The sequence below is a fragment of the Cryptomeria japonica genome, chromosome 3, assembly GCF_030272615.1.
Source record: "Cryptomeria japonica chromosome 3, Sugi_1.0, whole genome shotgun sequence".
Taxonomy (NCBI): domain Eukaryota; kingdom Viridiplantae; phylum Streptophyta; class Pinopsida; order Cupressales; family Cupressaceae; genus Cryptomeria; species Cryptomeria japonica.
This window is the reverse complement of record NC_081407.1, coordinates 72,953,941-73,026,029: the sequence shown is the minus strand read 5'-3', so window position 1 is coordinate 73,026,029 and position 72,089 is coordinate 72,953,941.

Sequence of the window (72,089 nt, the reverse complement as noted above, 5' to 3'; positions counted from 1 at the left end):
AGCAATTAAAAGCTAGTACAAAGGTCCATTTCCTGACGGTACTCTAACTAGGGGACCTGACCAACTATGGCCAACCACAAACCAACTAGACAATAGGGTCCAAACAACATATCCAGGCCTTGCCATTACTTTAAACAAAAGTGAATACAAAAATTTAACTTGCATAGGCAATAACCAGAAACAAGCAATTTTCTTTCCTACTAGTTTAAACAATAAAAGTTGATCAAGTTTTTTAAATGATCTAAGTTTTCCAAATATATTAACATAAAATCACAATTACAAGGGGAATACAATGCCACAATTGCAATATTACCATTGTCTAATTCTCATTACAGAGGGAAAGCATATTTAAACCATTTATTTCACCAATGAAAATATCATTAACTTACCAATTCTGCAATCAAAACTTTATTAAATTTCCAATAATTCTATTAGCATATTATTTAAATTTTCACAATATCTAATAATAAATATAATTTATTTCAAAAATTTCCAATAAAAATATTATTCTATCTATTCCCAAAGAGTATTCCCTCATTCAAATAGATACCCAAATTAAATATTAATCATTATATATTTATTAGCCCCTGGAAATAAAATATAACAATTCACAGTTTAATAATAATACCCAGTTTCAAATTAAATATTAATTTATTTATTTATATATATATATATGATTCTGCATTAATAAATATATATATATATATATATATATATATATTAATAATAATTTAATAGTGCACCATTGTCAAATTAAATATTAATTAATATATATTTATTAACCCTCGTTAATAAAATATATACTAATATTATTTATTAATAAATAAACAAAAAAGATCTATTAAGATAGAATCCGTGTAAAACAAATTTTATATTATATTATCTTTTCTTTTTAAAAAAAAAATAAAAAAAACTTTTAAAAACAAATTGGGGAGGTCGCTTCGGGCCCCGCCCCCCCTTCACAAGAGTGGTGGAAGCCACCGTAACTCCCCCCCCTGTGGCCACCATAGTGGGCGCAGAGGCCTCTGCAGCCACTGCGAGCATGGGGAAACACTACGGCCACCGCGGACGCAGGTCCTTGCAGCCACCCCAGGCTTGGGGAAATCCTGCGGCCATCGTAGACGCAAGTCCTTGTGGCCACCGCGGGTGTAGGGAAACCCTATGGCCGCTGTGGGTGCAGGTCCCTGCAGCCTTTGTAACTTGGGACCCTACGGAACTACTGCGAGGAGGAGGGAAGGGGAGGTGTCGATGTGAGTCGAGCCTCGGCTCCTCTACCTACCAAACCCTAGCCCAAACAAAAAATTAAATTCCATTCTTTTTTTATTATTAAATTTGATTTTAAATAAAATCTATACCCCAATAAAAAAATAAGATAATAACAACTAAAACCCCCAATTTCTTTCATTCACAGTCCCATACAGAGATTGAAACTTAATTTTCCAGAATGTTCAAAACAACAATATGGGGAAATTTTCCCAACAAGTTCATGATCTTCCAAATACTCAATAACTTTCAGATAGGCAAGATTTGCTCAACCACAAAACCATTTAAACAATCTTGACCCAAAAACAACCAATATTCTAAAAACTAAAACTTAAATTTTAAGAACATTCATAGATTTTTAAATCAAAATTTCTTGAGGAAGAACCAAACACAATTATTTTTTATTTAACAATGAAATAAAAAGGTAAACAATAATCTTACCTGCTTTAGCATTCCTGGCAAGATTTTTTTAAGAAGAGCCCAACCTACAGCTATAGAAAAATCCATCCTTCCAAAACCCCCAATCTCCATCCAAAAATATCTTCTTCTTTTTTTCAAAAAATAAAATCAACAACAACCCCCAAAATATTTTTCCAACCTAGATTAAAAGAATAAAATTTTGACCTAATTCTCTAATTTCAAATTTAAACACTTTTTAAATAAAAATAAAAATGAAAATCATTCTTTTCAACTATTCAAATAATCTAACTTGCTTTTCTATTTAAAATTAAAATGCTTCTATTCTCAATTTAATTTAAATTTTCTCAAAATTAACAAAGCTAACATTTATATTTCATAATGTTAATGAGGATAAAATATTTTTAATTTAATTAAATTTCAAAAATCAATCTTTCACACTAAATCAAATATATATGAATAAAACTTACTTTTCTAATCAAAATTGATTTTATTAAATAATTAAAATTAACCTTTCTTTTCCAAAATGCAAAAGAGATTAAATTATTTCTATTTTCAAATAACTTTAAATCTTTCTTTTTTGAAAATGGATAAACTGAATAAATTTGTTATTTAAAATTAGTCATTAAATTAAACTCACTACAAACATAAATAGAGCGATCTTTTTAATTAATGATTAAACACATAAAAGAAACCTATTTATTTTAACTTCCTTAATTTCTAATGCGTAAATGAACAAATTAAATCAAATTAAATAGTTAGGATAAAATACTCAATTTTTACCACACGCAAGGCACACAACCCAAGAAAGCCAACCAAATACATGACCCACAAACCCAAACAAAAAGAGAAACTGACAGACCACGAGTGACACTCACTTGAGCATGACTAGGGTAACACGAGGGTTTTATGACCACCTAACCCAAATTTTAAGGGCAAAAGAGGTATACTCAACCTTGCGAATCCTGATGAAGATGAACCTTGCACCATGGCGGTACTGTACCTGCAATCTCCTGCAATGAAGAGTCACATGAGAATATATATATATATATATTTAATGAAGGAGTTAGCTTGATATCAATAACAAGAACCAAGGGAACAATAATCAAAATATCTTACTACAACATTACATCACGGTAAATCAACCACTCAAGAATACCACATAAAAAGTCAACCAAGGTCAAACTAGTTTTACAAAGCTGACTAGGGTAGGGGCAATACCATACTCATCACAAATCATAGTCCTATACATATTTTTGATCTCATCATCACCTAATTCCTCTATATGATAATGTATATACATCCTAGGGTCTTCAACATATACTACTCCCTTAGGAATTTAAGAAAATGCACCTATGCTATCATCTTTCTTTGCAATTTCAGGAACTAGTTTGAATACAGGTCTAGGGTGCTTAACAACCTCAACAATAGTAGGGTTTGCAATAAATTCAGGAGTGGATGAAGATGCCATGATTATAAATACCTCAATCTGCCTTAAGGATGAATGCTTTGATGAATTGCTTCACTTCTTCGCTAAGAATGCCTTCGTTCAAGAATTTTCGCACTCTTGAAGATTTGGATGCTCGATGAATAAAAAGGAGCCAAGACACTTGCTTTATAATGTTATTTTCTCTAACCACCACATTTAATGCTTGCCGGTTAAGTCACAACTTAACTCATCTGCCGGTATAGAAGTAAATATAACTTCTTACCATCAGTCGAGGGAATAATAGCATGTTTATCATTTTGTTACTAAACCCTCAAGGATTTTTTTTCAGTTAGATGAAGAGTCTCCTACCAGTGGAGTGTTACTCTATTCTACTGGTGGAGGAGTATTCCCATCAACATTCTCATCAGACTTTCTGATCCATTGTTTTGAGAATTCTTGCTTTACCTCTTCAACCTTTTCTTTACCTTTCAAACTAGGACCTTTGTTATTTGCTGGTGGGGAATTGCTTCTACAGAATTTTTCAATATGTCCAATCTTGTTACAAGCATAACAAGTCACATTGTTCTTCTGAATAGCTTTTACATATCCTATGCTGATATGTGTTCTGCATTGATTAGATAAGTGTCCAAATCTTCCACAAACATAACATCTTACATTCATTCTGCAATTTTCTGAATTATGACCAACTTTGTTGCATTTAGAACATTGACCGGTGGGTGTATTATTGTTTTGATAATTTCTAAATCTACATTGATTTTCTCTATGACCATACTTGTTATAGTTAAAGCATTTCCCATTAAATTTGTAAGCATTAGGTTGTCTTACCGGTTTTCTATGATCATGATTATTTGTAGTACCGAAGCTTTCACCAATTTCAAATCCATGTCCATTTGTATCACCATTGGGTTTCTAATTCTTCAGCATGTCACCAAGTTCTTTTGAACTTTTCTTGAATTTCTCCTTGTGTTGATTTGCAATAGTCAGTTCATTCTCCAAGATTCCTTTTTGTCTCATGAGTTTAGTTCTGTCATTTTGTGTATGCATCGGATCTGTCTTCAACATATCATTTTCATGATTAAGTCTCGTGTTTTCATTTTTAGCATCATTTAGTCTTCTAACCAAGTCTTCTTCATTCTTCTTTCTGTCTTCAATTTCTTTACAAAACCTCATAGTCATCTCTTGCATCTCATTCTTTGTTGTACTAATTTCTTGTCTTAGCTTGTTTACCAAATCATTTAGAGTTTCATTTTCATCTTCATAATTCTGCATCTTCTCACAAAGTTCTCTCCTCTTGTTCCTTGCAATAGTAAAATTCTCTTGAAGTGCTTGAATGATATCCTGAGCAGCCTTCAATTCATCTTCAAGTTTGATATTCTTCACCTTTTTTGCATCATAGTCTGAAAGAGTTGTTTCCAATTGCTTTCTCAAGTTTTCCATCTCTACTAGTGTCAATAAAATTCCTCAAGTTGTTAGACTTTTGAAAAAGGAGGACTAAGCTATAATACCAATTGTTAGGATACCCAAAGATACTAAGAGGGGGGGTGAATCAGTATCTAACTGGTAATAAAAAATTTCTTAACTTATAACATGAAAAACATATTAAGACTGTGTACCAATAAAGCAGAAATAATGCAGAAAATAAGAACAAGAACCACAACATGAAAAGCACACCATAACATAAAGTTTTAACGAGGAAACCTAGTGTGGGAAAAACCTTAGTGGGATTTGTGACCCACAATATTCACTTACTGGCCAATTAGGGAATATTACTATTACAATAGGGGCCTGCACATGCAAGAAGGCCAAGTTCCTAGAGCTCACTACTCAATTACAAAGGAGATCACACTGAATTACAAAAATGGATTAAACTAATCCAATGTCTTGTACTACTTTAGATTAGCACCTACTATCTTAGATTCAGTACCGGTTTAAGCTCTTCTACATACATAAACCCTTATCCAATAATTCGCATATTAGGTCTGCTACCTTTACATCATATTTTGCATCATACCTCTACTTCCCCTCATTTATGATCTACAATGATCTCATACATATATGAGTCATATTACAATCTGCCATGTTAGCTTACAAAATATTTTACAATTAATTACAAAATATATTTACACAAAAATATTGTCGGCCAGGGTGTCGGTATTCTTCTTTTTCGGTGTCGGTGTTCTGTGTGCTGGTGTAGAGTCTGCCGGTATCACTTGATTGCAAGGTTGCCATCAATGACAATACCTTCAATCACCTACAATTTCTCATTGCAGTATGAATTTGTCAACACACCTTTGGTCTCATCATCATAAGAACATGACCGCCCTTGAGAAAGGAAAAATTTCATGTGTTTATTGAATTTTATTCTAATATTTTGACCTCTAGTTTATCTCCCTATTGTAGACCTACTACATGTCTCACTTTCATTTTCTATTCCTACATTTCCCTTACTCAAGGAAGACACATCTGACAAATACCTATTTGGTGGTACCTGCACTCCATCAAATGAGACAGTTAGTTGGTACTGAGAGAGATATTTTGCAAATGAGGGTAATATTGATGAAGAAGTTGGCCCTAAAGTTGATGTTGAGATTAAAATTTGAATAAGTCCAACTGGGGCCTCAAGTCTTGATAACTAGATTAGATTTCTTACTAATGTTGAGGTTTGAAAAACTGAGGAATTTGTTTTCCAAGTAATTTTTTAAAAATAAACTATTTCTATAGGGTGTATTGACTAGTTATACCTGTCGATCCATGAGACTGTACAGGATCCTTGTCAAAGGGTTTTAGGTTCCTGCACATGTAATTCAATTATCTTATGTTAGCTAAAAATTACATAGTACACAACATGAACAACATGAACTTTGTAGACAAAAAGAGTATTAAATAAAAAAAAGATGTTGTCATCATAATCGTTGTAATTTTTTTAATTCCTTACCTTTAATTTATGTAGACTATGCAAGATCCTCAACTAAATGGTTGACGATGTCTGTAGTCAATGACCTGTTCCCATGAAGGGTGACAACATCACACAAGGACTATATATGAAATCAACACCATCAATTAAGCATCATAAGCATTACATTTTTAAGTTGATAAATAATAAATACATACATATCATAAGCATCATAAGCATCACATGATGTATCATCATATATAATTGAGCATCATAATTATCATCGCATATGTGTCATCATAAATGTGTAATCCATCACATATGTATCATAAATCACCATCCATCACATAGGTAATAAACAATCAACATTCTATAAATAAACACAAAGTTCAAAAAATGTCACATGTATCATCATAAACATGTAATCCATCACATATGTATTTTAAATCAACATCCATCACATAGCTAATAAACAATCCAAATTCCATTAATAAACACAAAGTTTAAAAAATGTCACATAAATAGTCACTCTCCCTTTCTCCATCTCCTCGGGGTGGCATATTTCTACTATAAGGACCTGCTAGAGGTCATGGAACATGAATTAAAAACATTAAAAGGTGCATCATGAATTAATTATATAATGGCATTAGAATTCAAAACATAATGAATTAGTTATATAACCATATAAGTTAAAAAAAATTCTATCAAGAAATCAATATTAAATAGATAATATACTAATCACATACCTCATATATTTCATTCATCATCATCATCATCATCATCATCATCATCACCACCACCACCACCACCAACATCATCTTCGCATTCGTCATTGTCATCACCATCACCATCACCATCACCATCACCATCACCATCATCATCAACTTCTTCTTCTTCTTCATCATCGAGTAACTGTCGATAGTGATCATCATCTACTTCATCTTCTACTTCTTCAGTATCTTCTTCTTCCATCACATTATACATTATCGGCCTTCCTCTTGGATCGTGTCTAACAAAAAATGACCAACCTAGTTTATGTGAAACCTCTAAGTAAAATACCTACTCACATTGGCTTGGAAGAACATAGGGCTCATCCCCAATTGGTTCAAATGACCTTATATTAACCATTATAAAACCATTCTCATGTTCAATAATAGTGCCTATACTCATCAGACACCTGCTTTCCTAAACTTTTCGAATGATGAGATTTCATCTTTGGACCACAAACTGGACATGCAAATTTTCCCTTTGATTGAAGACCTACAAGATAATGTATAATTGGATTAAATATGTTAATTTTTTTAATTATAATTATCATGTGCAACTTGAACACTATAACAGACCACAAAAATGTGTTAGCCCTGGGGCATCGTGTATTGTCCATACAAGCGTCGAATGGAATTGAAATTGTCTTTGTCCTATTGGTCTAGAGACATCATACATAGTGACAGCATTCCATAACTCCAGAAACTCATCGATAAGAGGGTCGATATATACATTCATATCTTTAACTTGGTAATTACCTAATCGAATGAACAAAAACATTACATAATTATTATGACCATTTTACTGCAATATTTATAATTAAATGTAGATGACTATATTTAAATGATAAAATACCTAGAAAAATCATTGCCAACATTATGTGTTCCCTCTTTATTGACATCCATGGAGGAATGTTATTGTTGATAACAAAAATAGGGCATACTGAGTAAACAGATCTCAGCTCTCAAAATGGATTGACACCGTTCACTGCCAATGAAAGCCTGAGATTACGAGGTTCTTCTTTAAAGTGTGGCCACTTTTCCTCTATGTCCATAAATGTTGAACCATCCACAGACATTAGAATAATGTCATCTCTAATTCTATTGTGTGCATGGTAATCCATAAATTGTGCCAAGCTAGTGCACTTGAATAATCGTTGCATATGTGGAATAATGGGAAGATAGTGAAGAACCTTGCAGGGAACCCTTTTTCTTATTTGATCTGTTTGATATCTACTAATATGACATTCAGGGCATTTAGTTTGAAATTCATGTTGTTTGTGATATGTAATATGATCATTGGGACAAGCATCTATTGCTTGATACTCCATTCCAATATTTTTCGTAATGGCAGATAATTATCGGTATTAGTGAGGTAGAATATTTGATGGTGGTAACAAAAACTCACCTATTATTCTACAACAAATAAATATAATTTATTAATATAAATAATATTAATGGTACAACATGATTCACCATTTATTAACTATAATGACATATATGACATACCTTAACATACATCAAATTGTTATGTTGGATAAACCATTCATAACCTTCAAGTTCACCAACAACAATATAGCGGAGAGAATAGTTGTTTGGGAGCCTTTGTAAAGGGCCTTAGATGCCTTCTCAAGTAGAGGGACATTATGAACAACATCAAGGTCATCTTAATCATCATGATCAGATGTACCAGTACTAAATGTGTCCTGAATCAATGTATTTGTACCGTCATCTTCAATTGTGTTTTGTGGCTCATGATCATCATCTTCCATGGGATCATTATCTTTAGCTTTGATATTCACACCTCCATGTTACTCCAGTTTGAATACCATATTCTCTGGGTTGTGTTGATCCATATCATGTGCTTAGGGGTGCTCAACCTATATAAAATTGACAAACATAAATAAACCATGATCATAATCTCATCATCAAATGATTTTGTATGTATATAAATTGTTAAAATGATATAATGAAAAACTTACTAATGGATGATAATCATGTCCACCTTCAATGTTTCTTAGTTTTTTTGATTAGAAGTCTTCTAGTCTTTAACCCCTTACAAATTTTGCAGGGACAATAACATTTTCCATCACCTTTTCTTTTCAAGTTAGACCACAATCTAGCAATTGTCTCCTTATTTTGTTGTTCGTTGATATTGTGTGACATGGTCTTTCTTCACAGGCAAAAAAATTAGGCTATAGAACTAGTTATATAGAGGTTGAAATGTTAGTTATGAAATCACATTTCAGTATAATATACCAAATTAAATTACTTGAACATAGAAATTATGCAAATTGAACCAAAACCATTTAAGTCTTCTTTTTCATCTCAAAACATATCTAACCTACCATTTAAGTCAAAGAGGACAATAGTAATAATTCTTCATGATGGAAGTCCATTAAAGGTGGTAGTCAACATAGTGAAAAAGTCTAATCATGTTTAGAGCAATAGGAAACCCTAAGAACAAGAAAAAATAGTCATGTGATAATGCATAGGACAACCTTAATGTCAAAGTTTAGAGAGCATACAAGATTAATAATGATAGTCTATTTTATAAAATGTCATTGTTGCATGAAGATGACAATCTATGGCTATTGTGAACAATGTAGGGTGCAATCAAATTTAGAGCATAGTTAATTATGTAAAATAGTGAGCTTCACCTTCAAGATCTTTATAAAAAAGCAGAAAATTGATAAGCTCTGCTACAAGTCTAGATTAGTCTAGATTGGGAAAGAGTTTGGTTGATCTTCTGTTCATGCCTTTTAGTCTATTAGAGATATTTGGAAAGAGTTTGGTATTGAGTTTGGTGTTGGTGGAAGGTTTAAGGAGGTAGACTACCATCATAATTAATGTTAGAGAGTGTTGTGAAGAAGAATGGCCATGAAAGGAGTGACTGTCCTAAGTGCTTGAGACTGTCACAAAAAGTGAGTGTTGCAGTAATGAATCTTCCTTTGACCTTTGGGTGGTTGGGAGGGTAAAGACCCACACATCAACTATCTACTTTGACATCCTAGGATGGTGTCCACCTACTCTAAACCCTTGTGGGAACTCTCTGTTTGATACTAACATATACATAACATGTGCCTCTCATATAACCCTATGTTGGCTAGGCCCTACCATAATTATAAGATCCTAACTACTGTCCTAAATCTTGCATTGACTGTCACAATTTGACAGTGAGTTGAGTTAGTCCATTAACGAGATTGGGAAAGCATTTGGTATTGAGTTTGGTGTTGGTGGAAGGTTTAAGGAGGTACACTATCATCATAATTAATTTTAGAGAGTGTTGTGAAGAAGAATGGCCATGAAAGGAGTGACTGTCCTAAGTGCTTGAGACTATAAAAAAAAGTGAGTGTTGTAGCAGTGAATATTCCTTTGACCTTTGGGTGGTTGGGAGGGTAAGGACCCATGGTGGTATATGTTGAGTGGTTGGGAGGGTAAAGAACCACATATCAACTATCTACTTTGACATCCTAGGATAGTGTCCACCTACTCTAAAACCTTGTGGGAACTCTCTATCTGATACTAACATATACATAACATGTGCCTCTCATATAACCCTATGTTGGCTAGGCCCCACCATAATTAGAAGATCCTAACTACTAAAAACACTAGATTCTCCCCTAAAAGGTTGTTGAGTCATAAATGGCCTAGCTTGATAGCCCTATAGTCTCTCATACCTAAAATATCCTTGTGTCGATGATGGTCACATGCGACTACCCTATGGCCCCTACTATGCTCTAGACCTTTGTCCCTAATATTGATACTATTAGGTTTTTATTTGAAATCCTATAGTTTTTGGCATTATGGATGAATTGATTATGTGTTGCATTGATGTTTTGTCATTGATGTTAACACTAGTTGTTATGGATGGTTACCAACAAATAGGTTACTGGTAGAATTTCTAGTGTTACTGGCAGAAGAGACTATCTATTGGACACTTCCAACATGATTGGATCAGTAAAGATGCTCTATGAGCATGTTTTGGTCAGTTGGTATTGTCTTGGTAATTGGATGATTATCATACACTCTGGTAAACCATTACCAACACTAGTTTAAGGCTTTACCAATAGAGCTTTCATTGAATAATTGTGACAGGATGCACAATTGGTGTTGGTGCAGCTTCTTTGAGGATTTTAGGATGTTGAAGATGTTCTTTGATCATGATTCAATTTCTTGAAGACTTTTCTTTAGTGTGGTGGAATCAAAATAGGTCTGGTACCTATCTAGGTTATGGAGGGGTATCATGCTAATGTGTACTATACACATTACTGGGATGATTCGAGATGACTTATGGATTTGTTATTATTGTTTTGGTCTCAAGCCAACATGGCATATCATTGTAAATGGAATTATGTAATGATATTATTGTAATATCTTTAGGTGATGAACCTAATTGGTTTAGGCCTTAGGGTTTATATAAATAAGAGGTAGAAACTCTTTGTAAAGTATCATGGTTATTGGAAAGTTCATGGTCAAGGAATGCAATGTGCGAATATTGTAATATCATTCAGGCAGAGGAGTTGGTTGATCATTGGTGATCAAATTGGATTCAGAAGAGGGTTTAGTCCTCCAACACTGAGCTTAACTGGGACTGTAATCAGGCATGGTAGATGTTATTTCCAATAGTTCACTCTATTGGATTGTTGTCCATTTATCTTGAGAAGGTTGTAGCCTCTCTATAGTCAGTGAGACTCTTTTGTAATAAGCAGTACGCTCTAGGAAGTGTGCCTTCCTGCAAGTGTAGACCCCTCTTGTAACACATACTTTCTATAGAAGTATCATCTGACTATGGGTAGGGTTCCCATTATGGTTTTCCACTTTCAAGTTTTCCATGTAATAATCATGGTGTTATGTGGTATGGTTTCTTTACATTGATTATCTGGTTAATTATTAAGTTTTATTGTTTACCAGTATCTGTTCCTACCGACATCTATTTGTGCTTTACCAGTACTTGATTTTTTTAAGGTCATATTGTGGATTAAAAGTTATAATTAGTTAAAAAATGATTAACCACCCTTCTCTATTGTTCACCGATTACCCTAACAATTGGTATCAGAGCTTTGGTCCTCTTTTGCAAAAGCTTAACCACTTGAGCTATATCCTATGGCAACTAATACTTCTAATCCACCAGCAGCTATTTTTAGAAGAGGAATCCCTAATCTTGATGGAACAAATTATGGGATATGGAAAATTATAATGGAGACTCATCTTAGATGTCTTGGCAAGGATATTTGGGAGATCACTGAGAAAGGATACACACCTTATGATCTGACATCTGGCAATCCTGTTCCTGCAGACCTGGATAAGAATATTGAAAATGATTGTAGAGCTAGAGAAACCCTCTTGTGTGCACTTACTGATCAAAAGATCATGGGATTGACTAACAAATCATTGGCTAAGGTTATATGGGAAAAATTGCAAACTCTAAATGCAGGTGACCCTATTGTCAAAATTGCTAAACTTGATGGTTATCAGGTAAGATATGAAAACTTGAAGATGGAAAATAATGAAAGAATTGTTGTGTTTATGGAAAGAGTAAATGAGATTGTTATGGGAATTCAATGTTGTGGAGGATTTATAAGTGAAGATGAAATAGTTTCCAAAGTCTTGAAAGCCCTTCCACCGACTTACAAGATGAAGGAAACTACAAATAATGAGTTAAGAACAATGGCAAAGACTTTAGTCAATAGATATATTATGATTGGGAAATTATTTGCTTTTGATCTTGAAAAATTTGGATTTTCTAGAGTTGTAAAGTTTGAACCTTCTTTTCATGCATCATCATCAACATCTACCGACAAGAGTGATTGGAGAGCCCTGTATGCAAAATGATTGGAAGACATGAGGAAAGAAGATGAAGAACTTGAGCAACTTAAAACCTTATTTTCTAGAAGAGAACCTAAAGGTCCAACTAGAAGTAAGTATGAAGGAAAAACACCTTTAAAATGTTTTGCATGTAATAATATTGGTCATTTTGTATCTAGATGTCCTAAAAGGAATGCAAGGTTTGAGGAAAGAGTTAAGAAAACTCTTAAGCCTAACCAGAACAAATATAGATTCAAGAAGAGTAAACAATTCTACATAGTAGATGAGGAAGGAGTAAATGATGACTCTGGAGATGAACCGACATAAGACTTTGCTAGTGGATCTAGCAATGGTAAGGAATGGGTGTTCTATGATTTGAAGGAAGATGAACCAGAACTGGCTATCAAAAATGAAGAAAAAGCCCTGACATCAAAATTTGAAGATAAGGATTAATGGGTAATTGATAGTGGATGCTCACATCATATGACTGGAGATAAAAGGAAATTTTTGTCCCTGCAAGAATACAATGGTGGTCAAGTCAAATTTGGAGATGACAAGGCATGTGTGATCAAAGGTAGAGGTATTATTTCTTTAAATGGCAAACATAACACTGATAATGTCTATTATGTAGAAGGTTTAAATATAATCTTTAAGTGTTGGAAAATTAGTTGATAAGGGTTTTCAACTTCAGTTTAAAGATAGAAAATGCAAAATCATTAACATGACTGGTTTGGAGATTGCAACTGGTATTTAGATAGGAAGTAATATATTTCACTTGAACACTGGTAATAAGACATGTTTTATTGCTCACATTGATGAGAGTTGGCTATGGCATAAGAGTTTGTCATGTTAATTTTGATTGCCTTCTTAAGATCAGTTCAACTAAGGCAGTTAGAGATATACCTAAGATTATAAAGCCTCATAATCTGATATGTAAGGAATGTCAATTGGTTAAGAAAATTAGAAGTTATTTTAAGAGAATACATGATAAATCTAATGATGTTCTTGATTTGATTCACACTGACTTATGTGGTCCAGCAAGGACTAGAATCTTTCAAGGTGATAGGTATTTCATGCTGATTATTGATGACTATTGTAGAATGATGTGGGTGACTTTTCTAAGGGAGAATTTTGAAGCCTTTGAGAAATTCAAGATCTTTAAAATGAAGGTTAAAGCATAAACTCAATTGAAAATGAAATGTCTAAGATCAGATCATGGCAATGAGTTCACTTCTCATGAATTTAACAGTTATTGTAAGACAAATGGAATTAGGAGACAACTATTTGTACCTAGGACTCCTCAGCAAAATGGAGTAGTTGAAAGGAAGAACAAAACCATTTTGGATGCAGCTAGATCTATGATGATGGAAGCCAAATTGCTTTATATCTACTGGAAAGAAGCAGTGAGTACAACAGTCTACACATTAAACAAAGTTCACATCAAAGGTGAAACCAGTAAGACCCCTTATGAACCATGGTTTGGACATACACCTACTATTAAACATTTCAGAATTTTTGGAAGTAAATGCTATATCAAGAGAGATGATTCAATTGAAAAGTTTGATCCTAGATGTGATTGTTGGTATTATGGATGTGTTGCATTAGTTTTGTCATTGATGTCAACACTTATCCTTCTGGAGATCTACATTTTTGATTTGGCACTATGGTTATATTGGTTTCCTGTTGAGCTGGCACATTGTGTTCACCAACAAGTTCAGTGACTTATGCACAGACATTGGTATATTGTTCACCAACATGTTATATGGTTCACCGATACTGATGATGACTTTTTATCATCTGGAGATCACTTGATTATGTTGAAGAAATGAATTGGATACTTGGTTTTGGTGTTTTGGTTATTGGTCTAATCGGATTGACATATTTGTTGTTACTGACAGATTGGTCTAGGTTATGGATTGGTATGCATTATCTATTCCAGATCAGCACAACACGTTATGGAGATGATTTATTGATTTAATATTGTTATAAATGTATTGAGCTGACATGTTACATTACATCAAGACTTATTTGTAATTGATTTTATTGTAATATTCTTATTGAGCCAACCCACACATTTGGTCTTAGGTTTTGTATATATCTAAGATCTCATTTGTGAGATGAGACATGGGATATAGTATGTAAGGTTATGGTATGGTATTGTAACATGGTATGTGTGAATATTGAAGATCGTATGAGAATACCATAAAGAAGGTTCAAGGAAGGTTTGAAGGTGATTTTTAGAGCTTAACTAGTACTGAATCCAGCATTGGAGATGCTATTTTGAGTAGTGCATTATTCTAGGATTTAACCATGCTACTGTAGTCATTGCGACTCCTATTTGAGTAGTGTGCTCTAGGTAGTTGGCTTTTCTGCATGTGCAGACCCCATTGTATACACATACTATCTACAGTAGTATCTTTTGATTGTGGGTAAGGTTTCCCACCATGGTTTTTCCCCTTATAGGGTTTCCACATCAAATCTTTGTGTTATGTGTTGTGGATGTTGTTTCTCTTTCTGTTTCATGCATTAAGTTTCACCGATATTGATATTAATTGTTAATCTATTTACTGACATTAAGTTTGGTTTACTGGTATTAAGTATCAAGTTTGATTAAGTTATAATTGGGTTAAAATTCATTGACAACTGATCCACCCCCCCTCTTAGTTGCCTTAAAATTCCTAAAAATTGGTATCAGAGCTAAGTCCTCTTTTTGTAGAAGCCTAACAGCTTGAGGAGATCCTATGGCAACAAACATTTTCAAGAAGGATAGTCCTAAACTTGATGGAACTAACTATGGTATATGGAAGATCAGAATGAAGACACATCTGAATTGCATTAGAAGAGACATATGGGAAGTTACAAAGAATGGCTATGTTGGTCCTACACCAAATCAACCTAATCCACCAACATTGGGTAAAGATCAATAAAATGATTGCAAAGCAAGAGAAGCACTTTTGAGCGCATTATCAGGTCAACAAATCATGGGATTATCAAAATGATCTACTGCTAAAGCTATTTGGGATAAATTAGAGACATTGAATGAAGGAGATACCACTGTCAAAATTGCAAAATTGGAATGTTACTAGGTCAGGTATTAAAACTTGAAAATGGAAGAAGATGAAAGAATTTCTGCTTTTATGGAAAGAGTTAATGAAATTGTTTTAGGAATACAATATTGTGGAGGATCCTTAAGTGAAGATGAAATTATTTCTAAAGTTTTAGGAGTTTTTCCACCAACATACAAAATGAAAGTAACTACTATTAATGAGTTGAGAACAATGCCTAATACATCAATATCTAGAGATACCTTGGCTAGAAAACTTTCAACATTTGAGCTTGAGGAATTTGGTCATGTTGCTACAATTAAGACAGGTTTAGCCTTCAGAGCATCATCATCTGCAACATCATCATCATCATCTAACAAATTTGATTGGAAAGTACTATATGGAAAAGAACTTGAAGATATCAGAAGGGAAAATGAAGAAGTGGAAGAACTTGAAGCACTATTTGCAAAGAAAATGCCTAAAGGTCTAGTTGGAAGTAAGTATGAAGGGAAAGCACTGTTTAAATGTTTTAATTACAATAAAGTTGGTCATATAGCATCTACATGTCCTGATAGACATGCAAGATTGAGAGAGGAAGCTAAAAGAACATATAAGCCCAACCTTGAATATCAAAGATACAGATTTAAGAAGAACAAAGATAAATCTTTTTACTATGTTGATGAAGGAGTTAGTGATGATTATGATGAAGAACCAATAGACAATGGATGGGCTTTTGTTGTAATAAAAGAAGATCAATCGACACCTATTGTTCCATCAGTAGAGCAGGCCCTAGTAGCTAAAATTGAAGAAAAAGATGAAAGGATCATAGATTCCAAATGTTCACATCATATGATTGGTGATAAAAGTAAATTCTTATCTTTTCAGGAATATAGTGGAGGTCTAATAAGATTTGGCGATGATAAAGCTTGTTTAATCAAAGGAAAAGGCACTATATCTTTTGATGGTAAGCACAATACTAATAATGTTTATTATGTTGAAGGCTTGAAGCATAATCTTTTGAGTGTTGGTCAATTAGTTGAAAAGGGATTTCAGTTACAATTCAAGAATGGTAAATGCAAAATCATGAACAAAATTGGATTGGAGATTGCAACCGGTAATCCAACTAAAGGTAACATCTTTCATTTGAACAATAGTGATAAGACATGCTTGATTGCACATATTGATGAAAGTTGTTTATGGCATAAGAGACTTTGTCATGTGAATTTTGATTGCATTGTAAAGATCAATTCAACTAAGGTAGTAAGGGATTTACCTAAGATTGTGAAACCTCATAATCTGGTATGTAAGGAATATCAAATGGGAAAGCAAGCTAGAACAACTTTTAAGAGTATCTCTGAATGTTCTTGATTTAATTCATACTGACTTATGTGGTCCAACAAGAAAAAGAAGTCTACAGGGAGATAGATACTTTATGCTAATTATTGATGATTATTCTAGAATGTGTTGGGTTACTTCTTAGGGAGAAATCATAAGCTTTTGGAAAATTCAAACTATTCAAGGCAATGGTAGAAAATGAAACCAGTAAGAAAATAAAAAATTTGAGATTTGATCAAGGAGGAGAATTTACATCTAAGGAATTTAATACATTCTATGAAGAGAATGGAGTCAAAAGACAACTATCAGCACCCCAGACACCTCAACAAAATGGAATTGTGGAAAGGAAGAACATAACTATTTTGGAAGCAGCTAGAAGCATGATATTGGAAGAAAATCTACCTCATGTGTATTGGAGGGAAGTAGTGAATACAATGGTTTACACTTTCAACATAGTTCACATCAAAGGTGAAACCGGTAAGACCCCTTATGAACTATGGTTTGGTAATACTCCTACTCTTAAATACTTCAGAATATTTGGAAGCAAATGCTATATTAGGAGAGATGAGTATGTTGGAAAATTTGATCCTAGAAGTGATGAAGGAACATTGCTTTGTTATTCATCTAAGAGAAGGGATATGGATGTTTCAATAAAATATTGCAAAAGATCATTGAGAGTGCTATGTGAAGATAGATGAACACTTTAGAGGAAATTCAAGGTCTGTAGATTCTAAACCAGTAGTTGAGATGCTCATAAATGAACCTATATAGAGTGCACCGGTACAGAATGTGGACCTAGTCACATCAGCATCATCAGAGAATTCCATAGTGACTGAAGAATAGCAGCATGTGAATAAACCTAGGTTTGTAAGATTGAATCACTCAGAAAATCAGATAATTGGGAATAACTATCAAGGTGTTATGACAAGAGGAAGACTAGCAAATGAAGAGGTATGCTTAATTTCTCAAATTGAACCTGCATCTGTTATTGAATCATGTCAAGATGAACATTGGATTAAAGCAATGGAAGATGAACTAGAACAAATTGAAAAGAACAATACATGGACATTAGCTCCCTGAATTAAAGACAAAAATGTAATTGGAACTAAATGGGTATTAAAAAATAAACTTAATGAAGATGGTAAGGTAATTAGGAACAAAGCAAGATTACTGTGTAAAGGATATTCACAGAAAGAGGGAATTGATTATAATGAAACCTTTGCATTAGTAGCTAGAATTGAGGTAGTTAGATTATTTCTTTCATTTGCAGCTCATAAGAACTATATAGTATATCAAATGGATGTAAAATGTGCATTTCTGAATGGTGATCTTGAAGAGAAAGTTTACATTGAACAACCTGATGGATTTTCATTGACAAATGTTAAAGATATGGTTTGTAGATTAAGGAAATCTTTGTATGGATTGAAGTAAGCTCCTAGAGCTTGGTATGCTAGATTGGAAAAATATCTTTTGTAGCTTGGTTACACTAAAGGTAATGTTGACAACAACTTATATTTCAAAGTGACTAATGATGACATCTTGGTTATTGAAGCTTTTGTTGATGATATCATTTTTGGAGGAGAAGATGGATTGTGTAAGGACTTTGCTAACAAAATGTAGGAAGAATTTGAAATGTCTATGATTGGGGAGATAAAATTCTTTTTAGGATTGCAGATTTCACAAACTGATAAAGGTATATTCATATGTCAAACAAAATACTTGAAGGAACTACTAAATAAATTTGGTATGGAAAACTCTAAACCGATAAGTACTCCTATGACTACAACTGATAAATTGACATTGAAGGATGATTCAGCTCCTGTTAATCCAACAAGATATAAATCTATGATTGGAGGTTTACTGTATTTGACACAAACAAGACCTTATATAATGAATGTAGTATGTATTGTTTCAAGATTTCAGAGTAATCCTACAAAAAATCATGAATCAACAGTAAAAAGGATTTTCCGATATCTACAAGGCATAACAAATCTTGGTTTATGGTATCCTAAAGATGAAAATTTTGATTTATGTGCATACACCAATGCAAATTGGGCAGGAGATATAGATGACAGAAAGAGTACCATTGGTGGTGCATTCTTTCTTGGTAGAAGATTGATTTCATGGATAAGCAAGAAGCATAGTTGTACATCATTATCAACAACATAATCACAATATGTTGCAGCAACAACTAACTCTATTTAGGTATTGTGGATTAAGAAAATGTTGAAGGACATAAAGGTAAAATGCAAAGAACCTATAATCATTTATTGTGATAATTCAGCAGTAATTGATATATCAAAGAATCTAGTATTTCACTCTAAGACTAAGCATGTTTTTATCAAATATAACTTTCTGAAAGAAAATATTGAAACAAAAGAAGTAAGGTTGGTTTATGTGAATACTAAAGAGAAGATTGTAGATATCTTTACTAAGCCTTTGCCTAAGGAAACTTTTGAATATCTCAAAGAGAAGGTTGGGGTAATACCCTCACTGGTAGAGACATAGAAATTTGAAGATTGACATCAAACCAACATAAACTAATAGAGAAATCATTTTTTCCGGCTTTGATGGAGGAGAGCTACTTCTCAGGGGGAGTAGTTGGTTGTATGTTAATGTATTTTTAATTGCTTTGGCATTTGATGTCAAAGGGGGAGAGATATCTATGGAAAAAATTTGTATTTGGGAGACATTATTCTGGTATTGATCTCTTATGGAGATTGTTGGTTTTTGGCATTCTATTTTGGCACTTGGATGTTTGTCCATCTTGTGTTGCCATCAATGCCAAAGGGGGATATTATTGGTATTATGGATGTGTTGCATTAGTTTTTTCATTGATGTCAACACTTATCCTTCTAGAGATCTACATTGTTGATTTGGCACTATGGTTATATTGGTTTATTGTTGAACCAACACATTGTGTTCATCGACAAGTTCAGTGATTTATGCACAGTCACCAGTATATTGTTCACCGACATTGATGATGACTTGTTCTCATTTGGAGATCACTTGATTATGTTGAAGACATGGTTTGGATACTTGGTTTTGGTATTTTGGTTATTGGTTTAACCAGATTGACATATTTGATGTTATCGACAAATTGGTCTAGGTTATGGACCGATATGCATTATCTATTCCAGATCAGCACAACATGTTATGGAGATGATTTATTGATTGAATATTGTTATAAATGTATTGAGCCAACATGTTGTATTGCATCAAGACTTATTTATAATTGATTTTATTGTAATATTCTTAGTGAGCCGACCTACACATTTGGTCTTAGGTTTTGTATATATGTAAGATCTCATTTGTGAGATGAGACATGGGATATGGTATGGTATTGTAACATGGTATGTGTGAATATTGAAGATTATATGAGCATACCATAGAGAAGGTTCAAGGAAGGTTTGAAGGTGATTATCAGAGCTTAACCAGTACTAAATTCAGCATTGGAGATGCGATTTTGAGCAGTACATTATTCTAGGATTTATCCATCCTACTATACTCATTGCGACTCCCATTTGAGCAGTGTGCTTTAGGCGGTTGGCCTTTTTGCATGTGCAGACCCCATTATATACACCTACTATCTACATTAGTATCATTTGATTGTGGGTAAGGTTTCCCACCATGGTTTTTCCCCTTACTCCACGTCAAAATATTTGTGTTATGTGTTGTGGATGTTGTTTCTCTTTCTGTTTCATGCATTAAGTTTCATCGATATTGATATTAACTGTTAATATGTTTACTAACATTAAGTTTGGTTTACCTATATTAAGTATCAAGTTTGATTAAGTTATAATTGGGTTGAAATTCATTGACATTTGATTTACCCCCCCTCTTAGTTGCCTTCCAGTTCCTAACAGTGATGAACGGATATTTCTTGGTTATTCAATTCAGGGCAAAGCATATAGATGTTATTGTTGGCATTATGTGAATCAGCATAAGGACATAATGATATTGTATGTTGTCATTGATGTCAATCTGTGATATGAAGTGAACCGGCAAATGTGATATGTGAGAAGAGAGAACTAGCATATGTGTGAACTGGTATATATGCCAAAGTGAAGCGGTATATTTGCTCAAGGTGAACCGGCATGTAGTTATGGGAACCGACACATGGAAGCATTGTATGACTACCTATTGGTAGGTAGTTTCCACTTCAGGATTTTCGATTGGAGTAGCCTATGTGACTCAATCAGTGATCTTTGTGTGATGAGTCAGCAGTATAATGGAGAACAGGTCATGTTGCCACGTAAGCCCTGTATGCATGAAGAAGACTATTCCTATCTACCTCGGGAATGTGCAAAGTTTGTCAAACGGTGATAACGTGTGATGGGTTATCAGCCGCCATGAAATTGGTGGATAATGGACGATGGAGAATGTCTTGAGATCGATTCAAGATTGTTGCATTTAATGCAGTATGATTCAATAGTCAGGATCAAAAGGCTTGAATTGCTTAACCTAATAGGTTTAGGGTTTAGGGTTTTTGCTACCAACCTGTCTGTTTCCTATAAGGTTGATGTTGTGTTTCTTTCTAAGGTTGTTGGCAAATTTTGTATGTGTGTATCCAAGGGAAGTGATACATGATTCTTGCCAGACCAAAGGAGAGAAGAGATACTTGTAAAGTGAATGTGCAGAAGGTGAAGAGGAGCCAAAACAGATCTGCATTAGCATTGAGTGTTGTTACTAGATCATTGTAATTCCTATTGATCTTTAACCACTTCAATAGTTGTGAAATCCCTTAATAGGGTAGCCTTAATTGGCTTGATACAAATCCCTTAACAGGGTAGCTTTAACCAGCTTGATTCAAATCCCTTAATAGGGTAACTCAAAGTTAATGAGTTCTGGGAAGCTATAGAGCTCTGGAGATCCTTTAGCTATTGAGTTCTTGAAATCCTCTAACAAGGTAACCCTAATCAAGTTTAACCCTTAACCGGGTATTGTAGCCATCCCTTAACCAGGTGATCCCTAATAGGATTGGTTCCTAGCAGAACCTATTGTAATGTCTTTAACCGGACAAGGCTCCTAATAGAGAAGACTTCTAAAGAGTTTAAAAGTACATTGTGGGTATTCATCACCATTGTGGTTTTTCCCAGTTGGGTTTCCACGTGAAAAATATGTGTGTCATGTGTGATGCTTTTGTCTTGTGATGCTTTGTTATTACCTGTTGAGCATATGATGATTTTGTGTTTTATGCCTATCTATAAAACATACTGAACTAACTATTGTGAAGATCAGATGATAGTTTACCTATTCATGCATGAGGGTGTAATGGTACTATAGTATTGAGCTAAAAGGAAAGCTCAGTGAGTGACCAGTTTATGATTATTTAAGTTATTCTGGGTCTTACTAGTTGCACTCTATTCTAGCTAGTATCACCGCTTGCCAGTCATTTGGATTATTTGCTGTCAAACTGGTTTTGGACTGTATTTTTGTTTCTACTAATTCACCCCTCCCCTCTCAGTACTGGTTTGGTACTATTAGTTCATCATTGAGTTATCAATTGGTATTAGAGCACTCTAGGTCCTCTATGTTGTAAGCTTAACTGCTTGAGGTAAAGATCCCAGCCAAATGATGAAGAGGGAAGGTCCAAAGTTTAACAGGGAAAATTTGGGTATATGGAAAGATAGGATGAAGATATTCATCAGAAGCATGGGTGATCAACACTGGAGTTATGTTGAGAATGTCTATGTTGTCTCTACCAGTACTCTCACCGATGACCAAAAGAGAGAGATACAAGAAAATGGGCAAGTCATGGAAGCCCTCATCAGTAGTCTATTTGACATTGAGTTTATTGATGTTTAGGACAAGGTAAATCCCAAAGAGGTATGGGATGCTCTTGAAAATATCTATGGTGGTGATGAACATGTAAAATAGGCTAAGGAAGAAAGCCTAAGAGGGAAGTTTGAAGATATGCGGATGGTTGAAGGGGACCATTCAGCAGTATGGAATAAGAATCAAAATAGTGGTTGAAGAAATCAAAAGTACAGGTGGTAAAATAGAAGATTCCACTATGCTAAGCAAAGTCCTAAGATCCCTGTTGCCGGTCTATGCAATAAGGGTTGCTGCCATTTAGGAGCGGACTTCTAAAGAATTCAAAAGTAGATTGTGGGTATTCATCCCCACCGTGGTTTTTCCTAGTTGGGTTTCCGCATGACAAATATGTGTGTCATGTGTGATGCTTTTGTCTTGTGATGCTTTGCTATTACCTGTTGAGCATATGATGGTTCTGTGTTTTATGCCTGTCTATAAAACATACTGAACTAACTATTGTGAAGATCAGATGATAGTTTACCTATTCATGCATGAGGGTGTAATGGTACTATAGTATTGAGCTAAAAGGAAAGCTCAATGAGTGACTAGTTTATGATTGTTTAAGTTATTATGGGTCTTACCAATTGCACTCTGTTCCAGCTAGTATCACCGCTTGCCAGTCATTTGGAATATTTGCTGTCAAACTGGTTTTGGACTGTATTTTTGTTTGTACTGATTCACCCCCCCCCTCTTAGTACCAGTTTGGTACTATTGGTTCATCATTGAGTTATCAGTTATAACAAAAGATTGCAGAAAATTGTTGAGAGTGCTAATGTGAAAGTGGATGAATAGTATAAAAATCATTCGATATCATATGACAGAGAACCAACAGTGGAAATGATCATAACTAAACCGACAATTCCTCAACTGGTATAGGAAGTTGAAATAGTTACACCAACACAATGAGAACATTTAAATATGACTAATGATCAGAGTGGTGAACTTGAAGTTCAAAAGACACCAAGGCATCTAAGATTAAATCATTCTGAAGATCAAATTATTGGAGATAGAAACAAGGGAGTTATGACAAGAAGAAAACTAGCAAATGAAGAGGTATGTCTTATTTCTCAAGTTGAACCGGCAACTATTATTGAAGCTTGTAAGGATAAACATTGGTTAAAGGCTATGGAAGATGAATTAGATCAAATAGAGAAGAATGAAACTTGGTCTTTAGTTTCTTGGCCTAAAAATAAGAATGTTATTGAAACTAAATGGGTTTTTATAAATAAACTGAATGAGGATGGTCAAGTTATAAGGAACAAGGCTAGATTGGTTTGTAAAGGATATTCTCAAATGGAAGGAATTGATTATGGTGAGACATTTGCACCTGTAGCTAGAATTGAAGTTGTTAGACTATTTCTTGCCCATGCAACTTATAAGAACTATAATGTTTATCAAATGGATGTCAAATGTGCATTTCTGAATGGTGATCTTGAGGAAGAAGTTTACATTGAGCAACTTGATGGATTTTCATTGGCAGTTGATAAATATATGGTTTGGAGATTGAAGAAAGCTTTATATGGTTTGAAACAGGCTCCTAGAGTTTGGTATGCAAGGTTGGATAAATATCTTTTGAAGCTTGGTTTTACTAAAGGAAGTGCTGATAGTAATCTATACTATAAGATCAGTGATAATGATATTTTGATTATTGAAGTTTTTGTTGATGATATCATTTTTGGAGGAGAAGATAAATTATGCATGGAATTTGCTAACAACATGAAAAATGAATTCGAAATGTCCATGATTGGTGAGATGACATTTTTCTTAGGTTTGCAGATTACTCAAATTGACAAAGGCATTTTTATCTGTCAAACTAAGTATTTGAGGGAATTGTTGAAAAAAATTGGTATGAAGAATGCCAAACCGGTAAGTACTCCTATGGATACAAGTGAAAAACTATCTATCAAGATTACTTTTACACCGGTAAATCCGACAAGGTATAAATCTATGATTGGTGGTCTGTTATATCTAACTTAGACTAGACCTGATATTATGAATGTAGTAAGTATTATTTCAAGATATTAAAGTAATCCTAAAGAAAATCATGAATGTGCAGTAAAAAGGATATTTCGGTATTTGCAAGGAACAACAAAATATGGTTTATGGTAGTCCAGAGAAGATGATTTCACTTTATGTGCATATACTGACTCGGATTGGGCAAGTGATACAGATGTCAGGAAAAACACTTCTGGTGGAGCTTTCTTTCTTTTAAAGAATCTGGTTTCATGGATAAGAAAAAAATAGTCATCCATTTCTTTATCTAATGTAGAAGCTGAGTATGTTGGAGCAACAACTAATTTCACTCAAGTTTTGTGGATGAAGAAAATGTTGAAGGATAGCAGGGTAAATTGTAGTGAACTAGTAGTTATCTACTATGATAACTTTGCAGCTATTGACATGTCTAAAAATCCGGTATTTCACTCTAAGAATAAGCATATTTCAATAAAATATAACTTTCTGAAGGACAAGGTAGAAGCAAAGGAAGTCAAATTGGTTTATGTGAACACTAAAGAACAGATTGTAGACATATTCACTAAACCATTGTCTAAGGAAGCATTTGAGTATTTGAGAGACAAGTTAGGGGTTTCTACCACTCCGACAGAGACTAGATTGAAGAAGTTTGTCATTAGTCTGACATGTATTACCAGAGACATTATTCATTCCGGCACTAATGAGTGGTGCTACTACTCAGGGGGAGTAGTCAGCTTTGAGATTCAGAGGTTTATATCATTGATTTTATATTTTTGTTAGATTTTTGTTATTGATGTCAAAGGGGGAGTGATAGTAATGTGAAAAATAATTTTGAACCTTACATAGATATCATTCACAAGGGGAGAGCTATTGATTGTTGGTTGTCTTCCACATGGGGAGACTTGTTTGGCATCTCTTGGTACTTGGATGTTTTTCACACCTAGTGTTGTCATCAATGCCAAAGGGGGAGATTGTTGGCATTATGGATGAATTGATTATGTGTTGCATTGATGTTTTGTCATTGATGTCAACACTAGTTGTTATGGATGGTTACTGGCAGATAGGTTATCGGTAGAATTTCTAGTGTTATCTATAGAATTTCTAGTGTTACCAGTAGAAGAGACTATCTATTGGACACTTTTGGCATGATTGGATCAGTAAAGATGCTCTATGAGCATGTTTTGCTCAGTTGGTATTGTCTTGGTAATTGGATGATTATCTTACACTCTAGTAAATCCTTACCAACATTGGTTTAAAAATTTATCAGCAGAGCTTTCATGGAGGAATTGTTACAGGATGCACAATTGGTGTTGGTGCAGCTTCTTCAAGGATTTTAGGATGTTGAAGATGTTCTTTGATCATGCTTCAATTGCTTGAAGACTTTGCTTTAGCATGGTGGACTCAGAATAGGTTCGTTACCTATCTAGGTTATGGACTGGTATCAGGCTAATGTGTACTCTACACGTTACTGGGATGATTCAAGATGAATTATGGATTTGTTATTATTGTTTTGGTCTTAAGTCAACATGGCATATCATTGTAAATGGAATTATGAAATGATATTATTGTAATATCTTTAGGTGGCTGACATAATTGGTTTAGGCCTTAGGGTTTGTATAAATAAGAGGTAGAAACTCTTTGTAAAGTATCATGGTTATTGGAAAGGTCATGATCAAGGAATGTAAAGTGTGAATATTGTAATATCATTCAAGTAGAGGAGTTGGTCGATCATTGGTGATCAAATTGGATTCAGAAGAGAATTTAGTCCTCCAACATTGATCTTAACTAGGACTATAATTAGGCATGGTAGATTCTATTTCCAGCAGTTCACTCTATTGGATTGTTGTCCATTTATCTTGAGAAGGTTGTAGCCTCTCTGTAGTCAGTGAGACTCTTTTGTAATGAGCAGTACACTCTAGGTAGTGTGCCTTCTTGCAAGTGCAGGCCCCTCTTGTAACACATACTTTTTGCAAAAGTATCATCTGACTGTGGGTAGGCTTCCCACCGTGGTTTTTCCCTTTTTGGGTTTTCCATGTATAAATCATGGTGTTATGTGGTATGGTTGCTTTACATTGATTATCTGGTTAATTATTAAGTTGTATTGTTTATCGGTATTTGTTCCTATCAACATCTGTTTGTGCTTTACTGGTACTTGATTTATCTAAGGTCATATTGTGGATTACAAGTTATAATCTGTTAGCAACTGATTCACCCCCCCTCCTAGTTGTTCATTGGTTATCCTAACAATAGTAAGTCTAAATTATCCTTTGAAGGATGGGAAAGCCTATGGACACTTTAGTCCCTTGATCAAGGTTACAAACTTCTCTCATGCCTCTTGTATCCTCCCATGTACCTCCTTTTCCATAAGCGACTTTTCCATAGAAACCCTAAAGTCATTTGGATTGGCCATGTGTAGGAGAACTGTAATTTTGGGCTTTCCACCCCTCATAAAATAATTGAAAAGTAACTTGTCTTGAATGTAATCTACAAACTACAAGAACTCCAAAAACTAACTCTCATGTTGAGCCACTACGAAACCTCGTTATTTAAATTGTGAAACTCATCTATGTATCTTTGTCAAAAATATTTTGAAATAGAACACTCTTTGAAGCACTCCAAAATGGTATCCCATGGGAGGGTTTCCAATGTGAGTTGGTGAATTTTATCCTCCCAGTACCACAAGGTGGAAGCAAGTCCTCTCAAAAATTGCATTGCAAATTATGCCTTTAGGTTGCTCACATATAGATGCAACCCAAAGCATAAGTCCAATCTAAGTAACCAAGACTTAGCCTCAACCCCATTTGTGGATCTTAAAAATGTAGAGGATTGGAGATGAAGAAACTCTTGAATATGATCCTTTGGCTCATGATATGTGGATCTTAAAAATGATGACCATTGAAAGAACTCGGTGCTAGCTAAAAGGAAATGAAGGCTAACATAGATCTAAAAGGATAATCGTATTCAAGCACAGCTGTTGAAAATTCCATTTTTTAAAAAATAATAATCATATCAAAAGCTAAGTTGGCTATCATAAGGGTACACTGCTCAAGGAGAAGGGATAAAATATTTTGTTATTTCAAGCAAGTCGGCTATCATAAGGGTATACTGCTCAAGGAGAAAGGAAGACAAGAAAGAGGTCATGCCTATAAAGAGGATAATTGATCATTTCATTTGATCAACCATCCAATTTAATCTTATTTATCTCTTTTTCTACCAGAGAATGAATATGAGCTAGGGAAAAAAAATTATGAGCAGTAAAATTCATTATAACAAGGATACAACTTGATCATCAACCAAGACAAATGCAACCTCCTATGTAAAATTCAAACAATTTCATCACTACATCAAGAAAATTTGATACATTGTCACAAACATAATGATTTTTGGGCATCAAAATTTTGATCAGTGAACAATAGATTTTGGGCATCAGATTTGTAAGCAATTCATTAAAATTTTATTATTCAGTCTAAAAGTGGATTGCCAACTTAATACAAGATTTTTCAGTTGAGAAAACATCTTGTGAATGAATTGGTTGATTACCCTACATTTTTTCTTCAAGCGGATCTTGGTGGCACTCCCCACCCCCAGCTATGGAGATCCTATCTACCTATCTAGGTTGACCTCAATCCAGAATGTTATGTTTCCCTCCTTGTAATGCCCAATGTCTTTGTGGATGCCAGAGGTCGACGGGACAAAGTCTAGGTGGGATTAATGATTTATCAAATGACTTGCTCTTATTTTTTTAAGTAATGTCCACAGTCATCAAAATTTCAACGAACATGGGCACTTTTTCTCAAAAAACACAAATTTCATTGCCAGTTCCTTCTCTATCAAAACCAAATGTGGAATTATCATCGGAATTCTGATGAATTTTGGTATTTTTTCCAAAAAAAATCAAATTTGGTCACAATATACCTTCTCCGTCAGAATTTTAGGCCAAATCTATTAGTGTGTGGGACGGGACCCATAGGCATGGCCTCGGCTACCCTATGGGTTGGCACCCATAGTGAACAACATATTTTGGGCATCAGATTTGTAAGCAATTCATTAAAATTTTATTATTTAGTCTAAAAGTGGATTGCCAACTTAATAGAAGATTTTTCAGCTGAGAAAACATCCTGTGAATGAATTGGTTGATTACCCTACATTTTTTCTTCAACCGGATCTTGGTGGCACTCCCAACCCCTAGCTATGGAGGTCCTATCTACCTATCCAGGGTGACCTCAATCCAGAACGTTATGTTTCCCTCCTTGTAATGCCCAATGTCTTTGTGGATGCCAAAGCTCGACGGGACAAAGTCTAGGTGGGATTAATGATTTATCAAATGACTTGCTCTTTTTTTTTGAAGTAGTGTCCATGGTCGTCAGAATTTCGATGAACATGGGCACTTTTTCTCAAAAAACACAAATTTCATTGCCAGTTCTTTCTCCATCAAAACCAAATGTGGAATTATCATCAAAATTCCGATGAATTTTGGTATTTTTTCCAAAAAAAACCAAATTTGGTCACAATATACCTTCTCTGTCAGAATTTTAGGCCAAATGTATTAGTGTGTGGGACGGGACCCATAGGCGTGGCCTCGGCTGCCCTATGGGTTGGCACCCATAGTTACCCCCCTTTGTGCTTCCCACTGCATTGATCACCCCACCTCTACCTACCCTTGCCTTGCCTCCATGTTGCCTTTCAGCTAAGCCTTCACACCCTATAAACACACACACACACACACTCAAAAAAAAAGAGATAGTAAGAAATGAAACCCTAACCCAATTTTGGGTTAGGGTTAGTAAATAACAAAGGAAGCATAATATAAGATATAAAGTTATAAAAGAAAAATAAACCCTAGTTAGGGTTAATATAAAAGAAAAGAAAAAGAAAATAATAAAGGGGGGGAAACTTTTAAATATTTAAAGTATTAATATGGGAAAATCCTATTTAAAATTAACTATTTAGGATAGTTATTTCTATAATTGGTTTTGGGGGGATTAGCTTTAAATGTATATATATATATATATATATATATATATATATATATATATATATATATATATATATATATATATATATATATATATATATATATATATATATATATATATATATATATATATATATTGTTAATTTTCTTAAAACATTTAATTATGGGCTTCCATTGGTTGAACTATATATATATATATATATTGTTAATTTTCTTAAAACATTTAATTATGGGCTTCCATTGGTTGAACTATATATATATATATATGTTTAGGTTTAGATTCTTTTTATAAAATTTAATAATGGATAATAAAATGCAGCCTTCCCCATTCTAAATGAATGAAAAGAAAACGCATGAAAGAAGTAATAAAAGGCTTCCATCAACTTCCCATAATGACAACAATAGATTTGTGATATGATATCATTTACAGACTGCCATGATATGATGTTTCACACAGAATAACATCATTTTAAAACTTGAAAAACCATCAAAGAAAGCCAAGAGGGAGATGACACAACCACCAAAAAATGATCATAGAACAATACAAAACTTGCCATGACCAAACAATTACACATAACGAGCTTCAAGGTAGTACAAAACATCAACAAGCAATAATAGCCCAAGTACATGTCGTATACTAAATTCTCGCTAATGACAAATTCCCATGAAAGTTAGAACAAAATCATTAAAATCACACATGCCGCCACCCTTGAATATATCATGATTATCCACATCCTCACCCTATAAATGGCATCATATATGACGAATACATAAAATAGAAATATAATTTCTACATTAGATATTAGACATGTACAAATTCATCCATAAAGTGAAAATGAACATAAACTTGACAAATCAAGGAGGGTGGACAACCATGCAACCGATATGTAAATAATTTAAACATTTTAAACTCCTTCCCAAACTTTAGAAGGAATTTCAATTGAATCAACCAACAAGAAGTGGGTCTTACTGTCAATGGCAAGATTTGCCAGGAAATCTGCCACTGTGTTAATTTCCCTATAACAATGGCAAATTAGGAAGGAATCAAAAGATTCTAATTTTTGTAAAATATAATCAAGAAAATACTGCAACTTCCAACAATTCAATTTCTTCTTCATGATGCTCTGAATAATAACCATATAATCACCCACAATCACTATGTTTTTGATCTTTAAAGAGATTTCCATATCCAAACCCAAGGCTAAAGCTTGAAACTCTATAAAATTATTAGTGTTAAAACCGATATCATGACATTTAGCAAGGATGAGTTGCGCATTATGATAAAAAAATAACCATCCCCACCCCCACCTTCCCAGGGTTTCCCCGGGAGGCACCATCGAAATTAAGTTTAAAATGAACCCAAGGAGGAGGTTTCCACTTAGCCAGTACCTGCATCGCAAAGGAATTGTTACTCTTGGAGATTGAGCCATGAGAGGGTAAGATCGAGAGGGCTTCCCAAACCCTGGTAATCCTATTATCCCAATGTGAAAAGGAAGATTGATTACCCAAGTTGTTATAGATATAAGACATAGAAACCTCCAAAATAGAGGCTTCTATTTTATACAGAACATCCGATACAAAGGAACTTACCTTCTTGAAAATTCTATTGTCCCATTCAAGCCAAATATTCCAGATGGCAATAGATGGAGAAATAACCCAAAGGCATGCATAGAAAGAATAGGCAAACATGAGAGGCCAAGAGTAAAAGTGGGAAGCAATATCCTTACCAATAACAAAAGATAAGCCCAGTTTACTCAACAACCAATTCCAATAGTCATAAGCAAAATCACAATGGAGAAATAAATGTGAAGATGACTCAAGGCTCTTATTACAAAGAACACATGGAAAAACCACAATGATGCCTAATCTATCCAACCTCATACCTGTTAGAACTCTATCTTGGACAACCAACCAAGCAATGGCACCAACTTTGGGTAAACAAGCCAAGTGCCAAAACAACTTGTAAGGCCAATAAGAGCTAGAAGCTGTAGGTAAAAGGGAGATATAACCTTCCTTAACAAATTATTTACCAAAAGCATTCCCAAACCAAATAAGTTCATCCTCATAATTCAAGAGAGTAATAAACCTTTCACTCATAATCTTATCAAACTCTTCTTTCAAGTGCAAATCCACATCAAGGAAATCAATCGACTTCCATTTGGCTAGTTTTAGAGGGTCATCCTGAACAATGTCAAAATAATTTGTGACAAACACACCCCAAAGAGAGGTAACGAGACTAATCAAGAGAGACCAATCTCTAATAATAATCAAAGAGCAATGTCCATTCCATGATTCATATCAAAACCTATCTTTCCTTCCATCATGAACAACCCATGAGAGACGGGGAATAATAACTACTCTACATTTACATAAGAAATTCCAAATGACAGAACTAGAAGGTAAATTCAAGAATTTAAAAATACTCTCTCTGGGACCATTGTTTAGATATTTGGAAAACATGATCTAAGCCCATAGAGAGTTTAGCCTCTCATACAATCTCCAAACCAACTTGGCCCCTAAGGATAAATTTTGATTCTCCAAATTACGAACACCAGTACCACTTGAAACCTGAGGAAAGCAAATTTTATCCCAGTCAACCTCTTTTTGCCATCCTTATTGTTATCCCAAAGAAATGATCAAAGGGTATCTTACAAGTTTACAATAAAAAATTTAGGAGACTTTAAAACTGACATTAAATAAATAGGAATGAAATTCAGGACATATTTAATTAATATCAATTTACTAGCTAAAGACAACCATTTATGATTCCAAGAAAGAATTCTTTTTGAAATGGCCAAAGTAACCTTATCCCAAAAACCAAACTTATCTTGATTAACAAAAAAAGGAATCCCAAGATATGTGCAAGGCAGGTTACCAATCTAAAAACCCTAGAAGGAATGTAACCTCTTTTGCACAATCAGTGAAGTATTAAGCAAGAAAATTTTAGACTTATCAATATTGACTTTTTGACCAAAAAATGAGGCATATTCTTGAATTTTACCTAAAATTATCTTAGCCTCTGACAAAGAAGCATGACCAAATAATAGAGTATCATCAGCAAAGAGGCAATGAGAAATAACTTGAGGAAAATTCTGAATCTTAATACCTCACCAAAAACCCTTCGATCTAGCAGCCCTGATTGCCCAGCTAAAGGATTTAGCAAGAAGAATAAAAAAGAAAGGAGAAAGGGGATCTCCTTGTCTCAAACCTCTAGAAGAGGAAAAGAAACCATAGGGAGAACCATTGAGGATTACTAAAAATCTTGCAGATGATATACACAAGCGAATCCATTTTACCCAAGCATAAGAAAAACCCAACCTCAATAGAACATTACACAAAGCTTGCCATTCTACTCTATCATAGGCCTTCATCATATCAAGCTTAAGAATCATAGCTGAAGACTTTTGGGAGGAGATAGAATACAACACCTCATGCACTATAATTGCTCCTTTAGTAGTTTCCCTCCTTGGAACAAAACCACCTTGCTCCAAGGAAATAATCTTAGGTAAAATCTTTGCTAACCTTATAGAGATTGCCTTGGTGAATATTTTATATAAGGTATTACACAAAGCAGTAGGCCTAAAATCAACAAAAGACTTTACATCCTCTTTCTTAGGAATAATAGAAATCAAAGTAGCATTCAGTTCTTTCAAAATAGACCTATTCTGCCTAGCCTCCTCAAGAGCCAGTAAAACATCATTACCCACAAAGTCCCAACATTTCTAAAAAAACAAAAGTGTATAGCCATCAGGACTAGGAGCTTTATCAGGGTTAATAGAAAAAATTGCCTATCTAACTTCTTTTAGAGAAAAAGGTGCCATTAACATCTTATTATCCTCCATGGATACCAAAGAAGGGACATGAGAATCAAAATTATTAACATTTCTTACTTCTGATGATAAAAGGGTTTTAAAGAACCTAATAGCCTCCTTAGCAATATCATCCTACTCAATCAATAATTGGCCTTGTTGATCCTAAATACAAGTGATCCTATTCATACTCCTCTTCAACTTGGTGGAGGAATGAAAATTTTTTGTATTCCTATCCCCCTCTGAAAGCCATAACTCCCTAGACTTTTGTCTCCAATAAATTTCTTCCTTAGCCAAAATCTCATCAAGCTGAGATTTGAGAGACTTTAATTCATCAAAAACCATAGGAACCATACCATGCTGAATCACATGGTTATTCAAACTTACTATCAAATCCTGAATTCTCTACTTTTCTACAAAAATATTCTTAAAATGAACTAAGTTCCATTCTTGAATGTTCAATTTTTTAAAAATGAGCTTTCTAATAACTTGAAACATTCTAGAACCTGAGACAAAAGGAGCAAATTCCCACCATTTTTTGAGCAACGATAGAAAAGAGGGATCTCTAAACCACATAGGGTCGAACTTAAAGGGAGATTTGTGAAGAGGGTTGTCTTCTAGAATGGAGAGCGAGAGTGGAAAGTACTCTGAACCTGGATTAGGAAGAATAGAAGAAGAGAAATCAACATTCGAATCAATCCAATTCTTAGATAATAAGAACCTATCTAATCTCTTAGCTATTTGAGAAAAACCCCTTCTCATATTAGTCCATTTAAAAATTCCATTCTGAGTCTTACAATAAAAAAGACCCACATCAGCTATGAAGGTCCTAAAATCATCAATAATCCTATTGTTAGGAAGAATACCACCACTCTTTTCCCCTAAATTAGTAATAGCATTAAAATCTCCCCCAAACACAACAAAGGATCCATGTCTTAAAGGGGAGGAGATCCTTCGAAGCTCCCTCCACAATTTACTTTTATCTTGAATACCTGAAGGAGCATAAATATTGAAAAGCCAAAATTTAACACTAGAGACCTTACTTTTGACAAAAGACAACATCCAATTAGTATCAAAAGCCACAAGATTAAGATCAATATTATAACTATTCCACAAAAGAGCCAAACCACCTGAGGTTCCTGAGGAAGAAACAAAGACATGATTCCACCTTTTCCAAGAAGAATAAATCATATCTGCAGATTCTAAAGACAACTTAGTTTCCTGAAGCAAAAAAACATCACACTTAATTAAGTCAATGAAAAAGACTTAATTAAGCATCGCTTGTTAGGGGCGTTTAAGCCCCTAACATTCCAAGAAATGATCCTCATTGTCCTCGAGGGGAGGCATAAGCTCTCCTCTTCCCAAAGGATGGAGAAATTTTACTGTCTCCAAAAGAATACTGTAAATTCCTATTAACAACAACCGACCTAGTAATTGGGGGGCTAGAAGCTGGATTCTTAGCCCTTTTTGCCAATGTTTCAAAAAAAAGACCTAACTTTTTAGGTCTACCCAAAGAAAAAGAATGCTTCCCTAGCCTATCAATAGGAGATGCAGACATGGTCTTTTGAATACCTGCATCAATCTCCATTTGAGTTTTGTGGTTCTTTGAAGGTCTCCCCCTACGAGGAGAAACCACTGGAGACAACAAAGTCATACTTGATTGGACAATTAGAAAAATCTTTCTTGAATTAGGCAACACCATTTCTCCTACAATCTCTTCAGAATCTTTAGAAGCTAGCACCTCAAAAGGATTCTCAGAAGCAGATAAAGGGAGGGAATTATTAATATTTTCCAAATCACAGTCAATAGAATTAACAACTTACTCAGTTACATGATAATCAAGATGGAGATCATGAGAATTCAAAAGCTCATTAACCCAAAGAACTACATTAATATATGGGATAATAACCGAATCATCAGAAGGCAAATCATTAACCCTCCTATCTTTATCTTTTACTAAATCATGAATCTGATGGACCAAATCTTCCTTGTTTGGAGAACCCATAAAAATGTTTGAGGAAGTTTCCTTATACAAAGTTTCATTAGCAGACCTAAGTCCCAACCCTAGAGTATCATTTTTCATATTAGGGATTTTATCCAAAAACTCTATAGAGTTAACATTATTGCACTTAATAGGAGACACCACACCATTGAGATTCAAAGAAAACCTAGGATCTTCTAACATGTTAACATCAAGCTCTGGGATAATAGAAGTCAAGATTTTAGAATTCAATAAATGATCACAAACTTTAGGACTAGCATCTTTGGCCATAGCAGAATGATTTACCACTGTATCTGAGTTAATAGACTTGCCTACCTTAAAATCCATAAACAAAGGCGCATCCATAATTATAGAACCCAAAGGGAGCTCATTAGTCAACCTATCAATCAGTTCCCGCCAAATTCCATCATTATATTTAAGATTACAAGTCCTAGGGAAAACACAATCAGGACTAATCAGAACACAAATTTTTACCAAAACCATCCCATCCACCATATCTGATTTAGAAATTAAAAAAGAGCCAAACTTATCACTAATCATTTGTAACACCTCCGGATCCATGAATTCAAATGGAAAATTAGGCAAACCAAACCATACCAGACACACTTTAGGTTTAGACTAATTAGGCACAAAAAAAGGTTCCCAAGCCGAAACAGAGACCACATTATTCCCAAACCAGTCATATTTAGATTTAAGAACTTTGTCTCTAACTAAAGGAGAATCAAAAACAATGATGAATGAATTAGCATATAATAATTGAAAATAACACATACCCGTCCAACATTTCTTCAATTTATGAAGCAATTTAGACAAACATATCTGATATCCCCAAATAACCCTAGAGAATGCAATCAAATGCAAGCTACTTTCTTTATTGGCAATATAAGACTCAACAAGATATAAACAAGGAATAGGAGCCCAAACCTAAGGAGAGGAACCATTAACCGGATTAGGATCAGTGACATTTTCACTTACCTTTTCCCCCTGCGGACATAAATTAGAAGAAACCACTGGAAGAACCTTATCTGCCTTTTTCAACAATAATTCCTCTACATTTTTCAAAGGAGATAAAAACCCCACCTTCGAGGATTTAATAATCTCAGCAAAAGAAACTTTACCCCCATCGCCGCAGTCCTCATTCTCGGGTGAACCACAAAATGATTCTGAAAAAACCTATGATTAAGAACCTTCCCATCATAGCTATGATTATGCCCACAAAACCCTTGCCTAAAGTGACTGCGATAACCATGAACACCACCATGGTTTTTAGAATCCCAAACTCCTGACTGATGAAAACCAAAACCCTCTGGTTTCTTCCAAAAGCCCCGAAAATACCTAGAGGATGGCCTAAAAAAATTTACATTTTACCTCCAGCTAGCCGTTACTGCCATGTCCACCCAATTTCCCTTCTTGAAAACCCATTGCGGAACATGCGGCGGGTCTTCCTAGTCCACATTTGCCCATGCACCAACACCTCCCTTACCGTGCATGGTGCGTGAAAATTTGCAGATTTGCAAATCAATTGTCCATCAAACTTATTAAAAGTATAATGATTATTTGTATGCTAAAGGGGTAATTTATTGTTGAATATTAAATATTTGATATTTAATAATTAAGGGGGATTTATTTCAACATTAATGTGAAGCTAATTGTTAGGAAATTATTATATTTGATTTAGTTAACTTTAATAGACGAATTTAAAAACATTATTTGCATTTTCTCAATTAATTATTTTGAATACAATGTATTATCTATTAACATTTTTATTTTTTTTATCGGTAAGAGGCATCTATTAACATTTATTTTATTATTATCGAAAGTAATTAAATACTATTAGGGATGATTATTATCTCTTGATTAAAAATTGGAGATTTATTTGGGTAAATTAATTAATAAAGTTGTGATGACTCCTTAGGGTAAAATATTTCAGTGTTAAAAATGTAAATGCTATAATTGTTGAGTTAATTAAATTAACTATAGGAACTCATTCTTTTAACGCATGAATTAACCTTTAGTGTAGACAAATTTAATTATCACATTTTTTGATCGTAGAACATCTAGTATTATAGTGTTTTAAAAAAAAAAATTGTTGGTAGGCAATTCTATTGTCATCTTCTGTGGGTGCTCTATTGAATTCAGAGCCCTATATTTTTGCTTGGTATCATGAATTTTGCTTGCATTATTTGATTAAAAAAAAATTGTTTGCAATTTATAAATATTTTGATGCGATATTTCATTTATAGATACTTACAATTTGTGCGATAAGTTTCATATAACCACCAGAGCCGAGTTTGTGTTGCCCATGCTTTTCTTGTCTTGCCTTGGTTACCTTTGATGTGTCACTCAATATATGAAAAGTTTGAAATATGATAGATTATATAGATATAAAGAGTAATTAATTAGTACATAATTACATTCTTAATAGTATCCCATACCTTCTTTTGGCGTCTGGTGGTGTATTTCCTTTTTTCCTTTCAATTCTTTTCTTGGCATCCAAAATCAGTTCCTTCCACTCCCTCTCTGGAATCATGGGGGGATACTCATACTTTACGTTCTTCTCTAAATGGGTCCTATATTGGTCCCTCACATACTTTAGATATGTGCCATCTTTTTCAAGGAGCTTGTTTTTGTCGAAGGTGTCATTTCCAAACCACTCAACCATACAGTTTGTCAATTCAACTTTTAACCTTTTTTCTTGGTCATTCCACCTTTAAAAGAAAAAACAAACATGTTAGATTCATAAATGAATTGAAGCTACATTTATTATAGTTCAAGAAATGGATCAAAGGAAAACTATTCTAGCAATGATATGAAATCAAAATAGTGGATTAGGGTTAGTTCACATATGATGTTTCACCTTTTACATATGGTGGTCCCAAATATCTACAAAGCAATGTCATTAAGATTTTTATTAAAAATATCATTTACTACAAATATTCATGGTATCATTAGTCCAAAATGAGTGATCAGAAAGTAAATTACAATTAGACTATATATGATAATAATTTTAAAGTACCTAAAACCTCCTGTATCTTTAAGGGAATCATTTCTTCGTCGCTCACCACCAATGTGGCCTACAACATTCCCGTACTAGCAATATGAGAAGATCCAGGAAATGATGGTATGTTATCAGTAGTAGTCACCTCTGGCACATCCTCATGTGCATCTCCTGCTGCAGAAAATGAATCCACTATGAAATGCCCCCAAGAAAGAACTTTTGAAGGGAAATAAACACATAACAGAAGATAGAGCACAAGAGGGATCTACCAATAGTGGGTGGGCCAATATGACGTGCACTAGAGGATGTTTGCATGTTGCATGTTGATGACATTGTAGTTGACAATATAGGTGGGGGTAACCTCTGATGAGGCATTGATAATATTTTCATAGGAACATTGACAACACCAGAAGAATAATACATTAAATATATAAAACATTAAATATATGAAAAGTGCAAGAATTGTAAACAATGATGAACCTTTATTATTAATATTGATAGTATCAATTATGATGTATTTTGGGTACTCAAAGTGATAAGCCAAGAAAATCATCATCACATGAACTACCTACAACACCCTGATCATGGCCACTAGTTTCATGAGGATGCATAAATTGTTGTAAAAGCAACACGTACATTTTTTAGTTAATGACATAAAAGAGTATAAAATATAAACCATTATTGAAATTTTGTTATAATTCAAGCTTTCATTACTACTTACTTGCAAATTTTCTGCTATTCGAATCAATTTTTGTACCCTCTCTTGTATCTCATTAGTTTGAGGCTCCACATATGCCAAAGCAACAATCTCTCTACTAATTTTTCTAATAGACTTTTTTATCAATTCCATAGGGTTTGTAGAATTTACAGGGTCATCATTTCTTAATCCTGTTGAGACCACATCCCTAAAGAGGTGCTTAGGTACTCCATCTCCCTTTCCCTTTCCCTGAACATCCGTCTGTGACAAGAATATCATCAACAATTACAAAATTAGTCTAAAACACTAAAAAAAAGAACATAATAATGTAACAGTTTGCTTCTATCTAATTTGTACAATTATGATGAGGTTTACCTACTCAGTAGAAGTGTCATGACCTACATCCCTGCCTACGCTATGTGATGGATCCATGTCGCCTAGTGACATAAAAAATATAAAAATGTTAGCGAAATTAAACCACTAGACCTAGCAAAAAAACTTCATAATAAAATGGTATATTGGAGTCAATAATTGGAGGGTGGTTAATTTAAATGGTATATAGTACGTACCACCCCCATGATAGTAACTTTGTTTGTATTTATATGATTCAAATTATAATTGATTAGTAGCTCTTCCCCTGTACTTATTGATTTTATCGCACATACAAATACATAATTTCCCTTGTGCACCTCAATTATGCAATTGGGTTGTTTATTAGTTGACCCAAGTCGTGTACTATTTATAAAAATTGCAATATTCCCTGTTGTGTTTGGCCTTCCATCAATGTTACAGCCACACATTTAATTTGATCATTATCTTTATGTTGTATATAATTTACTGACAGTGCATACCTATGCATACTTTTTTAATATCAAACAATCTGCATCCAATTATTGTAATTGTACCAGAGTCTAACAAACTCCACCAATTCAACAACTTTATTGTAACAGGCCTTTATGTCATCCACGGAAAATAGGCCCAAACCATGTAATGATGAAGGTGCTATGCGATATATCCCATCGTTAACACAAAAATTGGTGTTTATTGGAGGAAGTTCCTTGGGTACCCATTGTTTCTGTAGATGTTTGTACCTCAAGGGCACCTCAATGTTGCCTTTGGTCTCATAATCATAAGAACATGACCCCCCTTGAGCAAGGAAAAATTTCATACATTTATTGAATTTTCTTCTAATCTTTTGACCTGTAGTTGATCTCCCTATTGTAGGCATACTACATGTCTCACTTTCATTTTCTATTCCTACATTTCCCTCACTCCAGAAAGACACATCTGACAAATACCTATTTGGTGGTACCTGCACTCCATCAAATGAGAGAGTTGGTAAGGAGAGAGATATTTTGAAAATGAGGGTAATGTTGCTAAAGAAGTCGACCCTAAAGTTGATGTTGAGATTAAAATTTGAATAAGTCCAATAGGGGCCTCAAGTGTTGATAAATATTTTAGATTTTTTGCTAAAGTTGAGGTTTGAAAAACTGAGGAAGTTTGTTTTCCAAGTAATTTTTAAAAAATAAACTATTTTTATAGGGTGTATTAACTAGTTATACATGTCGATCCATGAGACTATGCAAGATCCTCAGCAAAGGGGTTCAGGTTCCTACACATGTAATTCAATTATGTTATGTTAGCTAAAAATTACATAGTACACAACACGAACAACATGAACTTTGTAGACAAAAAGAGTATTAAATAAAAAAAAGATGTTGTCATCAAAATCATTGTAATTTTTTTAATTCCTTACTTTTACTTTATGTGGACTATGTAGGATCCTTAACTAAAGGGTTGACGATGTATGTAGTCAATGACCTACTCCCACCAAGGGTGACAACATCACATAAAATATATACATGAAATCAACACCATCAATTGATCATAATAAGCATTACATTTGTAAGTTGATAAATAATAAATACATATGTATCATAAGCAACATAAGCATCAAATATATATCATTATATATGCAATTGAGAATCATAATTAGCATCACATATATGTCATCATAAACATGTAATCCATCACACATGTATCATAAATCACCATCCATCACATAAGTAATAAACAATCCACATTCTATAAATAAACACAAAGTTCAAAAAATGTCACATGTATCATCATAAACATGTAATCCATCACATATACATTTTAAATCAAGATCCATCACATAGCTAATAAACAATCCAAACTCCATAAATAAACACAAAGTTTAAAAAATGTCACATAAATACTCACTCTCCCTATCTCCATCTCCTTGGGGTGGCATAGTTCTACTATAAGGATCTACTAGAGGTCATGGAACATGAATTAGAAACATTAAAAGGTGCATAATGAATTAATTATGTAATGGCATTAGAATTCAAAACATAATGAATTAATTATGTAACCATATAAGTCAAATAAATTTGTATCAAGAAATCAATATTAAATAGATACTATAGTAATCGCATACCACATATATTTCATTCATCATCATGACCATCATCATCATCATTTCCATCATCATCATCATCATCATCATCATCACCACCACCACCACCACCACCACCACCACCACCACCACCACCACCACCACCATCATCTTCATCATTGTCATCATCATCATCACCATCACCATCACCATCAACTTCTTCATCATCATCATCGAGTAACTGTCGATCATGATCATCATCTTCTTCTTCCATCATATTATACTTTATCGGGCTTCCTTTTGGATCATGTTTAACAATAAATGACTAACCTGGTTTATGTGGAACCTTTGAGTAAAATACCCACTCACATTGTCTTGGAAGAACATAGGGCTTATCCCCAACTGATTCAAATGACCTTGTATTAACCATTGTAAAACCATTATCATGTTCAATAACAATTCTATTAGGCTCATTTTAATTCAATCGTAGCCTGTGCCATTTGATGATGAACAAAACTAATTTGAAGGAATTAAAGTCACACTCATTTATATCATCCAAAATGCCATAGTATCTATTTTGAGACTCTTGAGGATGTAAGTCATTTCTCGATGAAATATTTGTCACCTCAAAGACTATAGTTATCCTAGAATCACAAGTTTTCTTTATGTCATCCAACTTTTTGATGTGAAATTTATGACCATTGCAACACATAGCGTTGTGGTGTTTGACCTGCGATATGTCAAACATGTAAAAATTATTGCATCATGAGTTGATAAACATATGGGTGATTAGTAAATTTATACGTGCTTGTTTATCTCTTAAACAATATACTAAATCAATTTCTCTTTGTGTAACATTGAAATCTCCATTATGATGAGCTTCTTTAACCAATGAAGCCACACCTTCCCATGTTAATGTGTGACCAGAATGTTGACAATGTTCAATCCATACCATCATCCAATCAAGATTGTTTGCAATATACAAATGTAGTGCATCCCACTCTTGACCAACTGTACAAAAAATAAATAGACGTCTTACAACCGATTCATTTTGAAGATTAATAATTAATTAACTACAATAACATCTTATAATTACCTCTCACTTTCCTCAATCTACCTTTCCCTATCAAGTACTCCCATTTGAATTTGTTAATGGGGTTGGGATCCCAAATGCGATCCATGTGTATCTTTTCTACAAACTTGGGAAGATATTTAGAAATGTACACCATAGTCTAGTATACCATATATCCCTCCACCATAGAGCCCTCAAAATGTAATCTTTCTTGAACCAAAGCCTTTAAAAATTTCAAGTGCCTCTCAACCATCCACATTGACCTAGTGTGTATAGGTCCACACAATTCAATCTCCTCAACTTGGTGTATGAGGTAGTGTTCTTATGCATTGAAAAAAGATGAAGGTAGACACTTTTGCATTTCACACATTAGATGAGGAATTTTTCTCTTCCAATGTTTTATATCTTCTTTATGGATTTCTTTACATGACAACCACCTACAAGATATTCAAGACGCAAAAAAATATATTACATAACAAGTAAAACAAAATGCAAATATAATATCTATACAACAAACTAAACAAATATCACTACTTACCTCATGTATTTTCCAAGATCATATATGACTTGTTTGACATTATTGTCAAAGTCATCTAGGAGAGATAGAGGTAGAACATACTACAACAATTATAAAATTATCTTTTCATTTTTTTCTAACATAATACAATGAAAAGTACATGCACAGTATACAAATATATAGTAAAAACACAAGAACATGCATGTGTTTTCATCCCTAGCCCAAATTCACTTTTCTTTGATATGAGATTGTTTATGTTTGTAGCAAATCTCGTGGGAAATTAAATTTTTTGTATGACTTCTTTTATAGCATTTCTTTGTTGGTCCGTTAATAACCAAGGAAGGTCACATATATTAATTTGGTCTCCATGACTATTTGATTGAATGACATTTTTCATTACATGATTGGATTCCTAAATATCACTACAAATTTTGACAATTTTTTCTTTGTGACGCCTTCCATCCAATATTTTCCATATTGTCTTTGTTATATTCTTTCCAATATGCATAGTATCAAACAAATGTACAATTTGTAACTGCTCATAGTAGAGCAGCCTACTAAATTGTCAGGGATAACTTTTTAGTCCCTTAGCAAGGTGGTCATTTATGCCTTGACAACCTTCATGATCATCAATCACATCATCAGTAAACAAAACACAATAGAAAAGATATTTTATGATATAAACTATTAGATATAATGGAATTACCTTGACGATTAATTATATTATATTCCAACTTCCATAGGTGAGGTGTCATTCTTCATGGCTTTGATGTATTCTCTTCTTTCCCATTGAAAAGATGTTTTTCAGTATTTTGATACTTATGATTTTTTTGGAGAAACTGCCTATACTCATCAAACACCTACTTTCCTAAACTTTTTGAATGATGGGATTTCATCTTTGGACCACAAACTAGACATGCAGATTTTCCCTTTGTTTGAAGACCTACAAAATAATATATAATTGGATTAAATATGTTAATTTTTAAATTATAATTATCATGCGCAATTTGAACACTATAACATACCACAAAAATGTGTTAGCCCTGGGGCATCGTGTATTATTCATACAAGCATTGCATGGAATTGAAATTGTCTTTGTCCTATTGGTTTAGAGATGTCATACATAGTGATACCATTCCATAACTCCAACAACTCGTTGATAAGAGGCTCAATATATACATCCATATCTTTAACTTGGTACTTTCCTAATCGAATGAACAAAAATATTACATAATTATTATGACGATTTTACTGCAATATTTATAATTAAATGTAGACAATTATTAAATGATAAAATACCTAGAATAATCATTGCCAACATTATGTGCTCCCTCTTTATTGACATCCATGGAGGAATGTTATTGTTGATAACAAAAATAGGCCACACTGAGTAAATAGATCTTAGCTCTCCAAATGGATTGACACCATCTACTGCCAATGAAAGCTTGAGATTACGAGGTTCTTCTTTTTAAAGTGTGGCCACTTTTCTACTATGTCCATAAATCTTGAACCATCCACAGACATTCGAATAATCTCATCTTGACTTCTATTGTCTGCATGGTAATCCATAAATTGTTCCAAGCTAGTGCACTTTAATAATCGTTGCATACATGTAATAATGGGAATATAATGAAAAACCTTGCTAGGCACCCTTTTTGTTATTTGATATGTTCGATATCTACTGATATGACATTTAGGGCATTCAGTTCAAAAATCATGTTTTTTGTGATATATAATATGATCATTGGGACAAGTATCTATTGCTTGATACTCCATTCCAATATCTTTCATAATGGCATATAATTCTCGGTATGAGCGAGGTAGAATATTTGATGGTGGTAACAAAAACTCACATATCAATCTTTTGTTCACCAAAAGTGATTAACCCAAGATCACCTGCAAATCAATCTATGAGAAAGCCAATCTCAATCAGTGAAACACTTCAAGGCTTGGACAACATAACATAGGATCCTAAATGATCCTCCTACACTTCATGTTCTGCTAGACCTGGGGGAGGACACCCTTTTGATGCACTGAATCAAACTCGTTTACTCACCATGACAACATCAATGAAGTAGATGAACCATTCCACAAACTCAACAAATTAGATAATACATACAGATTGGCTAGATCTTGTACAAATAATGGGTGAAATAGAGCTTGGGAAGGATAGAACACAAACCCCTAAAAATGAAGGGAAATAGATTTATCTTTGATTTGTACAAATCTTGAATTATCCCCAAATCTGCAAGACTAGTACCTTGTTCATTGGGCAACAAAGTCACACATAGAACTGCAAATATGCATCCTAATCACAAATTGGTTCTCCTTAAATGATATTCCTGCATTAATACCTTATACTAATGCATTACTCAATTTATTCACAGAAATATCAGATCTGGGACACATATTTCATTTATTCATGACTGATTATAGAGTTTAAAACCTTCATTGAAGGATACCCACAAGCAATCATACAATCTCCTTGAAATTGACAAATTCCATCCTCCTTGAGGATTCAATTCATAATAATGAAATACACACACAGAGCCAATAATGTGAGAAATTTACTCATGCACGACACAAGTAAGATCTGCAACTAGACAACAATTTATTATCCTGTAATGTAATCTCTATACCCTAAAAGAATTCATAGAAATTTACAAATTTGGGTCAAGAAATTCAGTAATGGAAGCCATGAAAACTGGAGCACTTCCTCACAGAATTCTGGAACCCTTACAATTGAGAAAAGTTGAGAATAAGAAGAGGAGGGAAAGATCAGATCTGCATAACACACTACCAAGTGTCATTTTTTTCTAACTGAGTTTCAATCCCTTTCTCTTTCCCATGGAAACTTCTCTTGAAATATCCCATATTTATTAAAATTAACTACCTGGTTGGATTCCTTATCCCGAGAGATTTCTGAGGATATATAATACTTGGCATTTTGACCAAAAATAGACCTTTGGGCGAATTAATCATTTTTGCGTGCACAATCATTTAAATTTTTGAATTTTTTATATAGTTTCAACTATAATATTTAACTTTGATTTTTCCCTCTTTTTTTGGCCTGACACCCTACCATGTGGTGACCTACGATTCATTGATGGGATCCACTGGGCACCATCTGGGATGACACCTCATCCATCCGCCATGTGTTAGCCACCTGTCTGCCACATCATCACCACTGGACGCCACATCACCGCCACCTCAACGGGATCTGGACTGCCTTCTATCTTTCACCATTGTGCAGAGGGTAACCGGTGTCCATCTTTGGATTGCGAAATCATGCCAACCATCGATCTCCTTGGAACTTGCAGGGTCTTTAACACTTCATTTTCGCAGAATGTCTGGTGCAGGGGCACTAGGCATGAAGACAACTTGGAGGACACCATGGAAGCATGACAAGGAGATGTATGGGTCTAATAGACTCAATTATGATGTCTTGAAGCCAATTATGGCACTTTATTGTAATGATCCTAATGTAATGATTAATTGTCCTAATGGACCTAATAAGGCCATAGGACCAAATATGGGATTTCATGGGTATAGAATTGGTAAGGATCTCAAAGGTGTTTAGAAATTTTTGATAAATCATTTTGATCCTTTATAAGTCATTAGGTTGGGGTAGAAGTCCATTTCATAAGAGTTTTAAATTCAAAAATTTGAAAATAGTGGCTAGTGTCATTTTGGGGGGAAAAGCTAAAAACTTGTTTGTTAAGCATTTTAATCATGAATAACTAATGGATTTCAGTTTGGGAAGTTAGGAGAAGGTATTATAAAACCTTGGAATTCCATTTTGGTGGGGTTGGATGCTACAGTAGGGATGTTGTACGGATTTAACAGAAAAAGTGAATAAAACCTTCATTTTCTTGTAATTTCTTGTGTTTTGTTGCTTGAAAGTGATTGATCTTTCATAGTATAAGCCTTGGGCAGTCATTAAACATTTTAATAAGTGATTTTGAATGATTTTGTAGCAGGTTTTGCTTAGATTTTGTCATTTGTGTTGACTGTCCTAAAATTTTCTGAGTTGTATCATTGGCATTGAAGGCCCAAAATGCAATTTGGAGCCCTTCTATGGATGTAAGGTCCTGTTTCTCATAGAGGAGGCTCTATCTAACATGTATAATATGATCCTAACCAAATAACTTGCAGGAAGTGTGGTTTGACAGGTGATCACCATGAGTTGGATGAAGGAGAAGTGAGTAGGAAGCATAGCAAGCCTATAGTAGCAGAAGATATACCTTAACAAAGGGGTAGTTTAATGATTGGATATGTCTAATATGGTCTAGGAGAAGGTGTATGAACCTTGATTAAGTTGCAGTAGTGTTGGGAGAGTGGTTAATCAAGAAACCCTTGGTTTTGGGAGCCTATTGGTGAGGGCTTTGGGGTTTGCACATTAAACAAGATCATAGAACCTAAAAAATTGGATTTTCCTTGGTTTGGAGTCATAAAAAACTACTATTGAGAGTTTAAAGGTTGGGGGATAAGTATTTTATATACTTGCTTTGTAAAAGTGTGGGTTTTTGCATAAAAAATAGTCTCAGTCTTAGGACAGCAAAGGCATGGTACAAAACAACCATACCTAATTTTCATATAAGTTGTAGTAAGCCAAAAAGGGTATCCAAAAAGATATTTTTTTTTGGAGGTTATTTGGGAAAAATTGGAGAAACTGAATTAATTCAGCCTCAAGTGGGCTAATTGGGGCTCTAGGGCTAGTAGCAGGCATAGTGGGGTTTAAGAGTATGGAGAAGTCTTGAAACATTAAAACTAATTTAAACTTGTTGAATTGGTTTGGAATAAGTGGTTGAAGACACTAGGAGTCGTAGTGGAGAGTTGGGTATTGATTTGCCCTTTTAAAACCATTAAGGTGCCTTGGAAACACTAGGTAACTGCAAGGAGTGTGAAGCATTTGAAAACATATTTTCTTGAAATCACCTAAAACCCCTGACCCTCTACATCAAATTGGTATTAGAGCAGTGAGTAGATCTCTTTGGGAAGGTTTTGACAAGATGGCACCAAAGAATCAAATGGTTAGGGAAATTGAAGAGTTGAAGGAAGCCCTTGAAAGAGAGAAGAGGGAAAAGAGGGAACTTGAAGCAGCAAGGGAGAGAGAGGATAGACAATAGAGAAGGGAGAGATTGCAACTACTAGAAAGGATTGAAGCCTTAGAGAAGGAAAGGGAACAACCTAGGATGGAAGAAAACAATGAGAATCTTGGAGCACACAATGAAGGTGGTGAACATGAAGAGACTAGGAGGGATGAAGAAGATCCTGAAGAGAGGAGGTTAGTGAGACTACTAAAGGTAGTCCAAGGTGGTGGAATAAAAGGTCATGTTGATTTACCTATATACCAAGGAAGAATGGATAGTGAGGAAGTGCTAGGGTGGATAGAGGCCTTAGAAAACTACTTTGAGTTGGAAGATACTGATGATGATAAGAAGGTGAGATTTACAAAGGCTAAGTTGAGAGGTATTGCTTTAACATGGTGGAGTGGTGTGCAGGCTGAGAGGACAGCAAGAGGATTGAATAAGATTACAAGTTGGGAAAGGATGAAAGCAATGATGAAGACACAATTTCTACCATTTGATTTTGCTATACAAACAAAGAGGATGAGACAAAACTTGAAACAAAGAGACATGGATGTGATGACATACACAGAGCAATTTCATAAACTGAGCATTAGAGGAGGAGTAGAGGATGAAGATGAAAAGGTAGCAAGGTATTTGAATGGGCTGAGATATAATTTGTAGGATGAGATTGGGTTGAATGTTCCATAAACATTGGGAGATTGTTTCCAACTTGCAATAAGGGCTGAGGAGAAGTTGAAGAGAAAACAAGAGAGACAAGGAGGCACAAGAGGTAGAGGATCCATGAGAGGAAGAGGAGGAAGGTCTGCAAATGAATCACAAGGACAAGACAATAAGGACAAAGAGTCTACATCAGAACAAAGAGGTGGTTATAGTTATAGAGGAGGAGGTAGATTTGGTAGTGGAAGAGGATCACATGTATTCACAGGTAGGTGTTACCATTGTAATGAAGTTGGACATCCATCTTTCAAATGTCCTAAATGGGATGAAGCTGATAGAGGCAAAGATAGAAGAGTTCATTTGACATGTGAAGAAGAAGACAAGAAAGAAGACAAAGAACCATTGAAAATCTATCCTATAACAGAGGGAGACTTTCTTATGATCAGAAGAGGTACATTGCAGCAGCAAACATCAGATCAGGTATCCATCTTCAGGACACAATGCTTGAGTAAGGGTAAGATATGTAAGTTGATCATTGATTCTGGCTCACATGATAATCTTGTTTCATTTGATATGGTTTCTAAGTTGGGATTGCAAACATTTGATCATCCTAATCCTTATAATGCCACTTGGGTTAGTCAAGAGCAGCATGTAATGATTAGTCAGAGGGCTTATGTTGATTTCTCAATTGGTCCATATCATGATCATGTTTTATGTGATGTTATACCTATGACTTGTGGCCATATCATATTGGGTAGACCATGGCAATATTTAAGGAGGACAATCTATGATGGATATACAAATACATATTTGGTTCATAAGGACAACAAAAGATATAGTTTAACACCTTTACCTTGTAAGGTGAAGAATGAACATAATGTAATCTATTTTGGAGACAAAATTAGGATGTGTGTGCAGGCTAGTGAGGTCAAGGATACTGGTTGGATGAATCAAACTAAGTTGTAGTAGAACAACAGTCCTAAGGAGCAGAAAGATTGGGACTTTAAGAGCATAAAAGTTGGGGACATTGATTGTCCTATGATTGAGAAGAGAGATGTGGTTAAACCTTTGAGTTTGCAGATGGTATCAGATCAGAACAATGATATGAGAAGACAAGAAGAGGTGAAGACACAAGGTCCTAGACAAAGGAATCAAAATCATCTTTTTTATACTAATGATTTTGGTAAAGTGAATGCAGGTTGTAGCAGGAGGAAGATTACCTTTGGCAAGTACCTTTTCCCTATTGAAAATCAAAAGACATCATCATTAGGTGGTTGGCACAAGACTGGTCACTCTTGGGACAAGAGTTCTTTGTTTGGTGGGGAGTATGGTGTAGGGGCACTAGGAATGAAGACAACTTGGAGGACACCATGGAAGCATGAAAAGGAGATGTATGGGTCTAATAGACTCAATTATGATGTCTTGAAGCCAATTATGGCATTTTATTGTAATGATCCTAATGTAATGATTAATTGTCCTAATGGACCTAATAAGGCCATAGGACCAAATATAGGATTTCATGGGTATAGAATTGGTAAGGATCTCAAAGGTATTTAGAAATATTTGATAAATCATTTTGATCCTTTATAAGTCATTAGGTTGGGGTAGAAGTCCATTTCATAAGAGTTTTAAATTCAAAAATTTAAAAATAGTGGCTAGTGTCATTTTGGAGGGAAAAGCTAAAAACTTGTTTGTTAAGCATTTTAATCATGAATAACTAATGGATTTCAGTTTGGAAAGTTAGGGGAAGGTATTATAAAACTTTGGAATTCCATTTTGGTGGGGTTGGATGCTACAGTAGGGATGTTGTACGGATTTAACAGAAAAAGTGAATAAAACCTTCATTTTCTTGCAATTTCTTGTGTTTTGTTGCTTGAAAGTGATTGATCTTTCATAGTATAAGCCTTGGGCAGTCATTAAACATTGTAATAAGTGATTTGGAATGATTTTGTAGCAGGTTTTGCTCAGATTTTGTCATTTGTGCTGACTGTCCTAAAATTTTCTGAGTTGTATCATTGGCATTGAAGGCCCAAAATGCAATTTGGAGCCCTTCTATGGATGTAAGGTCCTGTTTCTCATAGAGGAGGCTCTATCTAACATGTATAATATGATCCTAACCAAATAACTTGCAGGAAGTGTGGTTTGATAGGTGATCACCGTGAGTTGGATGAAGGAGAAGTGAGTAGGAAGCATAGCAAGCCTATAGTAGCAGAAGATCTACTTTAACAAAGGGGTAGTGTAATGATTGGATATGTATAATATGGTCTAGGAGAAGGTGTATGAACCTTGATTAAGTTGCATCAATGCTGGGAGAGTGGTTAATCAAGAAACCCTTGGTTTTGGGAGCCTATTGGTGAGGGCTTTGGGGTTTGCACATTAAAAAAGATCATAGAACCTAAAAATTTGGATTTTCCTTGGTTTGGAGTCATAAAAAGCTACTGTTGAGAGGTTAAAGGTTGGGGGATAAGTATTTTATATACTTGCTTTGTAAAAGTGTGGGTTTTTGCATAAAAAATAGTCTCAGTCTTAGGACAGCAAAGGCATGGTATGAAACAACCATACCTAATTTTGATATATGTTGTAGTAAGCCAAAAAGGGTATCCAAAAAGCTTTTTTTTTTTGGAAGTTATTTGGGAAAAATTGGAGAAACTGAATTAATTCAGCCTCAAGTGGGCTAATTGGGGCTCTAGGGCTAGTAGCAGGCATAGTGGGGTTTAAGAGTATGGAGAAGTTTTGAAAACTTAAAACTAATTGAAACTTGTTGAATTGGTTTGGAATAAGTGGTTGAAGACACTAGGAGTCATAGTGGAGAGTTGGGTATTGATTTGCCCTTTTAAAACCATTAAGGTGCCTTGGAAACACTAGGTAACTGCAAGGAGTGTGAAGCATTTGAAAACATATTTTCTTGAAATCACCTAAAACCCCTGACCCTCTGCATCAATGTCTTTTGCCATTTCTCAGAGGGTAACTGGTGTGCATCTTTGGCTTGTGAAATCACGCTGACCGTCGATCTCCTTGGAACCTGCTCACTCATTAATCTGCCCTTTATCTACAAAATTTAGCTGCACTGAGATTCGTGCCTATGTGGGGTCCACCTTGTCACCACTTTTTGACCTCCTTGGTCACCTCGAGAAGCATGCTCATGCATGTGGGGTCCACCTGGGTGCCCATCCGGCACCACCCATCAAAAGCCTTTGAGGCTTTGACACTATGGTAGTGTGGAGCCTTGTATTTAAACACTAAAATTTCACCCTCCACAACCAATGTGGGATAATGCATTTTACCCAGAAATGCATCCTTTTGAAATTTCTAAAACCCATTCTGTAGCAACACGACCCCTAGCAATTTTGCTTGCTTGGAAATTCCATTAATGTCTTTTTATCAACACCACATGCCACTTTACATTTGCAACTTTTCATTTGTTTGAACTTGTTTCAAACTTTTTCCAACTTCACTCTCCACATAGTAGGGAGGACTAGCAAAGTATTATAGAATTTAGTTTGCACTAGCCAATGTGCATTGGTTTGAATTTCTAAAACTGTTGATTGCATTTGCTATTGGTTTTTTAATGCTGCCCTCTTAACTCCACACAGCTGCACCTCACATCTTTGCATTAGCTTGGGGTTTCTATGCTGCTGTTACAATACCACCACCAGCAGGGAGATGGGGAGACAAATGAGGAAAATGTTGACTAGAAACCATTTTCATCTAAGTTTCATTTGCTGGAGTCTTCTTATCGCCTTCAATGCCATTACACACAGGAAAGATGTTTGGCCAAGGTCATGAGTTTTCAGATTGCATTCACATGAAATTTATTGACTAGTTTGTAGATGGCAACTGCATTGATTTGGAAGATAAAATGGCATTTGCCCAAATGTATTTGCTGAATTAGATGAAAATGTTCTCCATCTCACGTTACACTTGTTGAAAGCTTTCAATGATCGGGTAGTTTCTAATGCCCTTCCAAAAAACTACAACAAGGAGGATATTTGGGTAAAATCAATTGGCATTATGGCCGCCAATTACATTTTGAAAGTTTTAAAACCCTCTTCCAAAAACTCCACTTGCTAGGTGCATTTTTTAATGTCTTTTCTCTATCATTGAAGGAGGATTTGGCTCTAAAATCGCCAATTTGAAATTGCCTAAAGTTCATAATAGTATCTTGAACTCTTATGACATGACTCATGATTACAATCCATATTTAGATATTCTAAAAATCTCTCAGTGAACAAAGTCGCCAATAAAATAATACGACACAAGCATGAGCCAGGTCGGGCCCCAAAGTGGGTCCGAATTAAAAAAAATTCATTTTCATGCAATCGACCTCTGAAATGCCTTAGACACCTTGAATGTACCACTAGAAATGATCGACACCATTTTCGGATCATCAAACTGAGTTTTGTGACTTTCTGGCACCTACGCCACATTTTCACATTTAATCGCGAAGACGTAATTTTCAAAGTGGTCAAAACACCTTTCAGGACCTCACCATTCGGCAAGCATGTACTCTGATATACAAGCATGAACCCTACCAAATGGTTTCTCAAGACAAATCTTGAGTGAAGAGATATTAATTGGCGAAAATGACCAACTAGCTTTGTCGACACTGTGGACCTGATGAAGTCAATGTTCTAGCAACACATGATGCCTTTCTCAAAAATACCAAATGACCTCTGTAGACCCTCAAATTTGAAACATAGGTACCTTGAAGTACATATTAAATATTTGAATTCTTAGTTCGACCAAAAGTCTAGCTGGGTACAAATCTCACGCTCATGAAAATATCAACTTTAACTGATACAACAATGAAAGTACGGATCCTTGAAATAGATGGCTCAATAAAACCTTTTGAAAATTGATCAAATAGATTGGCAGAGGCTTGAAACTTGAAACATTTCTTATCATTTATACCCATAATAACCCAAAACAAACGTTCTGGCATGACACTTATTGAGACAACTTTTACACTTATGCAAAACAGGGCTCCAACTAGGCGCTGAAACAAGGACTTGTCAAGCAACACAAACTGCCAACAAATTGAGCTCGGTAAACTGAGCAAATGGATTCATGAAGACTTGAAATTTTTGCATGCCGACTCACATTTATACATACAATTCAATCCATTTTTAAAATCTTCATGACAATTAACAAGGAAAAAGATATAAACACCTAAAGTAGGCTACTTAGTAAAATATGCATTTGTGCCTAAAATGCACTTTCAACTCACCCCTCGAAATGGGTACCTGGTAAACTTATCCAAATTGAATTTTGAAAGTTGCACATCACTGCATAGGCCAAATAAAAGGTGTACAAAAAGTTTCCAAAGCCTTACCCTTTGAAAATCAACTGGCTCCATTTTACCCTCTCTCAAACTAGGCCATTCAAACTGACCCATTTGGAAATGCAGAGCAAAAATTTGAAATGGGCCTCAAAACTTGACTCAAATTTAATGAGTCCCAACACAGTCTACAGCAAAAAAATATAATTTATTAATGTAAAGAATATTAATGTTACATGATTCACCATTTATTAACTATAATGACATATATGGCATACCTTAACATACGTGAGACTGTTATGTTGGATAAACCATTCATAACCTTCAAGTTCACCAACAACAATATAACAAAGAAAAGAGTTGTCTGGGAGCCTTCGTAAAGGGCCTTAGATGCCTTCTCAAGTAGAGGGACATCATGAACAACATCAAGGTCATCTTCATCATCATGATCAGTTGCACCAGTACTAAACGTGTCATGGATCAATGTATTTGTACCATCATCTTCAATTGTGTTTTGTGGCTCATGATCATCATCTTCCATGGGATTATTATCTTTAGCTTCAAAATTCACACCTCCATGTTCCTCCACTTTGAAAACCATATTCTCCAAGTTGTGTTGATCCATATCATGTTCTTTGGGGTGCTCGACCTATATAAAATTGATAACCATAAATAAACCATGATCATGATCTTATCATCAAGTGATTTCTTATGTATATAAATTGTTAAAATGATATAATGAAAAACTTACCAATGGATGATAATCATGTCCTCCTTCAATGTGACCATACAACCTACAATGTTTCTTAGTTTTTTATATTAGAAGTCTTCTAGTCTTTAACCTCTTACGAATTTTGTAGGGACAATAACATTTTCCATCACCTTTTTTTTTCAAGTTAGACCACAATCTATCAATTGTCTCCTTATTTTGTTGTTTGCTGATATTGACATGGTCTTTCTTCACAGGCGAAAAAAATGGGCTATAGAACTAGTTATATAGAAGTTCAAATGTTAGTTATGAAATCACGTTTCAGTATAATATACCAAATTAAATTACTTGAACATAGAAATTATGCAAATTGAACCAAAATCATTTAACTCTTCTTTTTCATCTCAAAACATATCTAATGGCTTTGTGGTGATTTAGAGCAGGTAATATGCTAATGGATTTGTGGTATGCAATCCTTGTATTGTATCTTAGGTTGACTAATGTCTAATTGGGGTAATCCATGAGTTTCTAATGTGAATTCATTATCACTTTTGTGAAGTCATCGAGAGTATGGTGACAAGTAAGACAAAATTCTCAGTCACACCTTGGGTGCAAGTGAATGGTATTACATATACTTATGGGATGAACACCATTGAGAGTCATAGACCCAAGTTATTCTAAAAGGAAATTAACTATCCATTCCCATGCTCATGCATACTTACATGACTAATGTTGCCCTTGTGTATCCTAAACATTGGAGAGACATTATTTGACTTGCCTAATCAATGTGGTTGTTGTCCTAATATGAAATACTGAGTTCTACCCTTGCCTTTGCATCAAACTTCTCACATCATGTTTCTTCACCAAAACACACTATTCCCAATCTTCCTCAATACCCTCAATTGAGGGGCATGTATAATGGTTTCAACATACAAAGTCAATGATCATACACTCCATTCTTCTAGACACCCTTGGATACATTACTTGGCTTCTAGGCTTGGGAAAACTAATATGAATTGAGCTAACACCATGAGGATAGGGTCAAGTTTCATGGCAACTGATCATAATTTGTGAAGATAGGGTTCACACCTAAGTGTTGGCTCTCAACAATGCCGCACTTCCAAAATTGTCAGTCTCAAGATATCTCCTATTGGGTCAACACTCATTGATAGCCACAAGGCCAAATCAATGTATCTATGCTTCAAACTCCTTACTCTAGGCTTGGAGGACCCTACACAAGGTCTATTAGTTTTACCACTATAATTATTTTTTAATGGATGAGGATCTATATTATCATTTCCAAAAAAGTGTTATGCATATTCACAAAAAGAAAGGTAAGTGGAAAGAGTGACATCCTACTGTGATGTATTCACACATCACCCCATTACAAATGGAGACCCCCACTTTTTCACTTTCTAGGTTAGTTGTCTTAGCTTAGTTGGTTGTTGTTGAGTCTTTGTTGTTAGCCTTTTGTTCATAGTTTCTCAGGAGCTGGCCAAGTCTTTCTCTTTGAAATAAAGTAAGGTTTAACATTCCCTTTTCCCATCCAAGGCATAATCCCTTCTACTTCTATCGATCTTGTCAGTGGGTGCCCAAACCCAATCACTCCCATTTCCATTTCCTCCCATTTCCACGTCCCCTAACACTCTTCACTTCCATTTACCATATCTTCTAACTCACCTACCTTCCTATCATCTATCCTTTAACCACCTTTCATATCCCATGACTTAACCTCCTTCACATCTTAACTTAAACCTACCCTTCCATCTTACACCCTCACACCTCTCTCCACTAACTTCTTTTCCACCTTACTCCTACCCCTATTCTATCCTAGCATCTCTCTTCCCCTCATACCTTCTATCTCACACTCCCCTCCACACTACCTACCCCTTTACCCCTTTATTCCCCTAAAATCACCTATTCTAACCCACATCCCATAAGTCTTACTTCCTTTATTTCCCTAAGCTTACCTCTACCACACACCTATTAACCTACCCTTTCCATCTTATCACCTACCCCCATCCTAGCCTACCCATATCCTAACCTACCACCATACCCCCATACCCTTTTTCCTTGCCCCCTATAACTTCCATTATAACCTACATCCCCTTTACCCTTTCATTACCCCCTTTATACCTCTCACTCCACTTTATTCCCCAACATATTCTAACTCCAACCCCTTCTACCTCCTGATGAATAATGATGAACAAATAATACCCTAACTAGTATGAAGAGTGGGGGGATGATGAGTACAGATAAAAACTTTCTCAACACTTTATCATATTAAAACAATGTTGACCAGTTATCTTCACCTCTGAACTTAACCATGGGTATACCAGTTAAACACAAATACTTCAGACATCTAAACCGGTTAACCAAATGTACTTTAATAGATCTCAGATCTTGGTATCTACTTTACTAGTATAGTCATGCATGAGTTGTATCAATAATACCACAATCACTTAGCATTGCATGCATATTCAACTTTAATTAAAAACTACTCAATCATCACATGAAAAATCACAACCCATAACATAGATTTTTCACATGGAAACCCAAATGGGAAAAACCATGGTGGGGATGAATACCCAGAATCTTGTTTTGAACTCTTTTGAAGTCCACTCTCTTAAGAGCCTAGTCTGGTTAAAGACTTTACAATAAGGTTTTGTTAGGAACTAATCCTATTAGGGATCACTCAGTTAAGGGATGGCTATAAAACCTGTTAAAGGTTGGAACCATGTTAAAGGTTACCTCACTAGAGGATTTAAAGAACTCAATGAACTTGAGTCATCTGGTTAGAGGATTTGCAACAAGCCTATTAAGGCTACCTAGTCAGGGGATTTTTCTTCTCTTGAAATGATTAGAAGTCAATAGGTAAAGCTCTGATATGATAACAACACTACCTGCTAAGGCAGATCCTTATTGGCTCCTCTCCTCTGCAATCACACTCTACAGATTCCACACTTTGGTTTGGCAAGTATCTCAACATGCAAACACACACAACTTTTTCCAACATCAACAATAACAAACATCATCGACCTTATAGACAACAATTAGGTCAGTATCATAAACCCTAAACCCTAAACCCTAAACAATTTAGGTTTATAATTACAAGCATCGATCATCACCACATATGGAAATCAATAACCCATCATGCACACTTCATACATTGCTCAGAACATCGCGTATTCTCAAGGTAGACATTCAATGCATTCGATCTTCACATGCAAGATCCTCAAAGAAATCCTTCACATGAACATAACTGACATGGCACCATGATCTCATCCTTATCTCTTAACTAACTCATCATAGAATATCATTGGTTGCACCGTATAAGCCAAACCAAAAACCCTAGAGCTTAACAAAGACTACCAACCGGTAGTCACACTTAGTGAACCCTAACACTGGTCCATTCCATCAACATTGACCATAAGCAATTCCAATCTTCATACCGGTTCACCTATTAAAATCAATGACAACATACATTGTCACCACTTTCTCATATGCCAACAATCTCCCCCTTTGGCATTGATGGCAATACTAAGTGTATCATTGCTCGGTATATGCACCATGCTCAATAACATATGTTGGTTGTCATACACCGATTCAAAGATCACAACCACCACCATCTGGATTGGTCAGTGTGTAGTCTGCCATATGCCTTCATCATCAGATACCTTCTCCCCCATATATCTTCTCCCCCATACATCATATATCTTCTCCTTGAGATATCTTCTCCCCCTTTGACAACAATGCCAAAGTGGAGGCACAAGCTTCCAAGCTCCACTATGTTGCTCCCCATGTGGAGTAGCATCCTTCAACACATCTGCCCTGTAAGATTTGTCATTGTAGTACCTGACTGATGTGAAGCACACATTTTAAATTTAATTCATGAAGGTGCAGAACCCCTAATTCACCTCTCAAATAGGTAAATGTAGTCTTTTGTAAGGGCTTAGTGATTATGTCTGCTAACTGCTCCTTACTGGAAACATGTTCTAATACAACCTCTTTATTCTGAACCTTTTTTTTCAAGAAATGATTCTTGAGTTTAATGTGCTTTGTCCTAGCATGCAATACCGGATTTTTGGAAATATTAATTGCACTAGTATTATCACAAAAAATACTCACCGATTCAAATATAGGCACTTTGAAGCCATTCAATACATGCTTCATCCAAATTGCCTGACTGTAGCTCATAAATGCTACCACATACTCCACTTCAGCTATAGATTGGGAAATACAGCTGTGCTTCTTGCTTGTCCAGGAGACTAGTCTTCCACCAAGGAAGAACGCTCCACTGGTTGTGCTTTTCTAGTCGCCCACATTACCTGCCCAATCTGCATTGGTAAATACTTTGACACCAGATTCTCCACTATATGGATACCACAATCCATAATCAACTATCCCTTTTAGGTATCTAAGAATCCTCTTTACCACTACCAAGTGGGATTCTCTAGGACTCTTCTAAAAATGAGCTACTATGCCCAGTGCATGAGAAATATCCGGTCTAATGTGCACTACATAGTGAAGCTTACCGATCATTGACTAGTACTCCTCAATCACCAATGCTGAGTCATCCTCCTTTGTCATTTTGCAGCTGGTCACCATCGATGTTCCAACCAGTTTTCTCTCCTCCATGCCAAAGGTCTTCAATACCTTTTTAATATACTTGTACTAGGTAATGAAGATACCCTCCTTCATCTGTTGAATCTGTAGACCAATGAAGAACTTTATCTCTCCAATTAGAGACATCTCAAACTCTTTCTTCATTTCTTCTGTGAATGCATGGCTCATTTCATCATCTCCTCTAAAGATTATGTCATCTACAAATACTTCACAGATCAGAATTTGATCACCTTCAGATTTTAGGTAGATGTTACCGTCCTCACTTGTTCTCTAAAATCTTATCTTCACAAGATGAAAGTGTAAACATTCATACCATGCCCTTGGTGCTTATTTCAATCCATACAGAGCCTTGTGTAATCTACACACCATGTTACTATCTTTTGACAAAGCAAATCCATTTGGTTGCTCAATATACACTTCTTCTTCTAGCATTCCATTCACGAATGTAGACTTTACATCCATTTGGTATACTTTGAATCCCTTGAATACTACAAATGCAAGTAGCATTTGAACACCTTCTAGTCTAGCCACTAGGGCAAAGGTTTCTCCATAGTCTTCTCCCTCTTCCTGAGCATATCCCTTGCATACAAGTCTTGCCTTGTTCCTTACCACTGTGCCTTCTTCATTCAACTTATTTCTGAAGACCCATTTGGTACCAATTACATTCTTATGTTCCAGTCTAGGTACCAAGGACCATGTTGCATTCTTTTCTATCTAGTCGAGCTCCTCTCCCATTGCCTTTATCCAGTCTTCATTGGTAAGTGCCTCTCTAGTGGTATTAGGCTCAAATTCTGAAATCATACAAGAATTTTCTTTCACCTTTCTCCTTGTGAGTATCCCTACATATTTATCTCCTATGATCTACTTCGGATCATGATGTAGTTTCACATACCTAGGAATGACCCTAGTTGGTTCTACTTGCTTTTCCTCTTCTTCCACTTCATCTTCTTCTTTTCCTTCTGGAGCTTCTACTGGTATAAGAACATTGAGGTCTTTCTGGTGTTTGCAGCTTGTTTCCTTCTTAACTAGTTCCCAGAAGGATACACCCAGTTCATCTCCCGCTTACATGTTGCAGGTTTCTTTAGGCTCCTTAGGGGATTCATCAACCCTAACATTGATACTCTCAACAATTTTTTGAGTCTTGTTGTTGTAGCATTTGAAAGCTTTTCTTTTAGTGGAATATCCCAAAAATATTCCTTCATCACATTTAGCATACAACTTACTCAGATGCTCACCTAACACTTACCACCAAACACTTTGAAATAACTCACATTAGGAGTTCTCCCGTTCTAGTACTCATAGGGGTTTTTGTCTTTACCTTTCTTAATGAGTACTCGGTTCATGGTATAGACTGTAGTGCTCACCGCTTCTCTCCAAAAAGTGTGAGAAAAATTTCCTTGGATTAGCATAGTTTTGGCCGCTTCAACTATAGTCCTATTATTCCTTTCTGCTATACCATTCTGCTATGGTTTCCTTGGGATAGACAACTGCCTCTTGATGTCATTCTCTTCATAGTACTTGTTGAATTCATCTCCCTGATCAATTATTAGGCATTTTACTCTTCTCCCACTCTCCTTCTCCACTAATGCTCTAAAGGCTTTGAAATTTCCAAACACCTCAGACTTATCTTTCAAGAATGTGACCCACATCATTCTTGAGTAGTCATTGGTAAGAATCATGAAATATCGATCCACCTGAATGCTTCTAGTTTTTATTGGACCACATAGATCGGTGTGCACAAGATCAAGTAAGTTCTCTACTGAAAAAGACTTACCTTTGAATGTTGAGGAAGACATCTTCCCAAGTTGACATTCTTTGCATAAAGCATTCTCTAGTTTGTTCAGCAAAGGCAATCTTCTTACTACCTTAATTGTACTTGCCTTTACAATATTATCAAAATTCATATGACAAAGTCTCCTATGCCATATCCAACTGTCATCATTATTGCCATCAGGCACTGGCTAATCTTGACATTCAGCTAAAACACATTTCCTCTGGTCTACTTACCAATGGCAATAAGTTGATGAATACTAAGAGGGGGGGCTGAATTAGTATGCCTAAAAACTTAATCAAATTCTTAAACAATTTTCTATCAGACCGGTGTAGTAGTTTAAACAACAAATTGGTTAAAACATAAACAAGCCAAATAGCAAATAGAGAATTCACCCACAAAAGCACAATCACCATAACACAAGATATTTTGATGTGGAAACCCAAATGCAAAAAACCACGATGAATAAAACTCATAAGTCAACTATCTACATAATAGTAACCAGATCGGTTAAGGCCTTACAATGTTCTTCACCAAAACAGATCTTGTTAGGAATCTAGATCTATGTTAGGAGATAAGTCCTATTAAATACTACCCTGTTATAGGATTTCAGATCCACAACCATGAACCACCTTGTTAGAGGATTTACAATAGGCTTGGCTGAGCCTACTCGGTTAAGCGTTTCAGACTTATCGAAGAGATTAGTAATCAATAAGTGAATGATCTAGAAAGTATCACAAAATCCTTGATTAGATTCTTGATAGTTCTCTATTAATGCATTACAACATTACTTCAGTCTTCTAACCTTTGCACTCACAATATTTGTAGTGAGATAACCTTTTTGCACAGACCTAATCTTCTCTCCAACACTCACACACATCAACTCTCTGAAACCCTAGACATGATTACCTCATATAGGAATCTGATTACATGTAAGTCCAATAAGATTAGACTACTGTAGCATCCTAAAATTGTGACACTTGCAATTTCGACTGCATTTGGGTCTTCATGATGGCGACGCAACACTGAACCTGAATGGAGACCCCGAAATCTGTTTATGACATCAAAAACTACATATTTCTGCACTATGGCCTGATCCTTCCTTGCACCCTACTGTCCCGGGAGGTGGGACCATGGCACCCAGCGTCCTGGTCCCCCAGGACCATGGCTCCCAACGCCCTGGTCCCTGGCCCTATTTTGGGCCCGGTCTCTTATGGGGCATCGGGTCTTCAAGTTTGTAATTTACAAAATAATCTTTCTAGGTCGGCCCAAGGTCAGAAAAATCAGTCCTTTAACCCTAATTGACAAGTATATAAGCTACATTTCCTCTCCCATTTTGGAAAGGAGGGAGGACATATGTGTACAAGAGGCGGAAGCTATAGGAAAACATTAAAACATTCAAGAATTCAAGCATTCCTTCAAGCAATTGAGCATTCTAAGTCTCCATTCAAGGCTAAGTGTTGCATTCAAGACAAGGATTCAACCATTGAAGAGGAGATCACTTACAACATACAACATCATTACACCTTCGCATGTAAGAATACAAACATTCTTACAACAAGGTATCAGTACTTGATTACATTACAAATATTTACATTTACAGCATTCTCATTTCTTGGTTAATTCCAAAACTGGGGTTTGACCTAAAGGCAAACCCCTAATCCCTAACCCCCCAATCGTCCTCTCTTTTCTGTGTGTAGGTTGCAGGTATGCGGCTGTAATTGAAGATCTAGAATCCTTGTGTAGAGACGAACATATCCCCCTTTGTTTCACGAATTTTTCAGAGGACCGTGTGCACGTTGGGCGCCATCGTCCCATCAACTTTCACTCAAATTTGTAGGACAACATCGTCTTGACATTTTACTGCTAATTCCAGGTCCGCAGCTTCATCCTGTATCCCTATCTCTATTTATAAGCGAATCTTTCTTACTTTACATGCATTCCTAGTTTAATCCTTCTACCTACATTCTTTACAAAAGAGGGTAGCCTTGCTGTCTTAACCCTTGAAACTCATTCAACATCCAATCTTGCATTGTGTGGGATTGGATCTTGTGGGTTTCAACCCCTCTTTTGAATGTAAAGTCTCTCCCAAGTGAAAACCATCAATCCTAGTGACCTCCTTTCTCCTTGGAGTGGGGGGAACACCTAAGGTTCAATTTTCCAATTTACATTTTGGTGAACCCAACGTGAACATCCTAATTCTGATTATTCATGGTTAGATCTGAAAAATTTTGCTTTCTTAATTACATTTCCATGTTTGATCTTTTGCAAATTTTAGAGGTTAATTGCATAAAAACCCTAAAATTTTCTTTTTAGTAATTGAGCTTGTGAAATGTTTAATTATTAATGCTTGTTTCAGATCTACCCTTCTATTGCAAATTATCAATTCATATCTATGCTTTAATTCTAAAAATTAAGTGGTTAAGTGTCAAAACCCTAATTTTTAACCCTCTTGATTCAACCTTTGACCAATGGTTTCACTAATCAAAACATCTCCAAATCGGTTGTAACTTTGGATTCCGCAACAAAATCATAATATCTTTCATCCCTGAAAATTTTGAAAAAAGTTGCGAGGACCATGTGCACCCCGAGCGCCACCATCCTCGACATTTTTTCCAAAATTTTGGGAGCTAGATCTTACTGTATTTTTCTGCTAAAATCCTGGATCTTGGCTAATTTCATCAATTCTAACACTTTCAAAATTAAGGTCAAAGTTGGTCTAGTGATTACTTGGATTAAGGCTTCTAATCATTCAAAAATTGTCGAAATTTAAATTTTGTATCAAAATTGTGTTTCTTACTGTCCTAAGTCTGAAAAATGTATTGGCATCCATTCAAAGTTTCAGTGCTTTATTCAAATTTTTGCAATTTGTGGCTTTGAAATTAAGTGTTTAATTGCAACAACTTTGATTTCCACTTTCAAAATTGAATTTTGCGTGAAATTGAGTCGACTTTTAAATTTCAAAGCCTGCATTGCTTTTTGTATTCCCTCTAAAATCATAAAATTCAAAATTTCAGTTTCCCTCTCTTTTTTAAAATTCAAATTTTGCATTTTTCAACAATCTTGGTAGGGTTCAATTTTGAGATTGCAACTTTATTTTGGCCTATCTATAGATCGTAAAATCACTCAATTTTTTCAGATTAGCTTTAAAATCATCATAACTTTCATCCCTGAAAATTTCAAAAAAAGTTGCGAGGATTGTGTGCACTCCGTTCACCACGGTCCCTGACATTTTTTCTGAAATTTCGAGAGATTGTCGTGATTGCATTTAACAGCCTAAATCTAGGAGATTGGTTGATTTTATTGAAATTTACTACCTCTAGAATTCAAAATCTTTTCTCCCTCTCTAGTGCATGAGTTTCACAACAATAAGCCCTACTTACACTATTCCTATTAGACGAAGCCTTAGAATTAAGTCTTTCCAAGGTTTAATTACCAAGGAGATGGAACCTAATTTGAATGGCCTTTTTAACGAGGAAATGCGTAATTCTTCTAATCCTCTTAATGATGAAGAAGCTCTCCATGAGGTTTCTGTAGAACAACTTTCGAAATTGGATAACCAATTTGATGATTTTCAGCAATGGATGTCTCAAGAGTATGCTAATAGTCAAGCTCTTTCATTAATTGAGGTTTTAAAATGTATGATTCAAAGTGATAAGAATGGAATTGATATTTTGCATGGTATTGCACACATCGTGGATTCGAATGTGATGCCTATGAAGAGTTGTGCTGAAACTTTAGGTTATACACAACCTCCTACTCAAGTCAATCATTCTATTCCTTTGACAACTTCTATTGCTAGTATACCTACTTTTACATCAAACATAATGACTACTTCAATACAAAACATTCCACCTATGATCACCAGTCATGGGGGCAATCCTTCCTCTTCAATCAACCCTCTTCCTTCATTCAATCCGATTTCTTCATTCATTCCTTCAATGAGTGTCCCTATTACATCTCCACAAATGAACATGACGCAAGGGGGCAATTCATTCAACCATTCCATTCCTCCTTGTAGTGTTCCTTGTTTCCAATCATCTCCTATGACTAACCATCATAGTGTCCTGCCACCTTACTCTCAATCAATATTGTCTTTCAATAACATAATACCTCCATCACAATCTAACATGTCTAATATGAACTCTTTGACTGAGGCGACCATTAACAATCTTGCGCAAACTGTCTCTTCTTTATAGCAACAAATTGCCTCTATGAATCAATCTAAGTTTAGTGTGCCCACATTTGATGTTGCGAGCCCACTTTCTCTTGACATTATTCGAGCTATCCCACCTAAGCATGTTGAAATCCCACAGTTGGAGCTTTATAATGGTAAAGGTGATCCTCTAACACATGTTAAGACCTTTCAAACAGTATTTACCGATTTTGCTCATGACCAAAGGTTGCTTGCAAAACTGTTTACTAGAACATTAAGAGATAAGGCTCTACAATGGTATTGCTCATTGCCTTCCTATTCTATTACTTCTTTCCAACAACTTGCAAATGCTTTCATTCAACAATTTCAAAACAATATAAGTCCTAAAGTTACTTTGATTGATTTAATGCATTGTAAACAAGGTGTTAAAGAAAAAGTGACTGATTTTATTGGTAGATATAAGCATTTGTGTGCTCAAATTTCTTTTCCAGTACCTGACAATGATATTCAAAGAATCTTTATTTCTAATTTACAAAAAGATATTAGAGAAAAACTTCTATTTTCTGAGTTTACTTCTTTCCAACAGTTGTGTGCAACTCTTCACAATTATCAACTGACTGTGAGTCAAATGGAACAAGCAAATCCTATGGCTCCGAGTGATAATGGTGATAGTAGTCAACAACCATTTGGGAAGTTTAAACTGAATAGAGGGTTCGTTAAGTTCAATGAAAACATCATCAACAACAATGTGAATGCAGCATCAGGTTTGCCTCCTATTTCTAAGTTTTTCAAGAAAGAAAGAAAGTTTACTCCTTTGAATGAATCATTGCATAGTATTATGAATAAGTTATTGGAACAAAATGTGCTTACTCTCCCTCCGATAAAGCAAATAGATCCTGCAAAGATTAATTCACCCTATTTTGATAACAAATCTTTTTGTCAATTTCATCGTCAACCTGGGCATGATACTGAAAAATGTTTTGCTTTAAAGGGTAAAATTCAAGATTTGATTGATAATAATACTATCTCTGTTTCGGGAGTGAATGATAAAGGCAACACATCTGTAGCTCCTCCTAACCAAAACCTTAAGATTTTTACTGATCCATTACCTTCTCATACCTCTAATGTGATTGAGACTAATGATTCCTCTTTCTCACTTGATGGTCTTGTGTCTGTGACTCTGAATGTGATTAACTTTGTAGAGCAGCAAAAAATCCCTAAAGAACCTTCCATCACATTTGATTCCAGTGAAACTATCAGGGCACCTAATGGTCCTTTATATATAGTTGCAAAAGTCAAGAATACACCTTGCCGTGGAGTGCTTATTGATCCTTCTTGCATGGTTAATGTCATTACTGAGGAATTTCTTTTTACTTTGCAATTGAACCAAGTGATCTATGACAAAATAGATGTGATTGTGAAATTATTTGATGCATTTTCTTCTCCTGCAATTGGTTCTATTACATTACCCATTGAGGTCCATAACAAATCCCTTGATGTGAGCTTTGCTATTATTCCATCATCTGAACAATTTCGTGTGAAGCTAGGCTATCCTTGGCTATCTTCCATGAAAGCTATTGCTTCTCCTATTCACAAGTGTTTGAAATTTCCCCATAATGGTGAAGTTGTTACTGTCAATCATAGTCTCTTTAAACTGGCTGAAAGAAATTCTAGCATTCCTATTGATTATTTTTGGCCTAAACAATTCCAATCTCTTCCACCGCGAAGTGATCATCTTTTCAAATCTTATCAAAAGTGGAAAAAAGATATGATCCTATCTCTAAGTGAACCTCGAACACTCAAACTTGATATTCCTATCATTCTTGAGAAGGAAGTTCTTCCTTTGAAAGATAAAACTAATGTCTTTCCTCAAGAAGATTCCCAACCCATTCCTATGGATGTGACTATGTCTATGTCTAATAAATTTCCTAAAAGTAGACCTATACCTCCTCGTCATGATGGACTTGGTCTTCTTCCTAAACCAAATATTCCTCCTTTATATGGAGCAGTTCCTCCTCCTTCCTTTTATAGAGAGAAGAGACCTTCCTCTTCTCCTATTATCCAACCTAAGAGACCACAACCTAAACACCCAAGTGATAAGGATGAGAACATTCCTCCTCCTCAATCTCCTCAACTTCTTACTAAGACTAGACGAAATCGTTCTGCGCGTGAACGCCGATGAAAGCGTCATCTTAGAGCTCAGACAGCTACTTCTCAAACTTTGCAATCCCCAAAAACACCTTCAACTAGTATTATTCCATTTTCTCCTCAGCCGAAAATTGAGCCAAAATCTCCTAAACATAAGATGCATGATGGCTTTGATCTTGTGTGAGTTAAAGATCCTATTTTTATAAATCTTGATGATGATATAGATGAAAATGTTATTCATGATGAAAATGTTACTTCTCTTGCTTCTGATAGTGAATATGAATTTGTTGATATTGATAACCATTTATCTAACAAATTTTCTAAAGCACTTATCCTAGCTCCTAGACAAGAACAACGTGGCTTGGAACATGAACATAGCCCTTGTTTGGATCTTGTGATAGCTCCATCTGCTGTGTTGAATGTTCCTCCTCTAGCGTGTTTCCTGCCTTCCTAAAATATTGATCAGCAAGATCGGGGGGTGGATGACGTGCTAGACTAGTTTCATTAGCATAGCAGAATCTCTCCTCCTCTCTTTCTTTTGTTACTTCTTCTATGTGTTATTCTCATTCTTCTATTTTTTTTCCTTAGTGTTGTCTACTTGAGGATGATGCAAAGCATTGAGATCTCTTTTGGTCTCTCTCATGTTGACTCAAAAGACACATGTGTTCCCTTCTTCTAGGTGACCTTCCTTGACTGGGGAATGAAGAACAATTATACATACATATGATATACATGAATTATCATACAGCATACTGACCCCGAGGAAAGCGAAGTCACCTCGTGATTTGTGTTTTGTGTCTATTATCCTTGGTTTATCTCACACTTGGGGGCTAAATCTTTGTGATAACGTGCTCCTTTACCTTTTCATTTCTTATGTGTATCACTACCTTAAAGCAATCACCCCCGATGAGGCATGTGCGATCGCTTTGACGTAGGAGGGCATACACCCTGTTCATATCTCTTCAGGATACTTAAAATTTTTTTTGGCGAACTTAGCTTTGCCTTGAAAATTTTTGGTATTTTTCTTGCATGACTCATAGTGAGGGAACCTTACTACTAACAGTCATGGTCCTCCCTCATGATCTTCCCTTTTACTTTGTCAATCGAAGTCATAAGATCCTTAGTCCACTGGGGGCTCGGTGTATCTTGCCTCCTTGACGTGGTGAAAGTCTTTCAATGTTGTTTCCTTGTACTTTACTGGAAGTATGGGCATATGCTTATACTCCCGCTAAAGTGGGGGCTAAATGTAGCATCCTAAAATTGTGACACTTGCAATTTCGACTGCATTTGGGTCTTCACAATGGTGACGCAACACTGAACCTGAATGGAGACCCCGGAATCTGTTTATGACATCAAAAACTGCATATTTCTACACTATGGCCTGATCCTTCCTTGCACCCTGCTGTCCCGGGATGTGGGACCATGGTGCCCAGCACCCTGGTCCTTCAGGACCATGGCGCCCAGCGCCCTATTTTGGGCCTGATCTCTTATGGGGCATCAGGTCTTCAAGGTTGCAATTCGGAAAATAATCTTTCTAGGTCGGCCCAAGGTTGGAAAAATCAGTCCTTTAACCCTAATTGACAAGTATACAAGCTACATTTCCTCTCCCATTTTGGAAAGGAGGGAGGACATATGTGTACAAGAGGCGGAAGCTATAGGCAAACATTAAAACATTCAAGCATTCAAGCATTCCTTCAAGTAATTGAGCATTCTAAGTCTCCATTCAAGGCTAAGTGTTGCATTCAAGACAAGGATTCAACCATTGAAGAGGAGATCACTTACAACATACAACATACAACATACAACATCATTACACCTTCACATGTAAGAATACAAACATTCTTACAACAAGGTATCAGTACTTGATTACATTATAAACATTTACATTTACAGCATTCTCATTTCTTAGTTAATTCCAAAACTGGGGTTTGACCTAAAGGCAAACCCCTAATCCCAAACCCCCCAATCATCCTCTCTTTTCTGTGTGTAGTTTGCAGGTACGCAGCTGTAATTGAAGATCTAGAATCCTTGTGTAGAGACGAACAGATCCCCCTTCGTTTCACGGATTTTTCGGAGGACCGTGTGCACGCCGGGCACCATCGTCCCATCAACTTTCACTCAAATTTGTAGGACAGCATCGTCTTGACATTTTACTGCTAATTCCAAGTCCGCAGCTTCATCCTGTATCCCTATCTCTATTTATAAGCGAATCTTTCTTACTTTACATGCATTCCTAGTTCAATCCTTCTACCTACATTCTTTACAAAAGAGGGTAGCCTTGCTGTCTTAACCCTTGAAACTCATTTAGTATCCAATCTTACATTGTGTGGGATTGGATCTTGTGGGTTTCAACCCCTCTTTTGAATGTAAAGTCTCTCCCAAGAGAAAACCGTCAATCCTAGTGACCTCCTTTCTCCTTGGAGTGGGGGGAACACCTAGGGTTCGATTTTCCGCTTTACAACTACAATTTCCTAGGTATAGTGCATCTAGACACATTTGGTAACATGACACAAAAACACCGCTAAAGTGTTGGTGGATGATAACTCATCACACTTTACAATTATATCGGTTTGGCATAGTATACTGGTTATCGATAGACAAAGACTGGTAAACTGGAACATAATGTTCTAATTAAAAATTAACTGTCACAAGGAGTACTTGTATCACTTGGTGTCTCCATACCGCTTGAAGTCTTTATACCACTTGAGGTCTTCGGTCATGCTTTGACCGATAGGCATCTTCTGTAAAACACTGATAGTCTTCTACAAACAAAGACTATACATTTAATAACATATAATACCAGTGTGAACAACACAACACATATTACTGGTTGAGAATAACTCATACATAAAATAAGTATGTGTCCATCAATGACAATCACAACTAAACATCATCAAAATACCAACAATCTCCCCCTTACAAAAATTACACATATGTGCATGAAATTTCCAATACTCTTCCCCATAAAATTTTATAATACTCCCTCTTTTCCAACAATGACAAAGCAATGCAAAATATTCCCTTTTTGCATAATATAAAAATAGAGTATATGTTCATGACAATAAAGAGTAAAACTTCTCAAAAAGAGATTTAAAGTTTTGCATAAAATTCTTCATGTCTGAAGACCATGAATCATGAAGTGAGGCAGAATTTCACTCTCGGTCTTCATCTGGAAGGCTAATTATTCCATTGCATCAATAGTGCTCATCTCCTGTGTTACAATAATAGCTTCCAAGTTCAGGAAGCACTTCTGAAGAACCTGCAGTTTTGATAATAGAACCAACTAGAGCTCCTGTAGATCTCGAGTCCAATTGCTGATCTCTAAGTCAAGCTTTGCAATTTGATGCTGGTGACTATGAACAGTTTGTCCATACACTATGAACAGATCATATGGCAATTTGAAGTTGTCAATATACTTCTTTAACTCTGATTGGAGGTGACTCTTTCATTTGAGAGCATCTTCAAAAAATAGGTGAGGTTTGGAGATTTTGCTCAAGAGTAGGTTACCTTCACCCATAGTTGAACTTATATCATCCTTTTGCTTAAGCAGTTTTTCTCTGTCTACATCCATTTGCTTTACTAATGAAACTTTCAGAGCTTTTTCATGCTTCTTCTTTGCAAAAATCTAGGCAACATCTTCTAAAGATTTCACTTGATCATCTACTACTGTGCAAAGAAGTTTTAGCTTAGCCAGCAAGGAATCGGTATTAGGAAGGTTAGTACTGGGGATTAGATTGGAAAGAGTGTCAACAACAAACTGAATAACATCCTATTATTTCTTTTTCCTTAGTTCTTCCAATCTGACCTGCAGTAGTTGAATGCTCCTCAGTGTTGGTATTTTGGATACATTGATATGGTTTTGTCATTGCTATCAACACTTGTCAACACCTTATCAGAATTTGGAGATCTTTGGTTATGTTCACTGACACGTCAATGACTTATGCTCAGTCACTGGTATTAGGTTCACCTTGGAATGACTTGGAGACTACCTGGTTATGTTGAATATATGATTTGATCACTTGGTTTTGGTGATTTAGTTATTGGTCTATTTGGGTTTGCATATTTGTTGTTATTGACAAATAGGTCTAGGTTATGCACTGACAGGCATATCTATTCTAGATCAGCATGGCACATTTATGGAGATGATTTATTATTATTGTAAATGCATTGACCCAACATGATGCATCACTTATTGATTTATTTGTAATTATTGTAATATCTTTTAGTGAGCCAACCTATTAAATTGGTCTTAGGTTATGGTATAAATGTAAGATCTCATTTGTGAGATCGATATGCAATTGGAAAAAGGATTGTTATAGGGTATATGCAAAAATAAGCAGAGCTATACACATAGACATAATTTGAAGGTTGAAGGAAGGTTTTTGAGAAGATAATCCAAA